General features: G+C 55.1%; 4 protein-coding genes across 4 annotated transcripts; 2 read left to right on the forward strand and 2 right to left on the reverse strand.

The window, feature by feature from the left end:
- Positions 1-1521: 1521 nt before the first annotated feature.
- RING1 (ring finger protein 1) lies at positions 1522-12124 on the forward strand. The gene is made up of 6 exons (XM_056867266.1): positions 1522-1604; positions 2562-2722; positions 4071-4286; positions 5552-5848; positions 10870-11038; positions 12017-12124. The coding sequence occupies exons 1-6, from the start codon at positions 1527-1529 to the stop codon at positions 12116-12118; spliced, it is 1023 nt and encodes a 340-aa protein (XP_056723244.1). The 5' UTR covers positions 1522-1526; the 3' UTR covers positions 12119-12124.
- Positions 12125-13691: 1567 nt separating this feature from the next.
- Positions 13692-19386, reverse strand: LOC130493195 (class II histocompatibility antigen, M beta 1 chain). Its single transcript, XM_056866896.1, has 6 exons — positions 19188-19386; positions 17974-18252; positions 17072-17188; positions 15945-15980; positions 14039-14124; positions 13692-13784 (listed from the first exon to the last, which is right to left on the reverse strand). The coding sequence occupies exons 1-6, from the start codon at positions 19384-19386 to the stop codon at positions 13692-13694; spliced, it is 810 nt and encodes a 269-aa protein (XP_056722874.1).
- A 9803-nt stretch (positions 19387-29189) lies between these two features.
- Positions 29190-35670, reverse strand: LOC130493202 (class II histocompatibility antigen, M alpha chain). The gene is made up of 5 exons (XM_056866902.1): positions 35589-35670; positions 31962-32228; positions 30061-30342; positions 29841-29969; positions 29190-29350 (listed from the first exon to the last, which is right to left on the reverse strand). The coding sequence occupies exons 1-5, from the start codon at positions 35668-35670 to the stop codon at positions 29190-29192; spliced, it is 921 nt and encodes a 306-aa protein (XP_056722880.1).
- A 13600-nt stretch (positions 35671-49270) lies between these two features.
- On the forward strand, positions 49271-55515 carry BRD2 (bromodomain containing 2). The gene is made up of 11 exons (XM_056867269.1): positions 49271-49455; positions 50718-50855; positions 51096-51237; positions 51617-51834; positions 51984-52352; positions 52818-52946; positions 53045-53296; positions 53407-53624; positions 53841-54154; positions 55136-55258; positions 55358-55515. The coding sequence occupies exons 1-11, from the start codon at positions 49381-49383 to the stop codon at positions 55498-55500; spliced, it is 2121 nt and encodes a 706-aa protein (XP_056723247.1). The 5' UTR covers positions 49271-49380; the 3' UTR covers positions 55501-55515.
- The last annotated feature ends 12410 nt before the right edge of the window (positions 55516-67925 follow it).

The raw sequence follows: 67925 nt of genomic DNA on the forward strand, positions 1-67925 counted from the left end.
ATCTAGTCCGACCCCCTGGCACAATGCAGGAAATTCACAACTGCCTCCCTCCCCCACACCCCCAGTGCCTCTCATCGTCTGCATTGCTGACAGTGCCAGGTGTTCACGTCTGGGGTGGGGTCTGCGGCTGCCCCCTGTGGGATGTGTAAGATTTTAATTAATTTAATTCTAGCATATTAGAATGATGTTATTTTTCTATTATATTTGTAAGCTGTGATTATTTATATAAGTCAGTAGAAAATAGTCCTGTCTAACTTAAACTGAACAAAGCAGGTGATTTTTCGTATCTGGTACAGGATATCACCAAATAACAGATGAGATCATATGCATGTGACCACAAAGATGAGATCAGAGTTAGGGTGGATTTGAGAGGAGGAGATATTCAAATCCTCTTAGAACAAAGAACTCTGGAAAAGTATAAATATGAGGACTAGGCGGAGTCTGTTAGGAGACTTTCACTTTTGAACCCGAAAAGGGCTGAAATGTCTTCCTCTTTTGCCTGGCAAAATAAAAAAAGCTTTTTTCTCCCTTTGCTTCTTAAACCTGGCGTCGTCTCTACTTTGTGATAATAAATCTGGTCACAGAGGAGAGCGTATATTTACATCCAACACCCCTCCCTCCCTCCCTCCGCCGAGGAGCCCGGTGCCACCCCGCGCCGCGCGCAGCAGCAGCAGCAGCACCACCCCGAGGGCGCCTTTCGCGCCAAGCCGGCGCGCGCATGCGCGCGTGTGAGTGCGGGGTGTTCCGTGACGTCACGCATGGGCGGGGAGCACCCCCGCCTGTGACGTCGGGGAGGGGCGGGGAGAGGAAGTGACGCGCGACGGAGGTTCCCACCCTCTCCCGCCTCTCCAGGAGGGGGACGAGGAGGAAGAAGCAGCAGCAGCAGGAGGAGGAAGAGGAGGAATCGGGGGGGCGGTAGGGAGACCCCCCTCCCGGGGCTGGGGGAGCGGGGGGGCCCGTGGAGTCCGCGGCCGGCCGGAGGGGAAGGGCTCGCGAGCATGTGCAGAGGGCAGGGCGCGGGGTCCCGTTAGGGAGCCCTTGGGCATGTGCAGAGTTCAGCCCTCCAGACCCTCTGGGTGCAAGGGAGGGAGGGAGGGAGGGAGGGGGAAATGGGGGAGAAGGTAACGGCGGAGCATGTGCAGAGCGCGGCGCCCAGTCCCTGACCCCCCCCCGTGTCAGGGAGTCCGGATACAGGGGCTCTAGTTACAGAGCAGGGAGACGTCTGGTGGTTTCTATGTAGCCCCTGAGCATGTGCCGAGTGCATCCCTCCAAATTGCGATGTGGTCCTAATAAGCCCTCCCTTGTCTAGACTTAGGGGGTGGGGGGCGTAGAGCATTCACTTCCAGCCTTCTGCTGTTGGATGTGGGGCTGGGGGGGGGACGGGAGTGGGATGGGCCGGGGGGGGCCCCAGATGCTTCCTGGGGGGCAGAAGATGCCTTGTTGGGGCTCAGAGCCCTGTCTGGGGAGTGCCTGTGACCCCCCCTTCTTCTGCCTCTCCCCACAGCCGCAGCTGCCCCCTCCCCGCCATGGCGACTCCGGCCAACGCTCAGAACGCCACCAAGACCTGGGAGCTGAGCCTCTACGAGCTGCACCGGACCCCCCAGGTGAGGACAGGGGGCGGGGGGGGGTGTCTGGGGGGCAGGGGGCAGCACCAAGGCCAGGCAGGACGGGGCCTCCCAAGGTGGGCCCTCCTGCCCTCCAAGAGCGGTGGCGGGGGGGGGGGAATCCCTGCTGGGGCCGGAGGCCGCAGGATTCGTTCCTTGAATGTTTAGTGAGCAGAGAGTCGGGGGGACCCACGTTTTGTTCTTTCCCAGTTAAAAGTAGCATCCTAGGATATTTTTATACAGTTTTTCTGTAGATTTAAGCCCTTAAGATCACACCTTCGGAAGGGGGGGTTCTTTAAAAAGAAGCGCATGTTTTCACTGCGGATTTGGGTGGCCGGTTTTCATTGATTCATAGAATAGAGTCGGAAGGGATCCCCAGGGTCATCTAGTCCATCCTCCTGCACAATGCAGGAAATTCACAACCATATCCCCCACACACACACCCAGTGACCCCCTACTCCATGCCCAGAAGATGGCCAGGGTGCCCTCCCTCTCACCATCTGCCTAAGGTCACAGAATCAGCATTGCTGACAGATGGCCATCTAGCCTCTTCTTAAAAACCTCCAGAGAAGGACTGCTCACCACCTCCCGAGGAAGCCTGTTCCACTGAGGAACTGCTCTAATGGTTAGAAAATTCTTCCTAATGTCTAGACAGAAACTCTTTTGATTTAATTTCAACCCGTTGGTTCTGGTCCGACCTTGTGGGGCAACAGAAAACAACTCAGCCCCATCCTCCTCTCTAGGACAGAGCCCTTCAAGTACTTGAAGATGGTTATCATATCCCCTCTCAGTCTTGTCCTCTCCAGGCTAAATAAAACCCACCTCCTTCAACCTTTCCTCATAGGACTTGGTCTCCAGACCCCTTTCAATCGTCACTCGTCTCTTGACCTGTCTGGGGCCCATCAAACCGCCTGCCTCCTTCTCTGAGCCCCCCCCCGCTCTCTCCCCCCCCCACAGGAGGCCATCATGGATGGGACGGAGATCGCCGTCTCCCCGCGCAGCCTGCACAGCGAGCTGATGTGCCCCATCTGCCTGGACATGCTCAAGCACACCATGACCACCAAGGAGTGCCTCCACCGCTTCTGCTCCGACTGCATCGTCACGGCCCTGCGCAGCGGGTACGGGGGGGGGCAGGGTTGCAGTGGGGATCCTCAACACTGGGGATGGGCAGGGCAGGATCAGGCCGTCTCTTGCAGTACCAGATGAATGGGGGGAGGGGGGTCCAGTTGTATTTGTATATCTATATATATAGATATCTGTATTTGTATATTTGCTTTAAAAAAGGCAAATTCCACGCTGGCCATAAGTAGAGGAATAGAGAATAAAACTGCTGCTGTCATACTGCCCTTATACAAATCTATGGTGAGACCACACTTGGAATACTGTGTACAGTTCTGGTCACCACACCTAAACAAGGATATTACAGAGCTTGAGGAGGTGCAGAAAAGAGCAACCAAAATGATTAGGGGACTAGAGCAACTGTCCTATGGGGAGCGGTTAGGACGCTTAGGGCTGTTTAGCTTGGAAAGAAGGCGGCTGAGGGGAGACAAGATAGAGGTCTATAAAATTATGCAAGGTTTGGAGAGAGTGGACAGGGAGAAGTTTTTCTCCCTCTCCCATAATACTAGAACGCGGAAGGTCATCTGCTAAAGCTGGAGGCTGAGAGATTCAAAACAGATAAAAAGGAAATATTTCTTCACGCAACGCATAGTTAAATTGTGGAACTCCCTGCCCCAGGATGTGGTGATGGTGGCCAACATGGAAGGCTTTGAGAGGGGAGTGGACGTGTTCATGGAGGAGAGGGCTATCCATGGCTGCTAGTCAAAATGGCTACTGGTCATGCTGCATACTTATTCTCTTCAGGATCAGAGGAGCATTCCCATTATATGAGGTGCTGTGGAACACAGGCAGGATGGTGCTGCCTCAGTTGCCTTGTTTGGGGGCTTCCTAGAAGCACCTGGTTGGCCGCTGTGAGAACAGACTGCTGGACTTGATGGGCCTTGGTCTGATCCAGCAGGGCCTTTCTTAGGTTTGTAATGGATTTAGACCACTGAAGTAAGGCCAATCAGCCGAAACACGTTTGATCTTATTTTTGGTCTAATTGACTGTAGTTTTGTGTCTAATTGTTTTATGTTCATATTTATAATAGAAATATAGAGGCTACAGTAGGGCTGTGTACAAGTAGTTGATTTTTGTCTGCAATAAATTCATTATATATAATTACAGAAGATCATTTGCACTTAGTTTTGGCCCTGATGTATGTTTGTTCTTGGCCTTAGGGTGCTTAATTCAGGGCAGGATCAGGCCATCTCTTGCAGTTCCAGATTCAGTCCTCCACAGCGCCTCCAGCTGAAGGGAGTAGGGTCCCAGTTGTGGGGCAGGGTGGGTTCTGGGGGACGTGAGGGTGGGGGCCTTGCTGCCAAGCGATTCCCAGCTCCCACCCCCTGCCTTTCCCCTTTGCTCCAGGAACAAGGAGTGCCCGACCTGCCGGAAGAAGCTGGTCTCTAAGCGGTCCCTGCGGCCTGACCCCAACTTCGACGCCCTCATCTCCAAGATCTACCCGAGCCGGGATGAGTACGAGGCCCACCAGGATCGGGTGCTGGCCAAGCTGAACCGCCTCCACAACCAGCAGGCCCTGCGGAGCAGCATGGAGGAGGGCCTCAAGATGCAGGCCATGACCAGGTAGCCGCGGGGGAGGCGGACCCTGCAGGGGGCCTCGTGGGTGGGAGCGCGTGGGCACCTGCGGGGGCCCTGCTTCCCTGGGCTGCCAGGCAGGCGACGGCCAGCTCCTCAGAGGAACCATCCCACTTCCTCAGCAAGCAGCAGTGCCCCGTTTTGGCTTTCTAACCTTCCAGGCAAAGGAGTGACAGTTGGGGCTAAGGTTTTGCATTGCTCGGGCAGGAAGGGAAGCGTCAGTCCAAACCCAGTGGTGGGGCGTGCTGTGGCAGGCCGTGGCCTTCCGTCACCTGCTCTTTGCCACCCCCTCCCATGGCCTTTAAGCAGGAGGGAGAGAGGGCTTCGGCCAGGGCACGCCTTGGCAAACAGCTGCCGCCCGGAGACCCAGATGGGCATCACCCACAGAATAAGGGAAGCAAAGCAGCTGCTAGGGGAGCCAAACTATCGGTCGGATATCCTGGCACAATATGAGCCGATGCAACTTCCCCTCAGAATAAGTCTTGCACAGGAGCAGGATTAAAGAAAACTTTTTAAAAAGACTGAACAACTAAAATATATGCAATTCTTGTTTTCCTGTAACACCTAAATTATATTAAAAATGATTTCGAAGAAGAGTTGGTTTTAACACGCCGACTTCCTCTACCCCTTAAGGGAGACTCAAACCGGCTTGCAATCACCTTCCCTCCCCCTCCCCACAACAGACACCTTTATGTGGTAGGTGGGGCTGAGAGAGTTCAGAGAGAGCTATGACTGGCCCCAGGTCACCCAGCTGGCTTCGTGTGTGTAGGAGTGGGGAAACCAATCTGGTTCACCAGATTATCCTCCTCCGCCGCTCACGTGAAAGAGTGGGGAATTGAACCTGGTTCTCCAGATCAGAGTCCACTGCTCCAAACCACCGCTCTTAACCACACCACCATGCTGGCTCTCTTAACAGCTTGAAATGCATCATTTCACTGTTGTTGTTTTCAGTGCTCCCCCATTAGAAAAATTGGGAAATTTCCTGGCTTTTCCACCTGAAATCTGAATCTATTCCAAGGGGCTTCCGTCTTACTAGGCTTCAGCTTTTCCCTTCCTCTGAGGGAATTTTAGAATTGTCTGTGGGCTGCTTCCCTTTCCTTCTTCCGTGGTATCCTTCTGGCATACCTAGAGGTGTGAAATTTAGCTGGGCCTTTGCTTCTCGTGGTTTTGCCCCCTTCCATGTGTCGCGTGGGCGTGTGCCTCTAGGACCCTGCTTTTTTATCTGCCACTCCCCCCCATCTTTTGGCCTCCAGGGGACAGCGCGTCCGCAAGCACCCGCAGGAGTCGGACAACACCACGTTCAGCGGCGGGGAGGACAACTGCGACAGCCGCTCGCACCTCAGCAACGCCTCGGCCCCCAGCCAGCCCGAGGCCGGCCCCAGCCGCAAGCGCTCTCGCGCCTCGGACGAGTCGGGCCCGGAGCCAGAGACCTCGCACGAGGGGGGGCGGGGCAGCCCGGAGCCGGGGGCCGAGCCCAGCAGCAGCGAGATCGAGCTGGTCTTCCGGCCCCACCCTGTCCTGGTGGAGAAGGGCACCTACTCCCAGACCAGGTGAGGAGGAGGAGAGCACCTCATGGTACGGGTGGACCGTAAGTTAAATGTGAGCAGCCAGTGTGATGCAGTGACAAAAAATGCTAGTGCGATCTTGGGGTGCATCAACAGAGGCATAACATCCAAATCGCAAGATGTTGTAGTTCCTCTGCACACTGCATTGGTCAGGCCGCCCCTGGGGTCTTGTGTGCAGTTCTGGAGGCCTCCGTTCAAAAAGGATGCGGACAGAACGGAGCGGGTGCAGAGGAGAGCGACGAGGAAAGGCTGAGGGAGTTGGGGATGTTCAGTCTGGAGAAGAGGAGGTTGAGGGGGGACACGATTGCGCTCCTGAAGTATTTGAAAGGCTTCTCACTTAGAGGAGGGTAGGGAGCTGTTCCTCTTGGCAGCAGAGGATATGACTCGCAATAGTGGGTTTAAATTGTAGGAGGAAAGGTACCGGCTGAATATTAGGAAAAATTTTTTTGCAGTAAGAGTTGTTTGACAGTGGAATCAGCTACCTAGGGAGGTGGGTGAGCTCTTTAAGCAGAGGCTGGACAAGCACTTGTCAGGGATTCTCTAGGCTGATGCTGCATTGAGCAAGGGGTTGAGCTAGATGGCCTCTATGGACCCTTCCAACTCTATGATTCTGTGAGTTCACCTTTGCCTTTTGGGAAATACCTGCCCTATGCTCTGGCTTTTAGTATTGCCCCCCCACCACCACCACCATTCAGCCTCAGTTTCCATGGCCAGGAGCAGAGTTTCGTGCAGCCTGCCTCCCCCGCCCCCAAGCTCTGCCTGTTTGCCAAGACTTTTCAAAAATAATAGCAGCCCAAGGAAGTGGCTCCTCCGTTTACCTGTGTGACTCAAAGGTTTGAGGGGGAGGGGAACTGGAAACCCCCGAGAGAGACAGAGGATCTTTCCCTCCAGCTCTCTCACTGTTCACAAAGGGGAATTGTGGTCTCTGAAGACTCAAGTGTTTTACATGGAAGTGCTGCCTGATGAGATCACTCAAGTCTTGCAAAAATGCAGCCACTTCAGGGGACAGGAGCCCTTGCGGGGCGGGCCTCACGCCTGGCTTTTATTGTTGTAAATGTTATGTAATTTATGAATGATTTTAAGCTGTTTGAAGAGCTGCGAGCCACTCTGAGCCAGGAAAGCACTGACTATAAATCTAAACAGTAATAATAGTAATAAATTTTTAAAAAACATAAAAATAAGTAGAGGTGATATGATAACCATCTTCAAGCACTTGAGGGGCTGTCATATAGAGGAGGGGGCTGTCATATAGAGGAGGGGGCCGAGTTGTTTTCTGTTGCCCCAGAAGGTCATAGAATCAGAATCATAGAGTTGGAAGGGACCACCAGGGCCATCAAGTCCAACCCCCTGCACAATGCAGGAAATTCACAACTACCTCCCCCCTCCACACCCCTAGTGACCAGAAGATGGCCAAGATGCCCTCCCTCTCCTCAGCTGCCTAAGGTCACAGAATCAGCATTGCTGACAGATGGCCATCTAACCGCTTCTTAAAAACCTCCAGGGAAGGAGAGGTACCACCTCCTGAGGAAGCCTGTTCCACTGAGGAACCACTCTAACTGTTAGAAAATTCTTCCTAATGTCTAGACGCAAACTCTTTTGATTTAATTTCAACCTGTTGGTACCGGTCCGACCTTGTGGGGCAACAGAAAACAACTCGGCACCCTCCTCTATATGACAGCCCTTCAGGTACTTGAACATGGTTATCATATCCCCTCTCAGTCTTCTCCTCTTCAGGCTAAACATACCCAGCTCCTTCAATCTTTCCTCATAGGACTTGGTCTCCAGACCCCTCACTATTTTTATTGCCCTTCTCTGGACACATTCCAGCTTGTCTACATCTTTCTTAAATTGTGGTGCCCAAAACTGAACACAGTACTCTAGTTGAGGTCTAACCAGAGCAGAGTAAAGCGATACCATCACTTCACGTGATCTGGACACTATACTTCTGTTGATGCAGCCCAAGACTGCATTTGCCTTTTTAGTTACAGCAACACACTGCTGACTCATGTTCAGTGTTTGGTCTACTAAGACCCCAAGATCCTTTTCACACACACTACTGCTCAAACAAGTCTCCCCCATCCTATAATTATGCATTTGATTTTTCCTACCTAACTGCAGAACTTTACATTTGTCTTTGTTGAAGTGCATTTTATTAATTCTAGCCCATTTCTCCAGCCTGTCAAGATCATCCTGCATCTTGGCTCTGTCTTCTACCGTATTTGCTACCCCTCCCAATTTAGTATCATCTGCAAATTTAATAAGCATCCCCTCTATTCCTTCATCCAAATAATTTATAAAGATGTTGAACAACACAGGGCCCAGCACAGATCCCTGAGGAACTCCACTAGTCACTTCTCTCCAAGTGGACAAGGAACCATTAACTTGCACTCTTTGGGTACGATCTGTCAACCAGTGGCAGATCCATCTAACAATAATAGGATCTAACCCACATTTTCCCAATTTTTCAACTAGAATACTACGTGGAACCTTATCAAAAGCCTTACTGAAATCTAGATAAACTATGTCTACAGCATTCCCCTGATCCAGCAAGGTAGTAACTTTCTCAAAAAAGGAGATAAGGTTAGTCTGACATGACTTTTTCTTGAGAAACCCATGCTGGCTCTTAGTGATCAGATCCATCCTTTCTAAATGCTCAAGGATGGACTGTTTGATGATTTGTTCGAACACTTTTCCTGGTATAGAAGTCAAGTTGATGGGTCGGTAGTTACCTGGATCACCCTTTTTCCCCTTCTTGAAGATGGTGACAACATTTGCCCGCCTCCAATCTTCTGGCACCTCACCTGTTTGCCAAGACTTTTCAAAAATAATGGACAGAGGTTCAGAAGTTACATCTGCAAGTTCTTTGAGTACCCTTGGTGCAGTTCATCTGGCCCAGAGGATTTTGTTTCATTTAAAGAAACCAGGTGTTTGTGCACTACTCCAATGCCAATTCTAGGCTGCAAATCCCTTCCCTCATCACATGTTCTGTTTATGTCATGTTGAGCACCACTTCCCTCACGAGTAAAGACTGAGGAAAAGTAGGAATTGAGGAGTTCTGCCCTCTCTTCATCTCCTGTTACAATTTCACTTTCCGCTCCATGCAATGGGCTTATCTTGTCCTTGTACTTACTCTTACTCTGTACATAGGAAAAGAACCCTTTTTTGTTGCGTTTAGCATCTCTTGCTAGCCTAAGTTGATACTGAGTTCTGTGCATGAGCTCTTCACCTTGCTTTAAAAAATGGAGTGTGGACAAGCATGCCTCAAGGCCCTGTATCTTCTCCTCCAGCAGGGCTACCAACTTACACTTGCTGCAAGTGTAATTAATGTAACCCTCTGGTAAAAAGACAAACATGCAACAGCCCTTGCATGTTACTGCCTCGGCTCCCTCACTAGCCACAATGCTGTGATCCATTTCTGAAGTTTCTTTCCTAGGCTACTCTGATAGTTCCCCTGGCAAACCTTCTTTCAAGGCTCCCTCCTTGAAGAAGTAAAACACTCAGCACATTAAAAAAAAATATTACAGAACCCCCAGGCTAAGAGCCCTTGTGCTCTTGCCCTTTGGCTCATCCCTCTGGCAAGCAGAGCCTGTTTAAATACTCTCAGCCCCACCCTCAGCAATCAACATCACAGCAGTTACCTTCAGCCAGCTACAGCTAGATAAAACAACAAAGAGAACCAGTCAGAAACCCCCCCTCCAGCAGGCTACAGGCACTCACTCACACACAGCAACCTCAACTACTGCTCCCCAGCCACTGAGGAAAACACAAACATTACAGTAAAACTTTCACTGACCTTTCTCTAAGCTCCTCCTCTGTCTCTCTCCCAGCTGCTCAGGCCAGCCTCTGGCAAGCAGAGCCTGTTTAAATACTCTCAGCCCCACCCTCAGCAATCAACAGCACAGCAATTTCCTTCAGCCAGCTACAGCTTTCTCTAAGCTCCTCTGTCTCTCTCCCAGCTGCTCAGGTCGGACCAGAACCAATGGGTTGAAATTAAATCAAAAGAGTTTCCGTCTAGACATTAGGAAGAATTTTCTAACAGTTATAGAGCAGTACCTCAGTGGAACAGGCTTCCTCGGGAGGTGGTGGGCTCTCCTTCCCTGGAGGTTTTTAAGCAGAGGCTAGATGGCCACCTGTCAGCAATGCTGATTCTGTGACCTTAGGCAGATGATGAGAGGGAAGGCAGGAAGGCTTGCGTCAGTGTTTGGCTCTCGTGGCCCTTCCTTACATGCCCAGGGTAATGCTGATCGCCACTTTGGGGTTAGGAAGGAATTTCTCTCCAGGCCAGATTGGCCCAGGGATCCTGGAGGGTTTTTGGGGTTTTTTTGCCACCTTCTGGGCATGGAGTAGGGGGTCACTTGGGGGGGGGAGGCAGTTGTGAATTTCCTGCCTTGACGGCCCTGGTGGTCCCTTCCAACTGTATAGTTCTATGAAAGAAAGGGTCTGCCCAGTTTTGTTTTGGCTCCCAAAAGTACCCTCAGCAGATTTTGGAACTTCTAATGGGACGGGGGCGGGGAAGGAATTAGCCTCCTCTGGGAGTTTAGAACCCGCTTTTCCCAGTCTGGATGCACTCCCAAAGCAGAGAGCGCTATTATTAAAACCCCAAAACTGTTGATACCAGCGTCCCAACTGAATATGCAAGCTGTGGCTCAGTGGTAGAGTCTCTGCTTGGCATGCAGAAGGTCCCAGGTTCAATCCCCAGCATAGTTAAAAGGACTAGGCAAGTAGGTGACGTGAAAGACCCCAGCCTGAGGCCCTGGAGAGCTGCTGCCGATCAGAGTGGACAATACTGACTTTGATGGGCCCAGGGGGGTTCTGGTTCAGTAGAAGGCAGCTTCATGTGTTCATGATGGGCAGCCTAACAGCCGGGAGAAAAAGGCAAGTCCAGCTGTGCTCCAGACCTGTTGGGGGCTGCAGTGTTGATCATGTCTTTTGCTGGGGAGGGGGGCTCTCCTGGCCCTGAAGACGCTCTCCCCCTTTTCACTTCTGCCTCCCTCCCTTCCTGGCAGGTATGTCAAGACCACAGCCAACGCCACGGTGGACCACCTCTCCAAGTACCTGGCCTTGCGCATCGCCCTAGAGGAGGCGCCAGGGCCCGGCCCGGAAGCCCCCGCCCTCGAAGACGTGAGCGAGAAGCAGTACACCATCTACATTACCACGGCCGGAGGGGCCTTCACGGTAATGGCTGTTCAGGAGGGTGGGGGGGAAGGGAGAGGGCTGGGCAGGGGGAGGTGGTGGCATTCAGTGCATGGATTTGGGGGGGGGGCTTGGGAGGGCCACAGGAATAAGGCCCCAAGAGCTGTGGATCCTGCTTAGAAAACATCTGTTTGCATTGGTGTGTTGTGTTGTTGTGACTGTTCTCAGCATCACACAGCTCGGCTGGCTGGCTCGAGTGAGCTTTTTCTCTCTCTGCGCTGTGACCTGCTCTCTCTTTCCAACTTAATTTCATAGAATCATAGAGTTGGAAGGGACCACCAGGGTCATCTAGTCCAACCCCCTGCACAATGCAGGAAATTCACAACTACCTCCCCCCCCCCACAGCCCCAGTGACCCCCTACTCCATTCCCAGAAGATGGCCAAGGGTGCCCTCCCTCTCAACATTTGTCTAAGGTCACAGAATCAGCATTGCTGACAGATGGCCACTTAGCCTCTGCTTAAAAACCTCCAGGGAAGGAGAGCTCACTACCTCCCGAGGAGCCTGTTCCACTGTGGAACCGCTCTGACTGTGAGAAAATTCTTCCTAATGTCTAGACGGAAACTCATGATTTAATTGCAAACTGTTGGTTCTGGTCTGACCTTCTGGGGCAATAGAAAACAACTCGGCACCATTCTCTCTACGACAGCCACTCAAGTACTTGGAAGATGGTTCTCATATCCCCTCTCAGTCTTCTCCTCTCCTGGCTAAACACACCCAGCTCCTTCAACTCCTTCTTGGGGTTGTTCAGGCTGATCTGAGGAAGGGGCCGTGGGGGTGGGGGCTCAGAGGCTTTGGGGGACAGAAGGGTCTGACTGCGGGTGACCCTTGGTCCCTTCCAGGAGTGGACAGTAGGCAGAGCTATCAGTGGTGGTGCTGGGGGGAGGGGGTTAAGGCTGACTCGGGCAGGGGGGCGCCGGCCAGTCTCTGACCATCTCCCCCTCCTCCTTCCTCTGGCGCAGACGCTGAACGGATCCGTGACGCTGGAGCTGGTGAACGAGAAGTACTGGAAGCTCAGCCGGCCCCTGGAACTCTACTACGCCCCCACCAAAGAGCAGAAGTGAGGCCAGACCCCCCAGAGCACAAGCGAAGGGGGGTCTGCGATTTGTCTGGTGGGGGGGTCTCTGAGACAAGAAGAGGACTTTTCAGAAAGACGCTTTTGGAGGGGGGGCAAGTGCAAAAGACTGGGGGGCTGTCCCTGCTTCCCCCTCCCCCCGCCTGGCATTCCTCCCCCTCCCCTCAGCAAAGACTCTTGCCCGCTGGAGTGGGTGGGCCCACACCCAAGTTTTCGCTTTCCCCTCCCACTAATGACTGATAGTTCCCTGCCGCTCGAGTGTTGGGGGGCGGGGGGGGGGCGTCTTCTGGCATTTTTGCAGCTGTTTTGTGGAATTTGAGTTGATCACAGAAGTTTTGGCCTCTTTCTAAGGCTGGACCTGGCTTCTCTTTTTGTTTGGGTGTGGGTGGGCGGAGGAACAAGCCCCTCCTCGCAAGGGGGGGCAGAGCTAGGCCCAGCTTCCCGGGCCCCCTTTCCCACAGTGAGCGCAGCCCCACCTGCCTCATTGGCTCCGCCTTGCGTCTTGCAGAAATGAGTCTCCCTGCACCTTGGGGGTGGGGGAATGGGGCACAGCAGGCCTTTTTTGGGGGGGGGAAGGGTTGACTGGCAAGAGGGCTCCAGAGCCCCGATCCTGATGTGTGGCCCAGGCGGACAGCAGCTCTCCGGGGAAGGATTTGGAGACCGAAAGGCTGAGCCCCATGGATGCTGGCGTTGCCCCCAAGGGTTGTGGGCGGGGCTGGAGAACAGACATCCTGGCACGCCTTCCTGCCTCGGGTCCCAGGCAGGGAGCAGCTGGACTGGCGGGGGGCCCTCCTGAGGGTGTCACTCTGGCGTGGAGCTCCAGCCCTGCATCCCTAAAGCTCCTTTAGCCAGTGAGGCCGCCACTCCCTCGAACTCAGGACTGGCCTGCTCTGCCTGGCAGGGGTGTCTCCAGGCGCTCACATCCTGTGCTCCTCCTTGGCAAGGTTTGAACGTGGGACCTTCTGCGTACAGAGGCAGGCGCTTTCCTGACCTCCCTCACCCCCCACCCCCAGCGACAGTGCAGCCAATTTTTCTGTTTGTCTAGAAATGGATTCCCCCCCCCCCCACACACACACACACAGGCTCTCAGGATCTTTTCCCTCTGTGTTCTGGAAATGAGCCACCTGCTTGCAGGGGGGGTGGGAGCAGGGGACACACGCACACACACCCCTGTGTATTTTCTGGGCTTCCGGGGCACTACAAGCTGGGGAGGGACCGCCTCCCCACCAGGGGAAATGTAGTAGTAAAAGAAGGAGGGTTGGTTTTTATACCCCGCTCAAAGTGGCTTACAGTCTCCTTCCCTTCCTCTCCCCACAACAGACACCTTGTGAGATAGGTGGGGGCTGAGAGAGCTGTGACTGGCCCAAGGTCACCCAGCTGGCTTCACGTGTAGGAGGGGGAATTGAACCCGGTTCTCCAGATTATCGTCCATCACTCTTGACCTCTACACCACCCCTGAGCTTTGGGGGTGTCGATCCCCTCCCTCCTGGCAGTCGTGTGCTGTTGGTCCTCGCCTGGAGATGGGCTTCTTCCCAGGAAATGCTTCCGGGGTGTACACGGTGTTAGATGCCCATTTTACAGATGAAGGACTGAGGCGGAGAGATGTGCCACGGCTTGACGTGGGACAGGGAGGGCAGCAAGATTTCCTGGGTCAACTTTCAGAGCAAGAGGGGGGGCGGGAGTGGGGGCCCAGCTGTTGAAGCTTCATAATAAACTGGCCAGGCTACTCACCTTCCCCGGGGGGACCAACGTACCACCCCCCCCCCAGTAAAAACATGCACTGAAAAGGAAAGAAGGAGCCCTCTTCTCATACCGATCTTGGGACGGCGCTGAAGGCAGAGGGAGCCCCCCCCCCGCCCCCCAATCACTGTGGATAATCTTGATTTCATTTCAGCGGTTCCGGTCTTGCCTTTGCTGGCGTCAAGGGTAGTTTATCCGTTTTGCTCTGTTTGGTCGGAAGCGGCAGCACCGTCCAGACCGAGGCAAAGGAGGGCCCTGCCAGGAACACGCACGCACATGTGCACACACACACCCCGATTACAAGCAGCCCTTCCTCATGTGCTCCCCTCTCGAGGTGGGCCATGATGGAGGTTTATAAAATTATGCGCAGGGTAGAGAGCGTGGGCATGAGAGGACCTTTCCGACCCAAAATACTAGAAGTCGAGGGGCATCCAGTGAAGCTGGCGGGCAGCACATCAGACAAAAGGAAATGCTTCTTGGCACAGCGAGTCATTAAAATGTGGAATTTGCTGCCAGAGGACGTAGCGAGGGCCACAGGCAGAGAAAGGGGATTGGACAGATTAATGGAGGAGAGAGAGGTGTATCAGTGGCTACTAGCCAGGGTGACCAAAGGGAAACCTCCACGTTTAGAGGCAGTCAACCTCTCAATCCCAGTGCCAGGATTTGGGGTCTGACCCAGCAGGTTCAGGCTTTGGCCTCCTTCCTTCCCAGAAGTCTTGGGGAGGGGGTGGCCCATCCTCCCCTCCCTTTTACAAGGCCGATGAATGCGGAGTAGTCCCAGAACTACTAGAACTAGTCCAGTGCACAAAGAGGGTGCTGGTGTGCACACCGGGGAGGGTAGATTGTGTCAGTCTGAGCCTGTGGAGCAGCCGCCTGCAGAGTCCGACCCGTATTATCGACCGTCTCTTCTGCCTGGTGGGGGCGGGGGGGGGCTCTCTGGGGGCTCAAGAGATTGCGAACTGTGGGCAAATGAGTTCTCCAAAGTCAGAGGTGCAAAACCAGGGAATGGGAATGAAACCTGCAAACGGAGAAGGACTCCTGGGGGGAAGTGTTTGTTTGCATGATTTATGCTGCAGCCAGCCAATAGGGAGCAGAAACTACTTGGCAGATCTCACCCCCCCTTTGCCCCCACCCCAGTGGAAACCCTGCCCAGGCCTCTTTTGGCAATGCCAACGAGGGTCCCCTTCAACCCTATCTCGTGCTCATAAGGATTAGCAAACCACTGCCAAATTTCCCCCAAAGGTGACAACCACCGCCTTTGCTCGCGTGCTGAGTTCCCTCAGCTTCCCCCCCCCCCCCCGTCGCTTGGGCAAGTCGCTGCTGAAGCTGAGGGGGCTGCAGGACGGGCGTTCCAGAAATGGTTTATTGTTTTAGAAAATGCAACAATTTTCTTTGTGTATTTTAAAACAAAGAAAAACAGCTGTTCAACACTCAACAGGCACATCTGGAATAGAAGGAAATGGGCGTTTCACACACACACACACACCAAAAAAAAAATCAGGGACAGAAGTAGGGTTAGTTAGGAGAATGTAAGGATCCAGAGGGGGGGCAATCTTCCCTGTTTTCTGAGTGGTTGGCCTGGTAGGGGCAGTCGGTGTTTTTATGCCCCAGTCCAGAAGTCCACCCCCCGTGCCCACGGCCCTGCATTGGTGGTCCAGGCGCAGGTGGAAATCCCGAATCGTGGCCTCTTGTTGCGCTCAGCCAGGCGAGGCGTTTGGGGTCACCAGGGGGCAGGAGCGGAGCGGACAGCCCCTGTGCAGCTAGGAGCCGACTGTGGAAGGAAGGGGAGATTACGGGGGGGGCTTGCGGGTCTGACCAGTGGTCTGTCCCTGGCAGTAGCCAGACAGATTCCTCCAGGCAGCCCTTAAGCGGGACATGAAAGCTGCAGCCCTCCCCAGCCAGCCAGCGGAACTGCAAGGTAGACTGCCTCTGCATGTGGAGGTTCCATTCAGCTATCGGTTGGTTGGGTCAATCGTTGATTGACAAACAAAATCAATCATGCGTTTTAAAACCCCACCACATTTAAAAAGGCTTTTTTTCCCCCAAAGGAGAGGATGGGGGCAAAGAAGGCTTACCTGGGGGGTAGTTGTCACCGTCAATGGGAGCATAACCTGGGTGGGGCGAGAAGAGAGGGGATTAGTAGAAGTGCTGGGTCTGCCTGCAAGGTATAGATGCCCCCCACCCTCTATGACGGAGCCTAGTGTCCAGCATAGACCAATAGGAGGAGGAGCGGTGGCGGCTGGGTGGCCTGGGAGAGGCGTGAGCCCCGACTCATGCGCAGAGTGCCAGGAACAGTGCCGTCCACGGACGTTCCGTGAAGAGTTCTGGTGTAAAAAAGCAATTTCATATCCTACAGTTCGGGGATTCGCCTTGCGATATCTTATGCTCTTCTCCACAACTTATTTATGCGAACAAGGTTTTCTGCTTTGCTTATAATTAACAACAAGACCAGAAATCGGTTGGAAGCAAGTGATGATATTCATGTAGCTCTGAGCAACAGTATTAGCCCCAGAATTGCCCAGCTTGTAAAAAGGATGCAAGCTCAAAAATCACATTGATTTTCAATTAAAAGTTCTCTATTATAAAAAATACCTTCAAATATTATTCTAATGTTTAACAGTTATGATTAAAGTTTATTTTCAAATTCTCTGAATTTTTATTTTGAAGCTTGGGGTCCCTACACCGAACAAAAAAGTCCTAGTGGTCCCTGGTCAAAAAAAGGTTGGGAACCACTGAAAACAGTACAGTTAAAAAGAGGTATCATTAAAAACCATAGATAATTTTTTTGCCACCGTGAGGGTTACATTTGGGTTAGTATCAGCCAATAACTCTGCAACTATCTCTCACTTTAGGGCAGGTCCCCACCTCCGAATGTGTATTGTGATCCATTTGTCTCTGGCAAGATCCTGCTTTTTACAGGCTACAAAAAAATGCCAGACAGTGTCCAAACGCCCTGATCCACAATCACAGTCGCTCGGAAAAGGGGACCCCTGAAAACCTGCCGGCCGATTCCCCCAATGGCAGGGCGTTTAACCCGGCCTTGGAGAAAAGCACCCTGTACTTGGGGACAGTTAAAAGTTTACAATAAGCAGGCAGAATATTTGGGATGGGGAGGCCCGGATGGCACAAGGAGCACGCCCTGCGCGCTCCGCAGCCAGCACTCCCATTTGTCAGGGTGCAGCCCTCTAGATCCTCCTCTTACCTTCGGGCGCCCGCTTGCTCCAGCAGACGATGCCAGCGATGAGGAAGAGGATGCCCACGCCCAGCACTGCGCTGGAGACCCCCACCTTCACCTTGAGCTCCGGGGTCAGGCCAGGCTCTGGGAGAGAGAAAGGAGGCGGGGGAGGGGGCTATCAGCGAAGGCCCAAGACTTAGACGCTGCCCCCTCCCCAGCTTTCTCTGCAATTGACTCTTTGCTGCTCCTCCTTCCCTCTCAAGCTCCCTTCCCTCACAAGCCATCTCCTGACCCCTCTCTTTCGCCTCCTGTCTCTGGGGCCTTTCCCCTACCCCACCCCCAGAGAACATAAGAACATAACATAAGAAGAGCCCTGCTGGGTCAGACCCAGGCCCATCAAGCCCAGCAGTCTGTTCCCGCAGGGGCCAACCAGGTGCCTCCTGAAGCCCCCAAGCAAGACTTTGACTGCAGCAGCACCGTCCTGCCTGTGTCCCACAGCACCTAAGATAACAGGCCTGCTCCTCTGATCCCGGAGAGAAGAGGTATGCAGCACGACTAGTATCCATGAATAACCCTAACCTCCATGAACATGTCCACTCCCCTCTTAAAGCCTTCCAAGTTGGCGGCCATCACCACATCCTGGGGCAGGGAGTTCCACAATTTAACGATGCGTTGTGTGAAGAAATACCTCCTTTTATCTGTTTTGAATCTCTCACCCTCTAGTTTCAGCAGATGACCCCACCTTCTGGTATTATGAGAGAGGGAGAAAAGCTGCTCCCTGCCCACTCTCTCCAAGCCATGCATAATTTTGTAGACCTAATAGCAGCAGCCGTTTCGCCTTCCCGCTTCTCGGGATTTGGCTGCAGATCAAGTCAGGGTGTGGGATTGCCTGCCCTGACACCTGTCCCTCCCCCAACCCCCCCACTCACCCCAGTCCTTGGCCAAGGGCTTCTGGAGGCTGGCGTGTTCCACGAGGCAGGTGTAGACGTCCCCGCTCTGGGGGTGGACAGGCAGGCTCAGCCGGGTCTGGTAGGTCCAGTCCCCATTGGAGACCACCGGGATGCCCGAGCTGTTCTTCACAAAGGCCCCGTTCTGCAGCCATGTGACCCCCACCTCTGGCGGGTAGAAGCCCCACACGTCGCAGGCCAGCATGACAGGTGCCGGTGTGTTCCAGGGGGAGATGGGGAAAATGCGGACGTTTGGGGGTGCTGCGGAGGGGAAACAGCAGGGGTCAGAGTATTACCTCCCCCAGCCAGCCAGACTGCCTGGGGCTCCTTCTCCTGCCTGCCCTCCAAGGGGAAAGAGGGCATCGCTTGCCCCATTTCCTTCAGATGCCCAGAGAAGATCAAGCCATTGTCCAAGAGAAACAACAGAGGCAAAGGGAAGTTTTCCAGCAGAGGCTAGAGACGGCCATCAGACAGCAAGGCTGATTCTGTCAACTTGGGCAGATGACGGGGGGGGGGGGGTTGGGGAGAAGGTTTGCCTCAGTGTTTGGCTCTTGTGGCCCTTTCTTGCATGCCCAGGGTAGTGCCCATTGCCACTTGGAGGTCAGGAAGCAATTTTCCTCTGGCCCAGATTGGCCCAGGGATCCTGGAGGATTTTTTCCCTTTGGCCATCTTCTGGCCATGGAGCAGGGGGTCACTGGGGTGTGTGGGGAGGCAGGTAGTTGTGAATTTCCTGCATTGTGCATGTGAATACGTCAGGAGCCCTCTGGAAGCACCCCCCCATCTGGCAGGCAGGGCTCCCACCCCTTCCCTCCCAACCCAGTGGGACTCTAGGTGTTGGCGGCATCTCTAAGACCTCCGGCCTCTGCCAGGCCTGCTCAGTGAGGGTGGGAGGGGAGGGTCTTTGGAAGGGTGGTTTCTTCTGTCTTAAGAAACCTGAAACCGGATCCATCTGAAGCCCAGAAGGAGGGGCTGGGTGGCAGGGGAGGGGAGGGGTGGTGTGGGCTCCAGAGAAGGGGCAGGAGGCCGCCTACAGCCGCCTCGGTCTCTCGGGTGGTCCTCTGCCTGGCAACAGCTCTCCCACCGGACCCTCTTTTCGACTGGAGGCGCCAGGACTCGAACCCGGCCCCTCCAGCAGGCCAAGCAGGTGCTCTGCCGGGGAGCCATGGCCCCCCCACCCCCTGGTCTCCCCCACTTACTCCGCCGGTCCCCCGTAGGCGGCCACAGCAAGGGCCCCATCTGCTGGCGGCAGGTGTGGGGCAGGGCGTGGCCCCAGGCGGAGCGCTGCTGGTTGAACCACCGGGCCAGGGCGTAGGAGGCCTGGGTCCAGTCGGGGAAGCCGGCCAGGCCGCAGGGGACGAAGCCCTGGAAGTCCTGGTCGTAGCACAGGAGGGGCATCTTGTTGAGGGCCAGCGTCCAGTTGGCCCAGAGGGGGCGGCCCTCGGCGGCCAGGGGGCAGTCCAGCTGCAGGTGCAGCACGAAGCCGGCTGCGGGAGGGAGGGAGGGAGAGAAGGGGTTAAAGGGTGGGGGCCGGCCCCACACACCACAGGGATTGCCCCAGCCCAGAGGAGTCACTCCGGACTGACACCCACCCCGGCTGCCCACCTCCCCACCCGGGAGCCTGGAGGAGTTGGGGCTTCTTTGGGAGCAGACCCTCCCTCCGCGGGCCAAGTCCCCCCCCCAGGCCACAGCTCAAGTGTGGGTGGGGGGCAATACTATGAACACCCAGCAGCGGCCCCCCCTTGGGTTCCCTGGGGCCCCGGAGGGAGCGGCCCCTTGGCTTCCTCCCCGCCCGGGGAGGCGAGGAAGAGCTGCCCTCCATCCCCTGCTTTTCTCCCCCACTGAAGGCAGCATCCAGCCGGCTTCCAATCCCCTTCCCTTGCCCGCAACAGACCCCCTGGCAGGGAGGTGGGGCTCCGAGAGCTGTGACTGGCCCCAGCTGGCTTCGTGTGGCGGAGGGGGGGGGATCCAACCCGGCTCTCCAGATCAGAGCCCGCCGCTCCGAAGCCCCGCTCGCCGCCACGACCCCAGGCGGCCCCGCTCTGGGACTGGCATGCGGCTCCTGCCTGGCCCAGAGCAGTCTATCTGGCGCCCAGAGCCCTCCCTCCCGTCGACGGCGGCGTCGTTCCGTGGGTCTCGACGGTTCCTTGAGCGGCGCTTTCGCTTTCGGCCGGAGAAACGGGGCGCGTCTCCTCCTCCCCCCATCCCACCCCACCACCCACCCACCCCTACCCCTCACCGCCGTTATCAGGAGCGGGGGGACTTGCCCCCGTTCTGGCGGGGCGGGCCCCGCAGGAAAGGCGCTCTGCACGCGCTCAGGGGCACGGCGACGGGAAGGAGAGCGCCGGGGGGACGCCGTCCTCCCGGGACCCCCCACCCCCCGGCGGCCCGCCCCGGCCCCGCGTACCTGCCGCCGGCAGGAGACTCAGCAGGGCCAGGGGGGCCAGCGCCCAGGGGCCCATGCCGGCCGAGCGGGCTGCGCTGCCGGGGCTCCCCGCGGCGTCCGGAGCAGCTGCCCGTCCGTCCGTCCGTCCCCTCGGGCCCCGGGGAGAGGGCTGTCGGGGCCAGCGCGGACAGCCCCCCCTTCCCGCAGGAGCCAATGGGCAGGCCGCCCGCAGCCGCGTCACCAGTCTCCGGGAGGCGCGCGGCCCGAGCCGCGCTGGTGGAGGAAAGTGCCGCAGGAGCGGCCGGAGGAGGGACGGAGCGGCCGGCCCTCGGGGGTGGGAAGCGGCCCCCAGCGCCCCCCCCCCAGCTCCTGACCTCCCGGTGCAGTTCCCTGGGTCATTCAGAGGAAAGAAAGGCACGGTTAAACTGTGGAACTCCCTGCCCCAGGATGTGGCTGCCAACTTGGAAGGCTTGAAGAGGGGAGTGGGCCTGTTCATGGAGGAGAGGGCTATCCGTGGCTACTAGTCCAAATGGATGCTAGTCACGATGCAGACCTCTTCCATCCAGGATCCGAGGAGCAGGCCTGTTCTCTCGGGTGCGGTGGAAAGCAGGCAGGACGGTGCTGCTGCAGTCAAAGTCTTGCTTGGGACATGTTGGTCCTACGTCCAGATCCTACATTTATGCCTAAAATGAATTCAGTCTTTCACAGGTCACAGGAATTATTCTTACCATCCTTCTGTCTGGTTGGCCCCTGTGGGAGCAGACTGCTGGGCTTGATGGGCCTCCTGGGTCTGGTCCAGCAGGGCTTTCCTTGGGTTCTTATGTTCTTGTGTCGCTGGCCTGGGGACCAGAGGGATCTTGGGGAGGAAAGTCAGCCCTGCTGGATCAGACCCGTGAGGGCCCATCTAGTCCAGCATCCTGCCTCACACACTGGGCAGCCGGTTCCTCTGGAGGTCCAACAAGCAGGGAACAGGAGCCGAGGCCTTCCCCTGAGGTTACCTCCTGCCCCTGGGATTTAGAGGTTGACTGCCTCTCAGTGTGGAAGTTCAACCGGTTAGCATGCCAGTGGCCAATCAGTTCCACTGGAGGGCCAACAACAGGGCATAGAGGCTGAGGCTTTACCCTGATGTTGCCGCCTGGCCCTGGGATTCAGAGGTAGACTGCCTCTGAACCTGGAGGTTCCCTTGAGTCACCATGGCTAGGAGCCCCTGATTAACCTCCAGGATTCTGTCCAATCCCCTTTGAAAGCTGCCTCTGCCTGGGGCCATCACTACATCCTCTGGCAGCAAATCCCACATTTGAATGACTCCCTGTGCAAAGAAACATTTCCTTTTGCCGATCCTGAATCTACTGCCTGTCAGCTTCATTGGATGCCCTCCAGTTCTAGTATTTGGGGAGAGGAAGAAAAAATTGTCTCTGGTCTCTAAGGATGGACAACTGGATGCCTCCCCCTTCCCCGGATCCCACAAACAGCCTCTGTGCACCTTGGTCTTCAGAGGTAGACTGCACCTGAGCATGGAGTCTCTAGGCAGCCCTCCTGTCTAATAACCAGGCACAGATCTCTCCTCCCTGAATTTTCATGAGACCCCCAAGATCATCCGATCCCACATCCCTTTTCCCATGTTCTCAGACCAGATTAACACAAACCCCACCTTTCTCCCCAATCAGGACCCCAGTGCACCATACGTGGTTCTCCTCTCCTCCATTTTATCCTCACAACAACCTTGTGATGTAGGCCGGGAACATGTGACTGACTTAAGGTCACCCAGTGAGCTTCCAGGGCAGAACGAGGATTGGCACCTGGGGTCTCCCAGATCCTAGTCTGACATACTCAAAACATCTTGAGCCATCAATCCAACCTTCCTGTGACAAGAAAGCACGGACCTTGCTGGGAAAACTCCCTGAAGAGGAGACTCTCCTTCTGAGGGACAAAGTGGTGCATGGAGGCAGACTGGCATCCACCCCCAAACCCCTTAGCAGTGTCTTCAAATTTCAGGCTGTAAAGATGTCCTATTCACATGGCTTTCTATCTCTCTTTCCTCTCCGCCCTCTGTAAGGAAGTCACTGTCTTAACACTAAGGTCTTTGGAGACAAAGAGTTCGTGTGTGTCCATTCCTGCAGAATAAGTGGTCTGGTTGAAAAAATGTTCTCACTGAAGGTAACTGGGACATCAGTGTTGACTCAGAAGGGCAAAGCGGCCCAAGTGTCACTTGGGAGAGTTTCCCAGTGGAAATGCTTCGCTTTGGCATGCAGAAGGCCCCAGGTTCAATCCCCGGCAAGTAGGTGATGTGAAAGATCCCTGCCTGAGACCCTGGAGAGCCATGGAGAGGGGCCCTGGCTCAGTGGTAGAGCATCTGCTTGGCATGCAGAAGGTCCCAGGTTCAATCCCCGGCAGCAATGCAAATCCATTAGTAGTCGAGGCAGGTGAGGTAGTTATTTAATGGCTAGCCATTTGTTATTTTTATATGCTTGTTGGTGTCTTGAGAGTCTCTTTTTTGCTCTCTCGTTAATAAATGTATTTGTTTTATTAACTAGAAGTGTGGGGCTTAGGATTTGTATGCAGTCTCACCCCAGAAACGAACCTGAAGGTTTGGGTAGTGATAGTCAGGGAAGCTACCGGCCTTAAACAACCAGCCCCCTCTGGCTTCTCTGTTTCTGTGGCGGCTGTGGTTAGTGCTCGGAGGAGGAGGAGGAGGAGGAGTTGGTTTTTATACACCAACTTTATCTACCACTTAAAGGAGACTCAAACCGGCTTACAATCACCTTCCCCTCCCCACAACAGATATCCTGTGAGGTAGGTGGAGCTGAGAGAGCTCTAAGAGACCTGTGACTAGCCCAAGGTCACCCAGCTGGCTTCCTGCATAGGAGTGGGGAAACCAACTTGGTTCACCAGATCAGAGTCTAGCGCTCCACTGCTGGTATCCACCACACCACACTGGAGGTGTGTGTGTGTGTGGGGGGGGGTGCTTGAAACGTGCACACCTCTTTCCCCCCCACCTTCATGAGGCTCCCTCTCAGGGACAAAATTCACCCCCCCCTCCAGTACAGGGTCGGACCCACAGGGTTAACGATGTGTGTGGAAAGGGCCCTCTAAGCCGACTTCTGGTGCCCCCCCCGTGGGGTTTTCCGTGCAAGAGGCGTCCAGAGGGGGTTGGTCGGTCGCCGGCCTCTGCTCTCACGCGGCCCCCGGGTCCTCCTGGGAGGTCTCCCGCCCCAGCGCTGACCTGGGCTGACCCTGATGAGCTTCTGAGGTCAGCTGAGAGGGGGGCTAGTCCCCCCCAGCCAGGGCGCAGGGCTACCCTAATAGCGATCTAAACTCGGCCTGTGTGAGCTGCCATTGCCGGGCTGGTGGCCTACCCACTGGGGGTGTCGGATGAGTGGATCCGCTGGCACGGAGCCCCAGGTCCCTCTTCCAAGGTCCAGGTGGAAATCACAGCGCAGAGCATACGCAGAGTGCCTTGCCTTCAGCGCCAACCAATAAATATTCTGGATTTCAGAATCGGGGGGAGGGGATCCCTGCCTACCTTTGCCCCCCCCCGCAGGTGCGGAGTGGAGCCGGCTCTGCTGTCCACGGGGGGGGGGCTGAGGTGGGAGGACGGGCCGCCCTCCTTCATCGCTGGGGGGGGGGCGGGTTCCGAGGGGGCAGCCCCAGTTCCCCGGGAGAGGGAGACGGGGCCTGTTTTTAATTTGCAGGGAAGGTGGAAGCGCCTGACCCCCCCCCCATGCACACACACAGAGGTTGGAGTGGTGCAGCCCCTCTCAGGAAACCCCCCCCCCCACTAGCCAGGCCGGAGAAACCACCGGGAGGGAGGTTCAGGTGGGCGGTTGACATCCGAAAGGAGCTGGGGGGGGGGCTGGGGACAGAGGGGAGGGGGGACTTTTCCCAGCATGGACTGGGGGCAATTGATTCCAGCCCCCCCTGCCCATGCCTCAGTTTCAGGGGTCTGGGGGCTATTCTGTCGCAGCCGAGCACCGCAAAGACGCCGAGCAGTTTCAGGCGCTCTTTGCTTCTTTGAAGCTTAGTGTACTAAAAGTTTAAAATTGTGTTCTAATTCATGGCAATGCTTTTTTGGGGGGCGGGCGGGGAGAAGACAGGTAGATGATTGTGTGGCCATCCACTATGTCAAGGGGATGCATCAGCCCAGCGGGTTCTGACACACACACACACACACACACACCAGACCTTTTGCCTGGATACATTGCTTGCTCCGGAGGGGACCGCACCGCAGGGCTGTGACGCTTCCGTGGGCAAGAGGTGCTGATCTGCCCTTCAGAATGGCATCACAAGTGAAATATCACCCCCCCCTGGTGTGGAAATACAGAGGTGGGGGAGCTTCCCCCGTTGAATCTCTGCCTGCCACCCAGAGCGGCAGCCAGTTTCCCATGAGTGGCTGCTGGCTGCTGCTCTGCCCGGCCTCTCAGCGTCTCCTCTGGTTCCTTCCTGGCAGCCAGCCCAGCCCAGGAGAGGGAAGTGGGTGGCGCTCGGCACCCTGCAATGCCAGGAAGCCCTTGTGCCAGGCTGGAAACAGGGTGAGTGCCTGGGTGGGATGGGGGGGGTGTCCTCCCAAAATAGTCTCTTGTGCAATGTCCCAATATCGGGTTGCGTCAGAGGTGAGTCGAGGTTTCAGTGTTGGGATGCAGCCGGGCCCTATAGAAAAGGTGGCTGCAGCTCCGATTGCAACCCAGGGCTTCCCAGCGCTCCGGATGCCTCCTTCTTCCAGCCAGATTTCTGCGCAGACCGGGAAAGGCAGAACTTTGCTTCTCACAGAATCATAGAGTGGGAAGGGGCCATCCGGACCAGGGAGTCCAGCCCCCTGCTCAATGCCTAGAGCATCCCTGACAAGTGTTTGTCCAGCCTCTGCTTGAAGACTGCCAGTGGGGGGGAAAGCTCACCCACCTCCCTAGGGAGCCCATTCCACGGTCCGACAGCTCCTACTGTAAAAAAAATTTCCCCTAATATCCAGTCGGTACCTTTCCGCCCTCAATTTAAACCCATTATTGCGAGTCCTATGATCCTCTGCTCCAACAGGAACAGCTCCCTGCCCTCCTCCCTGCCCTTCAAATACTTCAAGAGAGCAATCCTATCCCCCCCCCTTCAGCCTCCTCTTCTCCAGACTGAACCTTCCCAGCTCCCTCAGCCCTTCCTCGCAGGGCTGGGTCTCCAGGCCCCCGGTCATCCTCCTCGCTCTCCTCTGCACCCTATTCTGTCCACATCTTTTTTAAAGTGAGGCCTCCAGAGGTGCACACAGGACTCCTGGCCTTGTCTGAATCAATCTCCCCTTTCCAACCACACCGAGAGCTGGCGCTTGGCTCCTTCTCTTATCTAGGCCTCGCATCTGGAAGAATGGATCTCTCTGTCCCAGTGGATTTCACTTCTCCTCTGACCTGTCCCCATTTTTCTCACATTTCTATCTTTCGCTTAAAAGTTACTCTGGCTCCAAATTGGAGTCGCTTTGGTGGATTTTTGTTTTGTTTTTCGGTTGTGATATTTATTGTGGAAGTTTTATGCGGTGCTTTTCGCCTGTGCTTTTGACTTAGTATTTTCAGCCTTTGCTTAGAAGTTTCCCACTTCCTAACATTGTACCAAATTCCTGAAAAAAAATATCTGCATTTCTTTTTAAATCTGGTCTTTTGTTGACGTCCTTTTCCTATTGAACACACTGCTTCCAGCCACCTCTTCAGGTAAAAGACCTCTGTTTTCTGCTCCCTGTGCAAACACACACGCTCATTCTCCTTGTCAGTCGGAACCTATGTCCAAATGTGTGTGTGTGTGTGGGTGCTAATACCCACACACCCACACACACCCCACCCAGCCCTCTTCCTCTTCTAAAACTGCAGTTCCTCCCTGGCAGCTTCCCGCAACCTGGCTTTCCCTTCCCCTATTGGGTTTATGTTCCCAACAGCCCTGTGAAGAATGGGGCTATGTTATTTGCCTTTGCCTTGAACAGGGGCATGGCAGGCAGGGATTCAACAGGGGAAGACTTTGGCTGCCCAAGCTGAATTCCCTCCCTGTTTGGGGTGACTTCCTCCTCCTCTCATGCCTGTTGGATCCTGATCTCATGGTGCTGAGGAGGCCCCTGGCTCTGTCTGTAGGGCTCTTCCCTTTTACGTGCTATCTTTCTATGTGAAGGGATTTACATTTTTTAAATTAAGGAGAGCCCACCAAGAGAACCCCCACCTGTGTGGCCAGCCCTCCCCTTCATCTGCACACCCTCCCTCCCAGCCTGAAGGGAAGTACTGCCAGAGCAACACCGTGAGCAAGTCCCACGAGGCACACAGCAGAACAGGGGAGCAACTGCGATGGTTGTTGTTTTTTTTGTCTGAGAGAGAGCCTGGCAGCGGAGAACACAGCAGAGGATTTCTGGGACAGCGGCCACAGCAAATGCTCCCAAGGGAGCCCTTGGGGAGATGTCAGGGGGTGCCAACCGCAATCAAGCCCCACCAGGCAAGAAGACAAAGATGCCCCTCCCTGCATTGTCTTTTACAAGAGATGCAATCACTGACCATTAATGCGATTTGAATGCTCAGTGCCCTCCCATAACAGTCTTGAACCTCCGCTCCAAATCTTCCCCTGGTCCCCAAAACTCCTGCCCAAGACAGGACTCACCTTACTATCTCCAACTTTTGTAATCCTGAATCATAATCCAATCAAAAACTGCCCTTCCGGGTGCCTTTTTGTCAGTTTGTCGTTTTCTCTTGATTAGAACCTAGGGAGGGGCCGTGGCTCAGTGGTGGAGCAGCTGCTTGGCATGCAGGTCCCAGGTTCAATCCCCAGCATCTCCAGTTAAATGGACTAGGCACGTAGGTGATGTGAAAGACCTCCGCCTGAGACCATGGAGAGCCGCTGCCAGTCTGAGCAAAGAATAGTGACTTTGATGGACCAAGGGTCCGATTCAGTATAAGGCAGCTTCATGCGTTCATGTGTTATAAGAAGAGGAAGAAGAAGAGTTGGTTTTTATATGCCAACTTACAATCACCTTCCCTTCCCCACAACAGACACCCTGTGAGGTGAGCGAGGCTGAGAGAGCTCTAAGAGAGCTGTGACTAGTCCAAGGCCACCCAGCTGGCTTCGTGTGGAGGAGTGGGGAAACCAACCCAGTTCACCAGATTAGCCTCTGCCGCTCATATGGAGGAGTGGGGGATCAAACCTGGTTCTCCAGATCAGAGTCCACTGCTCCAAACTACCGCTCTTAACCACTACACCATTACTCTCAAGTATTCCTTTATCCTGTCTTAATCTTTTTCTAAAGTTCCTATTTTATGCTCTGGGCCAAAAACTGTACAACTAACCTGACTTTTGAGCCAGGAGAGTCTGACCCTGGATACCAGCAGAACTGGCAACAGAGATTCCCGGCGCACGCTGGGTCCCTCCTCCTTCCATCTGATTTCTTTGCAGAACAGGTAATTGGTTCTTGTAGGTTATCCGGGCTGTGTGACCGTGGTCTTGGTATTTTCTTTCCTGACATTTCGCCAGCAGCTGTGGAGGAGGAGGAACACTGAAGGACAGTGTCTCTCAGTGTCAAGGGTGTAGGAAGAGTAATATATAGTCAGAAGGAGGTTGGGTTTGAGCTGAGTTATTGTCCTGCAAAGTATTAAAGGTAATGTGCTAATCATTGTCCTATAAGAATCAAGATAATGTGCTAATGAGGGTGTGGTATGTTAACGTGGAACCATTGTATCCTGAACTGATCTGTTAACATGTGGAATCCAAAGCTAATCCACATAGCTATTGTGGACTGTAGTCTTTGTTAGTCTGGAAGTTTTCAGGACAGGAAGCCAAGCCTTATGCATTCTTAAACTCTCTTCTGTTAAAGTTGTGTTGATGTTTATGAATTTCAATGGCTTCTCTGTGCAATCTGACAAAATAGTTGGTAGAATTGTCCAGTCTTTCAGTGTCTTGGAATAAGACCCTGTGTCCTGTTTGTGTCAGTCTATGTTCAGCCACTGCTGATTTCTCAGGTTGGCCAAGTCTGCAGTATCTTTCATGTTCTTTTATCCTTGTTTGTATGCTGCGTTGTGTGGTCCCAATGTAAACGTGTCCACAACTGAAAGGTTGCTACGATCAGCAAAAGACAAAAGAGACCCCCTCACCTCTGCAGGAGTATATTCTATACCTTGCAGTTTTATGGGCCCGACACAAACACGCAAGTTAATTCCCCATGTTAATCTGAATGCATGTTTATGTGTTTGTGTGTGTGTGGGGTGTGTATGGTAACACCTGTCATCTGAACTGGTACACCTGAAGTCTGGTTTTACCCCCTCAGCAAAGAAGCAAAGAAATTCCTTGTTGAGAACGTTACCTGTCTGTGTGTGGGAGGGGGCTTCATCCTGCCTGGCAGCTATACCTGTTGTCCCCACCCACCACTGAGTCCATTCTGCACAGGTAGAAGTGGTGGATCCTTAAAGGATAGGCACTCTATACATGCTCAGAGGCACTCTTTTATTATTGCTTTACACGTTCTGGGGCTTGGTCTTGCTATTAAAAATCAATTCAGACAACTGAGCTGCCTCTTCCAAAGAACCAGGTGATATTCTCCATTCCACCCCCACCCCCCGCACCCATCCTGGGACTGTACCACCTCACAATGAAGTGTGTGTGTGTGTATGGGGGGGGGGAAGAAATCTGTTTACATTACAGCACTTTTAATCATAGAATCAGAGAGTTGGAAAGGACCACCAGGGTCATCTATTCCAACCCCCTGCAAAAAAGGGTAAAGGTCCCCTGTGCAAGCACTGGGTCATTCTTGACCCATGGGGCGACGTCACATCCCGACATTTCCAAGGCAGACTTTGTGTACGGGGCAAAAGGGCACAGCCTAGCTGGCACGCCAATCCCGTTGCAGGCTGGGCCTGGAGTCCCACAGGGCACCGGATGGAAACGGGTCGGCCGGGTGAAGCTCTGCGCAGCTGAGGGTCAGGAGAACCAGGTGCCCCACGGCCGGGCCGCCTGTCTTCAGCTGAACAGCTTGGCAGTTCACTCTGTGGGAGAGAGACCCGTTTCAGAAAGTAGCCCTTGGGTGTAGGGGGGGGTTTCTTGGCCTGCCCCCTTTGTTTTCCCCTCCTCCCCTCCTCATCCCAAGGGGCAAAGCAGTCCTTAAGGAGGTGGCCTAAGGGGCATAACTCAGAAGAGAAGCCCCCCCAGTTCACCCCCAGGCCACATCTGCAGAGCTCTGCCGGAGACCCTCAAGAAACACTCGGGGTGGGGGCAGAGAGGAGGACTTCAATGCCATAAAGTCCAATTGCCAAAGCGGCCATTTTCCCCAGGTGAACTGATCTCTCTCAGCTGGAGATCAGTTGTAATAGCGGGAGATCTCCAGGTAGTACCTGGAGGTTGGCAACCCTATGTTGTTGTTATTTCGTTTTTCTACCCCGCCCTCCCACGTTGCATGATGTTGCCCGTCAGCTTCAGAGGGAAGGAAGGAGAAAACCAGCTCCTCCCTCCAGGGATCCCCGGCGTCTGGGCATACCTGCGCTCCTGGGCCTGCGGGACTTGACAATTAGGACGATTCCCAAGATGACCAACAAAATCCCCACTGCGATGGCCACACCTCCCGCAACCGTCTCCAGGAAGTCCGAGGGGACAGGATCTTTGGGGACTGTGGGGAAGAGGCAGAACGGATGCGTTGGGTTAGTTTGAGGATGGGGTCCAAAGGACGCTCAGGAGGGGAGCGGGAGAACGTGGCTCACCCCAGTAGGCCAGGCCGCTGTACTGGTCTCCCGGGGTCTTGACGATGCAGCTGTAGACGTCTCCCTCCTGGGGGGTCGCCTCCAAGTAGGAGAAGCGCTCAAAGCCCAGCCAGTTCACGGGGTAGACCTGAGTGGTGGACACCCCCTGCGTCACTGGCTGCCCGTTCCACTCCCAGGAGACGTCTGCCGAGGGCGGGAAGAGGTTGGTGACGGAGCAGATGAGGGTGTTGGGCTTTCCCAGCTCGAGGGGGTAGCGGGTGAAGATGGAGATCTGCGGGATACCTGCGGGAAGAGGCGCCGGGAGAGCTGTTCAGGCCTTTGGCTCCCAGGAAGCCAGGCAACAGACGCACGGAGCTGGAAGGGACCTCAGGGGTCATCTAGTCCAACCTCCTGCACAATGCACGTCTCTCGACCAGTTGAAGTATCCTGAGATGGTCCCACATACAAAAGAGGCACCCGCGCCCTCCCCCCCGGAAGCTGAGCAAAAGGGGGCCCCGCGCGTTCTCCGACTGCAGGTGCAACCCTTGCCTTACAACAGATGCAACCCCCCCCCAACAACAACATATGCAATATAGTTCTGAAGAGGTGGAGCCGTGTGACTCACGAAAGCCTCCACACCCCTTTGCCAGAAATTTGGCTTAGCCTTTAAGGTGCTCCCGGGACTCTTTAGCTCTTTCCTACGCAGTAAAAGAATCTACTGTAACTCCTCACAGGCCAAGGGGGTTTTGAACTGTGATTTTCTTCAGAAATTGCTACATTTATAAAATATAGCACTGCGACAGGGAGCTACATTGATCCATCAAAGCCATTTGATGAATTCACAAGTCCCTCCCCCCCCAAAAAAAAAACCTCCCCCAGGATTAATTATTTTTCAACTGTAAAGAGTAGAGGGTGTGGCCGGGAGCAGCCAGGGAGGGGGCATTCCCTGTTGTCTTCCCAAGCCCCCCAGGGAAACCTTCTCAGGTGTAGGCAGGATAGAAAGGCAAGACAGGCGCTTCCCTATCAGGGCTCCGGTTTCAGTTACATGCCGTGTTACGCACATTGGATCAGATCACTGATCACTGAAGGACCCCCACCCCACCCCACCTCAGGGCTGATCGGCTAAGGTTTATTTAGTCCGCTTGCAGCTCTAATCAAAACACGCATCTCAGAGGCCAACAGGGTTTTCGGGGTCTGAGCTTCCATGAGTCAACGGTCCCCTCGTCAGATACAGAGCTCTGACTCTCGAAAGCTTATACTGGGGAAATCTTGTTGGTCTCTGAGGTGCTGCTGGACTCGAATCCAGCTCTTCTACTGCAGGCCAGACACGGCCACCCTCCCGAAACTAACCACAACGGAAACACGGGATGGTGTAACACTCCGGGTAGGCTCTGGGAGACCCGGGTTTGAATTCACTCTTTGCCATATGGAAGCTCACTGGATGGACTTGGGCCAGCCACCCTCTTTCAGGCTAGCCTACCTCGCAAGACCAACGGAGACCTGGGATTCCTGCCTCATCAACAGTGCTGATTTCTCCACGCCCACCACCCCCTCTGCATGTCACACCTGATCCAGTCATGTCTATTAATGCCATTTGCTTGCTTTTGACATTTCCATGGCCATCGGGTGCCTAATTCACTCTTCCCTACTTGAGGACAGAGACGGACTCACATTTCCAGCAGAATCGGGAGAAGTGAGCCGTGACTCATGGAAGCTCATCCCCTGCCAGGAATTCTGTGAGTCCTTAATGTGCCACTGGACTCTTGCTCTTTTCTACTTCCTCACAAGGTTGTCGTGATCTGTGCACATTACCTAGGGCTCCTCAGAGGACACCACCAGGCAGACCCTCGTACAAGAGCTAAAGAGGGGCCCTGCGTCTCACTGGTGCCTCTGCGTGTGGGCACCGGAGGAAGAGCTCTTACCTTTGGCTTCGGGCATCGGTGCGTGTTGGTCAGAGAAGTTGGAGAGGAGTGAGAGGAGCTCCCCGCAGAGCTCGCGCTGGGCGCTGACGTTGGCCAGGGGCACCCGGCCGGGCAGCTCGGGATGGAAGTCGGGCAGGCGGGCGTGCCAGCTGGAGTTGGGGAAGTCGAACCAGAAGAGCTGGTCGTCGTCCAGAGACTGGGCCAAGCCAAAAAACGGAGAGTCTATCTGGCAATAGAAGACCTGGGAGAAGAGGTGGACGGGCTCCTCTGGAGGAGGGAGGGGAAGAAAGGCGGCTGAGAGGGGGGCAGGAGGGAAGCCGGAGCCCACCCCGTCCCCAGACCGAGTCAGCAGGCTCATGTCCCACCCTTCACGTGGCCCCGTATCTCCCCACATGCAGCATGTTGCTTGTGGAGTCATGGCTAGGCTGGCTCTGCCATGCTGTTCCCAAGGAGCCCCGTTCCACCTGGACGTGGGCTGCTGCCTGCCCTGATGCCACCCCGGCTAAGTTCACCTTGGCAGCCGTGTGAGGAGCTAGTGACGCCTCGCTTTGGAGAAGGGGAGGCTGAGACTCTCCTCATACCATGCTAATGAGTGGCCAAAACTTGAGGCAGGAGGCAGAGCCACAGATGCAAATGCAAAGCTGATGACTCTCAAGCAGCCAGGTGAGCCGATGACCTGTTGCTGACCTGGCCTGACTGTCTCCCAGCCTGCCAACCTGCCTCAGGCATGGGGGAGGCCACCAGTCCTTCCCTTCAGCCCACCCAGCCTGGATGCAGTATAGCTTTTGTTCAACCTTTCTGGGAAGCCCCCCCCCCCACAATTCAATCAGAGTCAGGAAATCCACAGATTCTCATTGTGGACTCTTATAGGATTGTAATTTAATTGATGTGTTTTGGCTGATGCCGTAAAAATAAATTCATTCATTCATTGTGGACTCATCCTGAATTGCTGGACTTTCCAGTTTGGTATTCTTTTGCGCTGCCCTGCCTGCCAAAACTGGGCAGCCTTGTCATCCCCCTCCTCCCACTCAGAGGCTGCCCACCCCACCCCACTCTTCTGGAACAAGCAACCCTTAGGGTTGCCAGGTCCCTCTTCGCCACTGGCGGGAGATTTTTGGGGCGGAGCCTGAGGAGGGCGGGGTTTGGGGGAGGGGAGGGACTTCAATGCCATAGAGTCCAATTGCCAAAGCGGCCATTTTTCTCCAGGTGATTTGATCTCTATCAGCTGGAGAACAGTTGTATTAGCAGGAGATCTCCTGCTACTGCCTGGGCGTTGGCAACCCTACCTTCTTCTGAGTTCCTGGGGGAGCTTCGGAAGCTCCCCCTGAAGTCTGGATCACCGAAACAGACAAGGTGTTCTGCCCAGCTAAGCAGACTGAGGATAGGTAAAGTTCTCTGTGTTCACTCTTTTTCTCTTAAACAAATCCTCCTTCCCTCCTTCTTTGAACCCTCCTCTCTCCCACTTCTCCTTGTGGCTGTTCCCTGGTGCACAATTCTCACGCTGGCTGGGCTCGCTTTCTCTTTCTCTTTCTCTCTCCTCTCATGCAAGTATCCAGACACAGGTCCTTCCGGACACAAACAGTTTCCTGGTTCTTATGCTGGAGTCCCTTTTTCAAGCCTTTATTTCCTTCAGTAAGTTCTAAGCCTTAGCTTTGGGAAAGGTCAGGGCGTTCCGTGGTGACTGGTCGCCTGGAGGCACTCTGAGCTCGCTTGCTCCCCCCTTATCCTGGCAAAGACCCCCTAACCACAAGTTCGTGTCAGTTTTCCAAGCTAGCCAGGCTGGGGAAGTTTTTTTTTAACCACATTAACAAATAATGGCTGCTCAACGTCTCCATCACCAAGACGAAGGTACTGCTCTGTGCTGAACCAGCGGAACTTTTAAAAAGCAACTCGGCATCCATAGGGGATCGTTTCAGAAGCACCTGCTCCAGCCGGCCCCTGTGAATATCTGGCTGCCCTTTCACAGGCCGGCAGCTGCGGAGGTCTGTTCCCAAATGCTACGGATGATACTCTCTCATTGAGAAGGAAGGCAAAGGGGGTCCCCCGGTGCAGGCACCAGGTCGTCACTGACCCAGGGGGTGACGTCACATCCCAATGTTTACTAGGCAGACTCTGTTTTGTTTTAAATCGGTTGGAGACAAACACCACCGTCCCTCGGCTCTTTACTCGTGAGACCAGAGTCGGGCTGTGGTTCTAAGTACCAAAGGCCAATAGTCGGCTTCCTTCCCACCCCCACCCCTGGCCAGAAGTGTGCCTCCAGACAGCAAACGTCACTGAATGTGCTTGCCTGGTAGATATTTTGCATGAATCACAGAATCATACAATCACAGAGTTGGAAGGGGGCATAGAGGCCATCTACTCCAACCCCCTGCTCAATGCAGGATCAGCCTAGAGCACTGGTTCCCAACCGGGGGTCCGTGGACCCCCAGGGGTCCGCGAGAACTAAATTAAGGTCTGCGAAACAAAGTTATAAACCCATAATACATTAATATTTTCAATTAAAAGTTCTCTATTATAAAAATATATATTCAAATATTATTCTAAGTTTAATGTTTAACTAACAGTTATGATTAAAGTTTATTTTCAAATTCTCAGAATGTTTATTTTGAACCTTGGGGTCCCTGCACCAAACAAAAAAGTCCTAGTGGTCCCTGGTCAAAAAAAGGTTGGGAACCACTGGCCTAGAGCATCCCTGATACGTCCAGCCTCTGCTTAAAGACTGCCAGAGAGAAGGGGAGCTCACCACCTCCCTAGGCAGCCCATTCCACTGCTGAACTACTCTTACTGTAAAAAATTTCCCCTAATATCCAGCCAGTACCTTTCCACCCACAATTTAAACCCATTATTGAGAGTCCTATCCTATCCTCTGAAGCCCTTTGCAAGATGAAGCTTGCTATTAAACATGCAAACAGGTAGGAAATTGTTACAGTTGGATTGTACATTCAAAAAGTCTGCAGTGATGGGAGGGGGGGTCCTCAGGCCACAATCCTTGGCCTGGGGTTTTGGTACCCCCCCCCCCTTTTCAAGGGTGCAGCGGCAGGGTCTCTCCAGCACTTTCTCCTGCCCCGGCTGCGGTTGCAGAAATGCATGTCTGTCATCCCAGTTCTGACTGTGTGTGTGTGTGTGGCAGGGGGGGGGGGTAGTTGTGAATTTCCTGCATTGTGCAGGGGGTTGGTCTAGATGACCCCTGGTGGTCCCTTCCAACTCTATGATTCTGTGACAATGCTGTAGAATCTGAAAATGCTGTAGAACTCAAGTCTGAAACTCTCCCTCCAAAGCTATGTGAAAGCCTCCAACTGACAGCGCAGTCGGGCTGGGATTACAGAAGTGGATAACAATGTAAGCCTCAACCACAAACGCCACTCTAAGCGGCAGGCACCTGGGGCAGGCAGGCGGGCATCCAGCAGGTGAGGCCGTCTGACCAAAGTTCTGCCTGTACAAGGACCAGGGAAGCCACAGAGGAGGCACCGATCGGGACCACCGGGGAGAAGCCCACAGCTGTGACAGAGGTGCAGCCCCCACCCACCCCATACACTTTCAGCTGCGCATCTGCGCACACACACACTCTTCGCCACGGGACGGTGTGAATCAGACAAACACGCGCCCACACCCAACTCCCTGCTGTACCTTGAAGGGTGGCTGCGGCGGCTGCCCCCCAAAGCCAAGCCCAGACCCCCAGCCCTCCCCAGCGGCATCGCCCGGCCTGCATCCTCGCCCGTCCCGGAGGAGCTCTGAGCCTGGGGGGGGGGGGAGCAGCAGCCCGCCGCCCCAGCCCCACCGCCCCCGGTCAGCCAATGGCCTCTCTCTGCGCTCCGCTGTCACCTGTTGCCAAGGAGAAGCAGCGGCATCTCGGCTGAAGCCGACAGGTGGGACCTTTGCGGCGGCAGCCAGAGAGGGGCTCCGACTTTGGGTACGCAAGGAAATGTTCCTAGCCTACGTGTGGATTTGAGAATCCTCCAGGCGGGTCACAGAATCCTGAAGAACGACCAGGCAGAACCAGAGTCACAACAGTTAAAAAAATGACTCAAGAAGCAGAAGATGCCAAGGAAAGCCCACCGCAGGGGGACAGGGAGGAGGCACCGGCGACCGGCAGGAGCTCCTCAAGTCCAGCAGTGGAAAGAAAGACACCCCCCCCTTTGCCCCAGGGGGTCCTTGCAGGAGGATCCACTGGGCTGGCACCTAGACACCAGCGGAGATGGAAAGAGGCCCGCCTCCCAAGCGGGGGGGGGGGGCCCTTCCACAATCCCGGTGCCCTGGCCAAAAAAGCCCTGCCCCCATTTCACCATTCATATGGTGTGTGGGGGTGTGTGCGTTGTGGCCTCCCCAGAGAGGATCTTGATGTGCAGTCAGAGGCACGGAGGAGAAGGGGCTCTTTGGCGGGGCGGGGGTCTTGACCCAGACGGTTCACTGAAGGGATCCCTCACCTTTCATCTACTATCACCCAGAACACCACATTATCATTGAATGTCCCCCTGGGTTAGTTATTCATTAAAATATGTATATGCTGCCTCTCCCACCAACCAAGGTGGCAGAAGACTGCTTAGGGAAGGAAGGGAGGGAGGAAGGAAGGGAGGGAGGGGGAGAGAGAGAGAGAAAGAGAGAAAGAGAGAAAGAGAGAAAGAGAGAAAGAGAGAGAAAGAAAGAAAGAAAGAAAGAAAGAAAGAAAGAAAGAAAGAATACAAGTGCTTGGGGGAGAAAGACCAGGCCTTCACACCTCTTTGGGAAGGGTGCTCCAGAATGCTGGAATCACCACCCCAAAACGAGCCGGTTCCCCTGGCTGTCACCGGCCAGGCCGGAGGGAGGGGGTTCAGCCAGGAGGAGGCCCTGGGAGGATGGAGGGGGGACTTCAAAGCAAGTTTTTATTGACATTATTTATCGCCCTCCTTTCTCACTGAGACACCAGGTGGGTCACCCCATGCAAGTCGATGCAGTCAACAGGGTGAGACATCGAATAAACAAAAGTAAAAATGTAGGACATAAAACCTTCACTGCAGACCAGACCACTTTATTTGGGTGGGCCTATTTACGACGCACATAAAAAAAGTACCCAGATCTGGGGCAAACCTTCCACGTGACGCGTGTGCCTGAGGACCAGCCGCTGAGTCCCTCAGGTGAAGCTGGACTCCCATTTTGCTTCGTGAGGAGAAGAGAAATCCAGATTCTGGGAGTGGAATAAAGCAGCTCTTTGCCGCTGGCTGCCAGAAGACACTGCAGAGGGGAGGAAAGGCTGCACTCCTGAACACCCGATCTCTGAAGTCCTTAGGAGACCCCTTTTCTCCAGGATCAGAGGAGCAGGCCTATCATATGAGGTGCTGTGGGACACAGGCAGGATCAATGCTGCTGCCTCTTGTTTGTGGGCTTCCTGGAGGCACCTGGTTGGCCACCAGGTGGGTCACCCTGCACAGGGCTTTTCTTATGTTTTTACTGTTCGTAGATCATCTTCTTGGGGGGGCAGAATAGCCCATGGGGAAGTATCACCGATTTAGTGCTTCCAAGGTGAAAAACTAAAGCCTAGTAAAGAGGAAGACCCAACAAGAGATGGATTGACTCAATAAAGGAAGCCGTGGCCTTCAATTTGCAAGATCTGAGCAGGGCTGTCAAAGATAGGACATTTTGGAGGACTTTCATTCATAGGGTCGCCATGAGTCGGATGTGACTTGATGGCACTTAACACACACACACAGGATTTCAGAGCCGAGAGTATTCATTCCCTTGAGTGAGCATAGCTGAAATTCTGCTGAGGCAGCAGAGGGACACCGCAATGGGACTTCTGGTTGTGGGACAACAGTGCAGTCCTGTGCACGGTTACTCCTGTCTAAGCCCACTGAAATCAATCAGCTTAGACGGGAATAACTCTGCATAGGACTGTGCCATTATTCACACGCCAGTAAGTAGCCTTCATGAGGAATGTTGTTTATGGGAAATAAGAGGTTAATGGTTTAGGTAGGAAAAATCAAATGCATAATTATAGGATGGGGGAGACTTGTCTTAGTAGTAGTGTGTGCAAAAAGGATCTTGGGGTCTTAGTAGACCAAACACTGAACATGAGTCAGCAGTGTGAAGCGGTAGCTAAAAAGGCAAATGCGATCTTGGGCTGCATCAACAGAAGTCTAGTGTCCAGAACACGCGAAGTGATGGTATCGCTTTACTCTGCTCTGGTTAGACCTCACCTAGAGTATTGTGTTCAGTTTTGGGCCCTACAATTTTAAAAGGATGTAGACAAGCTGGAACATGTCCAGAGGAGGGCAACAAAGACGGTGAGGGGTCTGGAGACCCAGTCCTATGAGGAAAGGTTGAAGGAGCTGTGTATGTTTAGCCTGAAGAGGAGAAAGCCGAGAGGGGATATGATAACCATGTTCAAGTACTTGAGGGGCTGTCATATAGAGGATGGTGCCGAGTTGTTTTCTGTTGCCCAAGAAGGTCGGACCAGAACCAACAGGTTGAAATTAAATCAGAAGAGTTTCCACCTAAACATCAGGAAGAACTTTCTAACAGTTAGAGCTGTTCCTCAGTGGAACAGGCTTCCTCTGGAGGTGGTGAGCTCTCCTTCCCTGGAGGTTTTTAAGAAGAGGTTAGATGGCCATCTGTCAGCAATGCTGATTCTATAACCTTAGGCAGATGATGAGAGGGAGGGCATCTTGGCCATCTTCTGGGCACTAGGGGTGTGTGGGGGAGGTAGTGTGAATTTCCTGCATTGTACAGGGGGTTGGACTAGATGACCCTGGTGGTCCCTTCCAACTCTATTTTCTAATGTAATTTTACTTTAAATGGGACCTGCCTATTGTAATGGGGGAGGGTGGAGAAATGCTTTTTGGGAGAGGCTTTACCCCTCCCTCTCTTTCCCTTCCTTTGTCCTCTGCTCTGCTGCTATCATTTAAGACCTGTAAGCTCCTTGGGGCATGGGCAGAGTTTTGCATTTCAGTCCTCAGGAGAGCACTAGGCTGGAATAAATCAACAGAAATTAGAATCCATTTCCAACCCCATATTTGTAAGGACTGGTCCCAGCCATCCCGCTACCAACAAGCCACCCTGGGTGATTGACCACATTGTGAGGAGGGCAAATGATGGCTGACCACTGGGGGGTGGGGTGGGAGGGGGCGCTTGCCATTTCCAGCAGGGATCAACAGCTACAGAAGCAGAAGCAGAAGAGGAGGAGCTGGTTTTTATATGCCGACTTTCTCTACCACTTAAGGGAGACTCAAATCGACGCACAATCACCTTCCCCTCCCCACAACAGACACCTTGTGTGGTAGGTGGGGCTGAGAGAGCTCGAAGAGAGCTGTGACTAGCCCAAGGTCACCCAGCTGACTTCTTGTGTAGGGGTGGTGAAACCAAACCGGTTCACCAGAGTAGCATCCACCGCTCATGTGGATCAAACCAGATTAGAGTCCACCGCTCCAAGAAGCAGACCTTGGCCTCGGGCAGGCTGTTCTCGGATCACCGGCTGGATTCCTGCACATTCCACAAAGGCACAGAAACCCGGACCTGTCAAAAAGAGAAGCGAGTCCTGCTGGACTAGGGAAGAAGCGGTCCGGCCTCGGAAGAGGGGCCTTGTGCCCCAGTACCTCTTTCTCTAGAAAGGAGGCGGAAGGGGAGGCCTCCTCACTTCCTGGAGCTCTCGGAGATTCCCTTTTCGAGGCCCAGCAATGCAAGGCACCTGCTTGCAACGCTCACTGGGATGAGTCATCGCCACAATGTGTGTGTGTGTGTGTGTGTGCGCGTGTGGGCATTCCAGAGGTGCCTCCCCTGCAAACCTGCTGCTATTTGCAGCAGAGTATTGCCAACAGAGTTGTGCGTCAACAGGCAGAGAGAGCCAGTGGGGTCCAATTGTTAGGATCTGTGGAAACCCCCCCCCCAAGCAGCCATTTCCTCCAGTCATCTCCCAGGCTGCTCGCAGAGACAGAGAGGGGGCTGGTTACCAGGTTTGGGGAAGGGCTGGTGGCTCAGTGGTAGAACATCTGCTTGGCATGCAGACGTTTTCAGGTTCAACCCACAGCGGCATCTCCAGTTAAAGGGACCAGGCAAGTAGGTGACCCTTTTCTGCCTGAGACCCTGGAGAGCCACAGCTGGTCTGAGTAGACAATACTGACCTTGATGGACCGAGAGGGGTCTGATTCAGCAGATGGCAGCTTCATGTGTTTGGCAGCCCAGGCCCACGAGGCAGGGCCCTTGGAGACCCCCCCCGCTCCATGGTTCCCCCTTCAGTTACACCGACCCTTGGCTGTTCACACAAGACAAGGGAGTCTTCTTTTCTTCTCTGGCTCCATAGCAGGAACTGAGCGACAGGACAGGGACAACCATGGCAAGCCATGCCCCCGCTGCATGCACACACCAGCCCCTTCCTCGGCCTTCTCCCCTCTCCTGGCCATGAGTTCAGCAGCGCCTTCTCAGCACACCAGGAGCTCGACAGCTGCTCTAACCGTGTTACGTCTTCACTGCTCACAACCAAGTTCCTAGGATTTTCAGGGCCCCCCCCCCGCTTTCTCTGCTCTCCCTTCCGTCAACATAAAGCAGCGGGGGGGGGGGGCGTCTCCCTCTGGCACTCAGTGATTTCTGGCTGCATCACTTTGCAGCAGTGAAAACACAAGAGACTCCCTTTCCCCGTGGCAAACGCTCTGCCCCCCCAGCGCTCTGCCCCCCCCCCCAGCTCACGAGATTCCTAAGACAATTCCCACCCTGCCAGGAAGCACACTGGGCGACTTTTAGGATTACCAACCTCCAGGTGGTGGCTGGAGATCTCCCGCTATTACAGCTGCTCTCCAGCCGAGAGAGATCAATTCACCTGGAGAGAACAGCTGCTTTGGCAATTGGACTCTATGGCATTGAAGTCCCTCCCCTCCCCAAACCCTGCCCTCCTCAGGCTCCACCCCAAAAACCTCCAGGTATTTCCGAACCAGGAGCTGGCTGCTCCTGGTGACTTTGGGGCCAGGCTTCTGGCCTAACCAACCTCACAGGGTAGTTATGAAAATAAGCAGGGAGGGAGAGAGGAGCCCAGGTACACCAAGCTGAGCTCCCGGGAGGAAGGGCCAGCCACAAGGTGAGGAAATGAGCAGAAATCTCCAGGAATCGGCTGCCGCCTAGCAGGAGTCTTGTGACCAGAACACCTAGGGTTGCCAGGTCCCTCTTTGCCACTGGCGGGAGGTTTTTGGGGAGGAGCCTGAGGAGGGTGGGGTTTGGGGACGGGAGGGACCTCAGTTGCCAAAGTGGGCATTTTCTCCAGGTGAACTGATCTCTATTGGCTGGAGATCAGCTGTAATAGTGGGAGATCTCCAGCCACCACCTGGAGGTTGGTAACCCTAAAAGTCACCCAGTATGCTTCCTGGCAGGTGGGGATTGTCTTGGGAATCTCGTGAGCTGGGACGGGTGTGTGTGTGTGTGTGTAGAGCGCTTGCCACGGGAAAGGGAGTCTCTTGCTTTTTCCGTCTAGACACAGAGAGCAGCCAGGGAGGGGGAAGCCAACCCCCCCTCCCCGCATGCTGTGTAGATTCTCAGTGAGCCTGGAAGCGGCACCGTTTCTCGCCCGGCTTCTTCCCCTGCTGAAGCCCTGCACCATCCACACGGAGGGTATCTTCTCAATCATACAATATCTCCTCTCTCTGAAGAGCCCACCGGCCACCCCCTCTCCAGGCTGCAAGGGAACCGCCCCTGCGGGCGGGTTGAGGGGCAACTTTCTTTAAATAAACAGCCCCACAGAAGCGTGCTGGTCCCATGTTGGGGGTCTGTATTATTTTATCTCATGGCTTATTTATTTTACTGCATTTGTTCACCGCTTTTCTCCCCAATGGAGGCCCAAAGCGGCCTACAACATCCTGCCCTCCTCCACTTCATCCTCGCAACAACCCTGTGAGGTAGGTTAGGCTGAAAGAGAGAGTGACTGACCAAAGTTACCAACCAGGTAGCTGAGTTTTTGGCCAAGATTCTGAAGGAGGAAGAAAGGAGGAGGGGAGATCACAATTAACTGTTTTATAATGTAATTATTGATGAAACGTGTAATTCTTTGTTTTTAGCTTTGTACTTTCTTTGTTTTGTTTTTCTCTTGTTAATGCCAATAAAGGTACTGTTTACTGTTTACTGAGTGACTGACCAAAAGTCAGCCAGTGAGGTTCCATGGCAGAGGGGAGCCCTCAACCCCGTGCTCCACTGCTGCTGTCTTACTGCCCTTGAACAAATCTATGGTGAGACCACACTTGGAATATACTGCCTACAGTTCTGCTCACCACACCTCAAAAAGGATATTGCAGAGCTTGAGAAGGTGCAGAAAAGAGCGACCAAAATGATCAGGGGACTGGAGCATCTGCCCTGCGAGGAGCGGTTAAAACGCTTAGGGCTGTTTAGCTTGGAAAAAGGGCTGCTGAGAGGAGACATGATAGAGGTCTATAAAATTATGCATGGTTTGGAGAGAGTGGGCAGGAAGAGGTTTTTCTCCCTCTCATAACACTAGAACACAGGATCATCTGCTGAAGCTGGAGGGGGAGAGATTCAAAACAGACAAAAAGAAGTCTTTCTTCACACGACACATAGTTAAATTGTGGAACTCCCTGCCCCAGGATGTGGTGATGGCTGCCAACTTGGAAGGCTTTAAGAGGGGCAGTTCATGGAGGATATGTTCATGGAGGAGAGGGGTATTCATGGCTACTAGTTGAAATGGCTACTAGTCATGATGCATACCTCTTCTCTCCAGGATCAGAGGAGCATGCCTGTTATCTTAGGTGCTGTGGAAAGCAGGAAGGATAAATGCTGCTGCAGTTGTCTTGTTTGGGGGCTTCCTAGAGGCACCTGGTTGGCCCCTGTGTGAACAGACTGTTGGACTTGATGGGCCCTGGGTCTGACCCAGCACGGCCTTTCTTATGTTCTCCCAGATCCTACTTCATTTATAGCCCATCTTTCTCCCTGAGAGCAGGCCAGCTACTAGAAGGAGCTAGATGGAGCATGCATATGACTCCCATCTTGCATACACTCCTCTGGCTGCCCATCAGTGGCCGGACTCAGTTTAAAGTCTTGGGTACCACACACAAAACCCCTCATTCTTATCTGCGGGACCGCCTGTCCCTGCGTTCTGCCACAACAGCATCGCCCATTTGAGCAGGGTCTTCTGCAGGTGCCAGTCTGCAAATGGGCAAAACCAACAACTGCTTATACACGTGCCTTCTCTGTTGAGGCCCCTCCTTAGGAAATGGCCTCTCGGAGGAGGTCAGCAAGGCTCCCACTCTCCTGGCTTTCCACACACTGTGCAAACCTGAATAATTTAGGAGGGCCTTTTTTGCACAGGTTAATAGGCTAGCCTGATCTCATGAGGTCCCAGAAGCCAAGCAGGGCCAGTCCTGGCTATTCCTTGGATGGGAGACCACCAAGGAAGCCCAGGGTTGCTATGCAGAGGAAGGCAATGGGCAAACCACCTCAGTTAGTCTCCTGCCTTGAAACCCCTACTGGGTTGTCATAAGTCAGCTGCGACTTGAAGGCCCTTTACACACACAATTGGGTTGTGCTGTACAAAACAGTTCACAAGTTTGCTTGGATAACTGATTAGTGAGCGTGGTTTATACTACTGCGTATAGCTTACTGTAAGAAGGATCCTATTATGTAATTTTTGCACTGTTAATATTTATGCCTCAGTTCTATCTTTTAGATTTCTCTTTGGTTCTATATTTCTACAATCCTGATGTATTGTTTACTGAACATCCCATCCTGTCAATTGTTTTGAGGCAAAGTGAGAAAGGTAAATAAATAATATTGTCGAAGGCTTTCATGGTCAGAGTTCATCTGTTCTTGTAGGTTATCCGGGCTGTGTGACCGTGGTCTTGGTATTTTCTTTCCTGACGTTTCGCCAGCAGCTGTGGCCGGCATCTGCAGAGGAGCAACACTGAAGGACAGTGTCTCTCAGTGTCAAAGTGTGTAGGAAGAGTAATATATAGTCAGAAAGGGGTTGACCACGGTCACACAGCCCGGATAACCTACAAGAACCGTAAATAAATAAAATAAAATGCAATCAGTAGGATGCCACATTTAATAAGCAACGTTGCCTACTGGATGTCCCGTCCTATTGAGCGCCTTGAGTATCAGTGAGAAGGGCGGCACAACAAATGATGGATAATAATAATAATGGACTAGGACAGCAGCGGTCTGGAAGAAAGCGTAAAGTATCCAGATCTTAAACGACGCAAAATTATGGTTTTGCCCTGTTTACAACACTCTAACCGCTGCACAGGTTGCTGCACAGGCGGTGCGCGCTCTGCACATGCCCCTGAACCCCGTGTGTGGGCGGCGCTCTCCCCTCCACCCCCGCCGGGCTCTGCACCAACTCAGCGCCGGGGAGGGGAGGGGCCTCCGAAGGAGCCCGACTGCAGCGAGAGAGCGGCGCGCATGCGCGCCGGCCCCACCCGGCGCATGCGCGCTGTGCCTCCCGGGGGCGTCGCGGGAGCCATGCTGACTCTTCATCCCCAAAGTGGGACCTCGGCGGGGGAGGGGCGGCTTCTCTTCCCGTCTCTTTTCTCCCCCCCCCTCCGCGGTCCCGAGGGGGGGGCTTCGCGGGTCGTTCTCCGTTTCGGCTACTTTTTTTTTCTTCAGGGGAACAATCGGTTTCCCCCCCCTTGGCAGGCGGAAGGCGTCACGTGACGGCGGAGGGCCAATCAGGGCACGGTGACGTTGACGGCTCGTGTTTTTCCGCCTGGCGACGGCGGTTATTTCTGTTGAATCCCCCCCCCGCTCCCCCTGTGTGTTTTTTTCACCGCTCTGAAGGACTCAGTCGGACTCGCCCGCAGGGATCCGCCGAGATGGGGGCCCTCCGGATCGGGGCCTCTGGGCCGGCGCGCCCTCTGCTTCCCGGTGACCAATGGGGTGAGTGCCTTTCCGTCACGTGGTCCGACCTCCGTTAGACGGCCGTGTGTCGGCGTCGGGAAGGGAGAGCGGGGAAGCTGTCAGTCAGGCCGCTCCTCCCGCCCCCTCTGGCGCCCTCCGCCCAATGGGGGGGAAGGAGAGGCGAGGCCGGGCGGCGGCCCCTTAAAGGGCCAGCCGCATTATGTAAAGAAGGAAGCTGGACGATGTCACGTGGCACCTGACAATGGGGACCCCCCCTATTTTTTGTGTGTCCTCCGTGGGGGGGAGGAGGGGCGTCTTCCTGGAGGGGGGGAGCCCCCCACCCCCTCCGTGCCCACGTCCCGGGCTCCTTTAAGGCTGCACCGATGGAGATGCTGATTTTGAAAATGCCTCCCAGGAAATGGGGTAAAAACCCTTAATTTGCCACTCAGGCGCTGCTCCTGTGGGCCGTGGTGCGGGGGGGCGGCGGCGGCGGGGGGGTCAAAACCCTGCTTTCCTTACTCTTTTTTTAATGGCGGGGCTGGGGAGGGGCCTTTTGCTCGTTATTTGAAGGGGGGGAGCCATGGGGGTGAAAGGAGAGCTCATGGGGGGGGTCGAGGGTGAAGGTCAGGGGGGGTGCTTTCGTGTGTGCGCGCGCGCGGGGGGGGAGCATAGGTAAGGGGGGGTCTAGAGGGCGTGGGTGCGCCCCTCTTGTGACCTCGGGGCTTCGTAGCCCTGCCCCCCCCCGGGAGCCTCCTCGAGAGTAGCAGCCAGGGGCGCCCTTCGGGTCGTCGTAAAAAACAGCAACACCCCCCCTGCAAAAACCCAGACCCGTTTTAATGGGGGGGGGGAGAATACCAAAGGCCGCCTCTGTGCGGGGGTGGGTGGGTGGCGGCCTTCTCCTCTTCTCCCCCCCCCCCGCACTGCAGGAGGGTGCTGGATATTCCTGCAGAGGGGAGGGGGGCGTCTCCCCTCTATGAAAAGGAGGGCAGGGGGGGGTCCGTGTCTGTGGGGGGGGCAGCGCTTCCTTTTGAGGAAGGGAGGCGAGAGATCTGCCGGGGGGGGGGCTCTTCTCTCCTTCCCCTCCCCCCCCCGCACCGCTTCGCAAGATGGAGGCCGTGAAAACTGCTGTGTCACGTCGCGCTGCCAGAGGCGGCGGCGGCTTTTTAACTATTTATAGTTTTTTAAAGTATCTCCCCCTCCCTCCTATTTCCTACCCGTGGGGGGGGGGTTTGGTGAGCATCTACTCGCGCTTGAAGGGAAGCAGAGGGGGGGGTCTCGCTCCTCGCCCCCCCTCCGACCTTGGCTTGGAGGCCGCGGGGGGGGGTGGAGGGCCGGAGGCGCTTTTGGAAGGCCCCCCCGGGGGGTGTTGTTTTGCTGGCCCGGAGCCTGGGTGCGTGTGTGTCGGTGGGGGGGGGGTCCTGGCGCTCTTTCCGCTGCTGCAAAAGCCCCCACCCCCCTAAATTAGGGGAAGCCTCGTCCGGCCTTGTTGGGGGGGAGGGGTTTCCTGGGGCTGAGCCCCCCCCCCAAGACCGCGGGGGGAGGGGAGAGGATGCCCTCCTTGCGGGCCCGCTGGTGCCGCGTCTTTCGGCCGAGAAAAGGGGGGCGTTTTTTGTGGGGGGGGAAGGCCCCCCCGCTTTTGACGCGGGCGTCGCCGGAGGAGCCGCCGTGGTGTGTGTGGTGGGGGGGGCCTTTCTCGCGGGGCTCCGGCGCCGCGGCCTTTCCGCCCTGGGAGGTGGGGGGGGGGTCCCCGGCCCGGGCCCCCGGCCCGGGCCCTGCGGCCTCCTCTGCGCCTTTGTGTGAGGAGAAACGTGTTTTGGCGGGAACTTGAGGCTGAAGGGGGGGACAGAATCGTTCGCGTTGACGCCGCTTCTGCCGTGTTTGGGCTTCCAGGGGCCGCGGGGAGGGGGGCGTCTGTCCGGGGGCGCCTCCGCCGGGGCCCCTTCGACGGGGGTGGCGGTGACGACGACGGCGCCGCTCATTGTTGCCCGCTCGGCGCCCCTCTTCTTTCGCAGCCACAAAATGGCGCCTCCTCTTCCTCCCCTCTTCCCCACCCGCGGTGGACAGAGAACCGCCGCAACCAACGGCCGCTTCCCAACTGCCGCCCCGCCCCCCGCGTGACTGGCCGGCCAATGGGGCGGCAACGAATGGCAGGGCCGGCCAATGGGCTGCGTCGCCGCCGGGGCCGGCCGGCCGGGACAGCACAACAGGAGGCGGCGGGGAGAGAAGTGACTGACGTCGGCTTCCTCCAATCGCTGGGCGGGGTGCCTCGACGCTCCGCCCGGGGGCTTCTGCCGAGCCGGCAACGGGGCGTGCCCGGGCGGGATAGTGATGTCAGCGCCTGCCGCGGCCAATCGGAGGCGAACTGGCGTCTATATAAGGGCGGTCGGGGGCAGGCCGAGAGGCGCCATTTCGCTGGAGCGGAGGACGGGTTCTGGCCTGCGAGGGAGCGAGAGAGAGAGCGGGCGAGCCCAGCGCGCAGGGGGACGCGGGTGGGCGGACTCAATCCAGATCCATCCTCGGCGGACGGCCCCCACTCGCGCGACATCGCCGCGTCCTGCGGGTCGGCGGATCCTCCTCCCGGCCGCCGTAGCGCCTCCCGCCCAGCCCGAGCAGCGGCGGAGGGCGGCCAGTCACCCCCAGTACAATCCAGTGGCATCCGCCGCCTAGACCGGCACGATCCGCCCGGGGACCGGCGCCTCCCGGCTCGGCAGGCTTCGAGGAGTCCGCGGAGCCCGATATTGGCGGCCTCCCCGCCGGGGCCGGGCTGCGCCGGGGCCCCCAAAGACGACCTCCCCCCCCCCGCCGGCTCCGTCTGCCTGCTTCTCGCCGAGGCCGCCATTTTCTGCCGTTTTTCCTCCCGCCCTGCTGCTTGAAAGGGGGGGGGAAGAGGTCCCCGGCAGGCGGCCATGCAGTAGCCGCCCCCCACTCACCTCCTGCCCCGGGCGGGCGATGCGCCCCTGAGTGGCGGCGGCGGCGGCCCTTTTCTCCCCCCCGCGGAGCCCCGCCACCCGAGCAAAGTGGGGGGGTTCCCCGAGGCCACGGAGGCGCCGGCGGCTGGAGCGGGACCGACCCGGGAGAGAGCCGGGCCCCCGGCAGCTGCAAAGGCGGCGGCGGCGGGAGGTGGAGGCATGTTGCAGAACGTGAACCCCAACGGCAAGTACGTAATCCGGAGCGCGCCGGCCGGAGGAGGGCGGGGCTGGCGGCGGAGGGAGGGCGGGGGCCGGCCGTTTGGGGGGCGAGGGAGGGGAGGCGGGGGCCGGGCGGGCCCCTCTGCTTTGGGGAGGGGGGATGTGTTGTGACACGTGACTGCTGCGCTCCTTGGGCGCGGGAGGGGCGGGTGTTTGCGCTTCGCCATCGCCTAGCAACGCCCCGTCGCCTGGGCTCTTCACGCAGGCGGCGGCGGGGTGGGGGTCCTGGGCGCGGGCGGGGGGAGAAGATCCCCCCCGCCGCCTTCCTGGACAGCCAGCAGGGGTTTGCCGGGGCTGCCCCTGTGCTTGGGGGGGGGCACCGTGGGGCGATGGATGGGGCGGCATGGAGGGGCTTTTCGGGGGGGGGGAAGGCTTTTTTGCTGGTGCAAATCATAGGAGCCGGACAGGTTTCGGTCTTCAGTGGTTTGCTTGTTTATTTAGAATTGCCTCCCCCTCCCCCCTTTTGATTACTTTCTTGATATCTCTACCACAAAACCTGATCGTGACCTGTTCTCCCCCCCCATTTGTGGTTCCCCCCCCCCCATTTGTGGTTCCCCCCCTAAAATACAGTAAGGGAAGGGTTGTACTTTGTAAACGGGCAGCCCTGGTTGTCACGACAAAAGGGCTTTGTTTTTCTCCCGCAAATCGCCATTCGGCGCCTAGAAATGCCGGCTGCGGTGGAATCCCGTTGGGGGCCGTGGGCGTCCCGGTACTTGGGATTTGTGCCCCACAGACCCAAAGGCCCATGTCCATTGGGGGCCACTGCCCCAAATGTTGTCAGGGTCTTTTTCTGCTTGGTGTCTGCGGGGTTTGAAGAGAAATCAAGAGGGGAATTCTTGTCTTGCCAGTGAGTGATGGGGGGGCATTGGCTTGCCTCAGGAGCGCTTTTGGGGAGGCCGCTTGCTTTCAGGGGTTTTTGAGGGTCGCAGATTGCCGCTGTCTGGAGCTACAGGTGATGCTGTGACCCTGGAGAGAATGTCAGCGTGCCGGAGTGGGGGGGCTGTTCTCATTCGAGCTGCTTCTGGTCCCTCTCACGTTTTGCTGTGCTGTAGGGCGGGATGGTTTATGTTTCCGGTCGGGCTTGAAACCAGGGTTTGAGTGGCCGCGTGTGTAGCAGGGGTGGGGTGATGCTCGTGCTGGGCTGGGGAGCTGGCACGTCAGGTGTCTTCTGACCCCTCCTGACCAGGCGTTTCTGCCCACCCCTGTTTTTCAGAATCCTCGGGGAGGCCAATGCGGTGGGCCTGGTGGTGGAGTCGTCCACGCCGGGGAAGCGCATCCGCAAGCCCTCGTTGCTGTACGAGGGCTTTGAGAGCCCCACGGTGGCCTCCGCCCCGGCTCTCCAGCTGCCCTCTGTCAACCCGCCCCCTCCAGAGGTCTCCAGTTGCAAGAAGCCTGGCAGGGTCACCAACCAGCTGCAGTACCTCCACAAGGTGGTGATGAAGGCCCTCTGGAAGCACCAGTTCGCCTGGCCCTTCCGCCAGCCAGTGGACGCTGTCAAGCTGGGTCTGCCGGTAACGCCCCCTTCCCTGCTTTCGTTCCCTGCTGGGCAAAGGGGGGGCTGTGATGGGGGGACTGTTGTTGTCGTTATGCTACCTAGGTCACTTCCTGCCCATCCCACGTGCACGGTTGGCGTCAGGTGGTGCCGGCAACAGGCCCCCCCCTCAGTTATGGAATCGAACCCACTTAAAGCACCAGTGGGGTGGGGGGTGTTTCTTGTTAGAGGTCGCCTCAGTCTGGCAGGCAAGGCCTTCCTCTAGGAAGATTGTGGGAAATTAGTTTTTTTAAGGTGTGTAAAGCTTTTTTTGAGGAGGGGATGCGGCTCAATGGTAGAGCATCTGCTTGGCATGCAGAAGGTCCCAGATTCAATCCCCGGTATCCAGTTAAAGGGACTAGGCAAGTAGGCGATGGGAAACACCCCTGCCTGAGATCCTGGAGAGCCGCTGCCGGTATGAGTAGACAATACTGACTTTGATGGACCCATAAGGCAGCTGATTCATGCGGTCATGTTTCCTCCCCCCCCCCCCCCACTGCAAGTAGTTCTGGGTTGAACAAGACTGTGGGTTTCCCTGTTGCGTGGGAGCTGCGGGTTGGGAGTTGCTTTCTTGGCCCATGCCCATGGGTGGTCGTGCTGAGCCCGTGTTAGTGAAGCTCAGCTGTCTCGGGTTCCTTGAGTGTAGCCGGAGGCTCTTGATCTCTCTGGGGCTGGCACCCAGGACAGTTGTTTCGCCCCGATGCCCCCTACAAAGGTATGGATGAGATGATGCAGCCGCTTTTGCGCTCTCACGCCGCCCTCCCGATCTAATCTCTTCTGCCCTGAATGCGTTTTGCAGATTCCCATCCATGACTTTGTAGAAGACATCAAGTGACCCCCAAATTAAAGGCCAGCACCCGTGGCACCTAAGGAGTTAAAGCCCAGAGGTAAAATTAATGTAGGCTGACACTCGCCAAGCTTTTCCGTGGCCCTGCCATTTGCGCTCACTTGGGGCGCCTCTGCCATCCTCCCCGGCACGGCTGTGCTCTGGGGGGTTTCCTTCAGATGCAGGGTCTAGGCAGCAGCCCCCCAGGAAAGGAAGGGGCAGGGAGCCAGGCTGGTGGAGCAAGGGGAGTGGATCATTGCCTTGCCTCCCAGATGTGTTGAGGCAGGAGCCCCTGGGCAGACCTTTGCCTTGGGGATCGGGAAGGGTTATGGCATGGATGGGCAGGTGGGGAGGGGCCAGGCATCAGGTGGACAGCCTGCCGGGAGCCTGACCCGCCTGGCCCTCTTTCTCTCCAGGACTACCACAAGATCATCAAGCAGCCAATGGACATGGGGACCATCAAGAGGCGACTGGAGAACAGCTACTACTGGAGCTCGGCCGAGTGCATGCAGGACTTCAACACCATGTTCACCAACTGCTACATTTATAACAAGGTGGGCCCAGAGCTGGAGCCGGACAACTGGATTGGGGTGGGGCTGGGGAGCTGCCAGGGGGAGTTAAGTGGGTGAGAAGAGACAGTTCACAGGTTGCCTGGAGAAATCGCAGGTGTTGTGTGTTGTAAGTCAAGACCAGTTGGGATAGGTGAGGAGTAGGGTGGGTGCCAGCCTGCCGTGCGGGGAGCTCCCTTCCTTCCTTCCTGGCTGGCTGGCTGACGGCCCCTTCCCTCCTCCCAGCCCACGGATGACATTGTGCTCATGGCCCAGACGCTGGAGAAGATCTTCCTGCAGAAGGTGGCCCAGATGCCTCCGGAGGAGCAGGAGATGGTCATCACGGTGGCCAAGAACAGCCACAAGAAGGGGGCTTCCCGGGCAGCAGGTAACTGCATGTGGGTCAGGAGGGCACCTGTCCCTGACTCTCCTGGCCCTGGGAGCTCCCTCTGATCCTTTAGCTGGAGGCGGGTGTCAGGAGAGGAGGGCCAGAGGAGCCATGTGATGGTGAACCAGCACTGGGTGGCTTGGCGAGGGCATTGCAGGGTTGTGTCGAGGGCATTTGAGATGGCGAAGGAGAAAAGGACCCCTGAAGGGTGGAGTAAAAATGCCGTCTGTCGGTATTGTGGGGTTATGAGGCGGAGGGGCCGGCTGCATGCTTGCTTGCTGTGAATCTGAGGCTTGGCTTGCGTGTTGGGGGAGGGGTCAGGCTGCGGGCAGCCTCGGTGTAGGGTCCTGACTGCCCCCCTCTTTGTCTTCCCTCCCAGCACTCCAAGCGGCTGCCAGTGGGGCTGCCCATCAGGTCCCCGCCGTCTCTTCCGTGTCTCACACGCAGCTGTTCCCCGCCAGCACGGACATCCCCACCACAGTTGTCAACATCCCCCACCCTTCTGTCATCTCCGTGCCACTCCTGAAGCCCCTCCATGTGACGGCCGCCTCCCAGCCAGTGCTCACAGTGCCTGCCCCCACCCAGCCTGTGGCCAAGGTGAGGGAGTGGGGCGGTGGGCCCTGGCAGCTCGAGTTGGTGGTGGGGGCTGGACAGGGCCCGCTTGGCTCTTCCCAGGGAGTGGAGCCCGCACTCTCCCTCAGCCTCCCCGATTCAGAAGCCCGCGGGTGTCGTTTCTGCCTTTGCAGAAGAAGGGGGTGAAGCGGAAAGCGGACACGACCACCCCCACCCCCATCATCGCCACCAGCGGGGGAGAGTCCTCGCCTTCGGCCACTGTGCTAGAGGTCAAGGCGGCCAAGATCCCTGCCCGGCGGGAAAGCGGCCGCCCCATCAAGCCCCCCCGCAAGGACCTCCCGGACTCCCAGCAACACCAGACCTCCAAGCGGGGCAAGCTCTCGGAGCAGCTCAAGTACTGCAACGGCATCCTGAAGGAGCTGGTGTCCAAGAAGCACGCCGCCTACGCCTGGCCCTTCTACAAGCCCGTGGACGCCTCGGCCCTGGGCCTGCACGACTATCACGAAATCATCAAGCACCCCATGGACCTCAGCACCATCAAGGTAGGGGGAGGTGGCAGGACCGGCGGGGAGGGAGAGGAAGGAAGGAGGGCTCTGCTCCCTGCTGCGTTGGGTGCGCGGGCAGTCGTGAGCCCCCTGGGCCAACAGCTTCCCAGACGGGACGAGTTCACCGTATTCTGTAGGTCAGATGGAAAGACCCATGTGAAAGTGCTGGTTGGAAAGGCAGGATTTGGGCAGGGCCAGCACCTGCGAGGAGGTTGTGAGTGAGTCCGTGAAGATCTCAGCCCCATCTGTCTTACTCCCTTGTTGAAATATGCTGAACCTGATTCTGCATTATAGTGTTCCTTTTTGCTCTGAAGGATACGGATATCGGGTTTTTTTACTTTTGCATTTTTTGGCGGTTTTTGCCTTTTGGACCTTAAGCATGTTTTCTTTTTTGCCATGAAAGATCCAGGAGATGCCCGTGTCTATTAGTCATTCACTTTTCTGTCAATCTTGTTTATGCAGCGCAAGATGGAGAACCGGGAGTACCGTGATGCACAGGAGTTTGCGTCTGACGTGCGCCTCATGTTCTCCAACTGCTACAAGTACAACCCCCCTGACCACGACGTGGTGGTAATGGCTCGCAAGTTGCAGGTGAGCCGGTGGGTGTGGCGGCTGGCAGGTGGTCCGCTCCCCCCCTTGTCCCAGCCCCAAGGCTTGACATCCTGCTCTTCCTCCTCCTCCTCCCGCAGGATGTCTTTGAGTTCAGCTATGCCAAGATGCCAGATGAACCCCTAGACATCAACCCCCCCTCCGCATCACTCCCACAGCCGGGGCTCCTGATGAAGTCCTCCACAGACGAGTCTTCCAGCGACGAAGACGACGAAGAGGAGGAGGAGGAGGGGGACGAAGACGACAGCAGCAGTGAGAGCTCTTCAGATAGTGAGGAGAGCTCCGACTCGGAAGAGGAGCGTGCCAACCGGCTGGCGGAGCTCCAGGAGCAGGTGAGGACGGGTGGCCCGTGCTGTGGGTGCTCCGCTGGGCTTGCCCCTCTCTGGCTGTGGGGCAGGAGCTGCTCGCCCCGCCCCATTGCTCTCTCTTTTTCCCTCTGCAGCTGCGAGCCGTGCATGAGCAGCTGGCAGCCCTCTCCCAGGGGCCCGTCTCCAAGCCCAAGAGGAAGCGGGACAAGAAAGAGAAGAAGAAGAAGAAAAAAACAGAGAAGCGCAAAGCCAAAGCGGGAGACGAGGAGGCGCGGGCTCACCAGGCCCAGCTCAAGAAGTCAAAGAAGGCGGGAGGCGGCGGCAGCAGCGGTGGCGGCGGCAGCAGCACCAAGTGAGTGTGTGGGGGGGTGCTGATGGGGGACAGATGGGGGTGTTCTTTTCCAGCTGTGTGATGAGGCTCTTTCCCCGGCAGATCGACCGTGCTGAGGTCCTTGCGTCCACCAAGTCAAGACCGACTGATGGCTGCTGCTCAGTCCCTGTGGCCTTGGGGGCCGGGGCTGTGTGTGTTTTGCTAACCCCCATGTTTCCTCCTCTCCCTCCCCCCCAGGAACTCCAAGAAGGCCGCCTCCAAGGCCCTTCCCCCGCCAGTCCCCGTGCTGTACGACTCAGAGGAGGAGGAGGAGAGCAAGCCCATGACCTATGACGAGAAGCGGCAGCTCAGCCTGGACATCAACAAGCTGCCTGGGGAGAAGCTGGGCCGGGTGGTGCACATCATCCAGTCGCGAGAACCCTCCCTGCGGGACTCCAACCCCGAGGAGATCGAGATTGACTTTGAGACCCTCAAGCCCTCCACCTTGCGGGAGCTGGAGCGCTACGTCCTGTCCTGCCTGCGCAAGAAGCCCCGCAAGCCCTACAGCGAGAGTGAGTGGCTGAGGCTGGAGGGGGCGAGCGGGGGAGAGAAATGAGGGCGGGGAGGGGAGAACTTCCAAGGGGTACAAGTTCCAGGGCGGTTAGACTTGCACCGTTGCGGGGGGCCCTCAGGGCAGGGCAGTCTCATTTCCCCCCCCTCTTGTTTTTCCTCATTGCCTCCCCCTGGTTTCCAGCCCCTCCCAGCTACCCCACCACACACACACACACACACATCACCCCCTGCAGCCTCCGCTGTTGCTGTCTCTTCCACCCTTTTTCTGTTTCTTTTTCTGTTCTTTTTGTTTCAGCTTTCCCTGGTGACTTTGTGCTTCTTTCTTCCTGCTTTCCCTTCTTGTCTCTTCCCTTTCTGTAATTCCACGCCCCCCCCCATGCTGCCACACTTTGAGCCTCGGTTGGTGGTGAATTGTCGGGCAACTCCCGGAATGGCTGCTGAGATCTTCCATTACTCTGGCGAGACCTCATTGGTACACATCCTTCAAGCGGCTTCTGCGATTTCGTTCATATTTCATAAACTTTCTTTGCTGAATCTGGGGGTTTCCCCCTCCCTTGGCAACGTATGGGAACATCCCCACCTGCCCCTTGCCCTCATTGTGTGGACGTTCTGCTTCCTGGCCTGCGGCCCAGCCCAGGAAATGGATATCGAGATGGTTTACCTTTTTGCATAGTTGGTTTTTTTCCCTAGTCCCTGGGGTGGGGGGGAGTGGGGCGTTCTGGCATTCAGGCCCTGGATCTCCTCCTGTGCTGACTTCAGGGCTTGTGTCTGCCCTCCCAAGTGTACACATGTTTTGCTTCTTTAAAGAAAGGAAAAGGCTGAGGATTCTGGGAGCAGAGCTCTCCGTTCAGTGATGGTATATGAACTGGCGAGAGGGAAATGTCGGTGCCCCTCCAGTTTGTGTACAGCGAAAGAGGAGGTGATTTGGGGGGGTCTGCAAACAGGCTGTGACCCCTCCTCTCTTCTCCCTCCCTCTGCAGCCCTGAAGAAGCCGGTGGGCAAGACGAAGGAAGAGCTGGCCCTGGAGAAGAAGCGGGAGCTGGAGAAGCGTCTGCAGGATGTCAGTGGGCAGCTGAACTCTGCCAAGAAGCCCCCCAAGAAGGGTGAGTGAGTGAGCCCCGGGCCCCCTGACCCCAAGGGGCCCCCTGAGGGCCTGCAGAGTGTGGCCGCTAACGGCAGCCTCCCCCCTTTCTCCCCTTCAGCTAACGAAAAGCCAGATTTGGGGCAGCCGCCGCCGCAGGCCGTGTCGGTCTCCCGCCTGAGCGCCAGCAGCTCCAGCTCGGACTCCAGCAGCTCCAGCTCCTCCTCATCCTCCTCGGACACGAGCGACTCGGACTCCAGCTAGGCGGCTACCCGGGGTGGGGGGAGCCCCGGGCACGGAAGAGGTTCTGCAGGACCAGAACTCGGGGGCAGGAAGGACTGGCTGCCTGGCAAGGAAGGGGGGGCGAAGGGTGCCCATGGCCAACTGCCTCTTCCCCCCCACCCATTTGGACTTTGGGGCACGAGCTGGCCCGGCTGTGTTTGTACTGTGGCATGAGGGGGGGGCTCTGTACAGTTAGCTCCAGCGAGGGGGGGTGGCTGTGTTTTACTGTTTGGTTGAATTAAAAAGAAAACTTGTGGTTTTTATGAAGCGTTCAGCAAGTTTGGTTTGGGAGGCCCCCTCCCCGGAGGGGCTGGCAAAGGGGGGGCACGTGTGCCTCACTGGCTTGGACTTGGACCCCCACATGGTTTGGTGTGGGGCAGAACGCCTCTCCTGGCAGCAGCCGAGGGGGCGCTTTTATTTATTTCTCCATCAGTGGTTTTCCCTGGGAGCTGGAGCCAGGGCCCCTGTGGATGTCCCTGGGCCAAAAGGGAAGACAGCATGTTCTTCGCCCACCCCCGGGGGGGACGGGGCAGATCCCGGCTCCTCTGGGGTTTTTTTTTATGTTGACTGTACAATTCTTTTTCTACTGTTCCTTTGATTTCCCCCTCCCTGCCCTCGTACAACTCCTGGGGCTCCCATTTCATCTGACTGTATGTTAAACTTTCTGGCTCTTTAACGTGTAAATAAAGACAAATATTATACACCCTGGTGTGGGCTTTTGTGTTGGGAGGCGAAAGGGGGTGGCTTCTGGCTGCCGGGGCTCAGGGCCGGCCCGTTCCCCAGCCCAGTCCACTGCCTCCTCTCACAGGCCCTGTGGGGAGGGGGGCTCCCTTCCCCCTCAGGAGGAGCCAGCTTGTGTTTGGTTGGGGTCTGCTGTGTCAGGCTGGGTGCCCACAGCACATGCGCAGGGGCAGAGCGAGGGATGCCCACCCTCCCGATGATCGCACTTTGCCCCCCTGTCACGTGGGAAACCATGAAGTGTGGCTCTTGCCCCCACCTGCCGTGGAGGACACCCCGGCTCACAAGGGCCATATGCTTGCAGCTGCAACCTCTCTTTTCCGCCGTCTGTGTCCCCACAGGGTGCAGCTGCCTTTTCAGCCCCCCACCTCTGCCTGCCTCTACCGCCTCCCCCCTTGCTCTTTCCCTTCAGGCCCAGACTTGCTTCTGGAGGGACTTGGCCCTCTGCCACTGTACATATGTGGGGCAGTCTCCCTGGCCAAGCTTTGCTGGTCAATGACTAATAAATGAATTTAATTGCCCTGGCCAAGCAGACGGAGATAAAATCCACACCGAGTTAATGTTGGATGGGCTTTGGGTGGTTTTTATACTTCAGCGACTGACTTAACTGGGCTTTCCAGAGGAGATGCTTGGTTAGCCAACGCTGCGGGAATCAGCTGGTGCTTCTCACTTGTGGAGATCTTCCTACGGAAGCCAGCCGGGTCAGCCCTTAAAACTGGCCTGGAAATCTGCTATAGAGAGTAATGTTTCCCTCTGCTTTTTTGGGGAGTGGATTTCTCCACCGTGGCATATATTTCTCCAGGCCTTCAAAAGTAGAAAAATCCTGCGGCCTGCACACTGTACAAGCTGTCTCCTTTTGGGGGGTGGGGGGAATGCGGGAGCTCCTCTCAGGGGAAAAACCCTGCCATGTTTGTTCCCACACCATTTCTGAGACTCAGGCTTTTCCCTCGCGTTCTCATGCTTGCCTTTGAAAAATTGCATTTGGCTTCCCTGTCCCATTTCTCTGTGTGGGAAGCAGAGTTGGCGGTGGCTACAGGGTCCCACTGCGAATGAAGCCTGTGTCTGGCTGTTGTCCCCCTATGTCAGTGGTTCAAAATCAGTAAAAGGCCAAACTGACGTGGCACACAGCCTAACCCTGTGCAACTACTGGGGGTGCCTCGTCCCCCACGGGCCTGGAGCTCTGGACACTGGCCTTAGGGCTAAAATCAGGAGGCAGACCTTGAGATGGAGGAGGAGGGGAGTGACCAAAAGGTAGGGGGGGGAGAGAATGTTGTAATACTGGGTGACTTCAACCACCCTCACATTGACTGGGCAAGGTAGATTCAAGTCCGGAAGCCCCTTCCAGACCCATCAGATTTCCAGGCTGTTGGGCTGAGAATCAAGCAGATTCTCGACAGCTTATACCCTGGAAATCTTGTTAAGGTCCTTCTGGACTTGAGGCTTGCTGGTCGTCTGCAGATCAATACAGCTACCCGGCTAGAACTATTAACTGGACAAACCTGTGCTCAAGTCACCCAATTGAAACGAGCTTTCTAGACGTCTTGACTGGCACGGTACAGGAGGTGTAACTCTGGACTTAGAATCATAAAGAGTTGGAAGGGGTCACCAGGGTCATCTAGTCCAGCCCCCTACACAATGCAGGGAATTCACCACTACCTCTCCTCCACACCCCCAATGACCCCTACTCCATGCCCAGAAGATGCCCTCCCTCTCATGATCTGCCTAAGGTCACAGAATCAGCCTTGCTGTCAGATGGCCATCTAGCCTCTGCTTAAAAACCTCCAGGGGAGGAGAGCTCACCACCTCCTGAGGCAGCCTGTTCCCCGAGGAACTGGTCTGTTAGAAATTTCTCAGCAGGGCTCCAGACCTGGTGTGAGGTGTAAATGTAGTTCTACCGTCAGGGAACAGACCACAACGCTCCCGAAGTCCAGCATTCATGTCAACAGAGTAAAGAAGGTAGGGGGTTGATTTCAGAAGGAGCTTTGCTCAAAGGAGAGGAATGTTAAAACTTGGAGTTAAGAGAGACTAGATGCTCTCCAGGAGGCCAGGAAACTATTTAAAACTATGCCAGTCAAGGCCCAGATAGATCACATATCTCAAATCAGGAGAGCTACCACAAAGTCTAAAAAGATTGACTTGTTAACCTATATGGTTAAGAATTCAAGGAAGCCAAGGGGGAAAAGACGTCTTCTAAAAAATGGAAAGTTTCCTCAATTTGACAGGAAGGATCACCTGAAGGAACTTTCTAGAGAACTCGTAGGGCCTTTGTCCATAATATTCCAGACCCCTTGGAGGACAGGAGATGGGCCACAAGACTGGAGGAAGGCAAACAAGATCCCAATTTTCACAAAATGGAAGAGGGATGACCCAGGAAACTGCAGACCAGTCAGCTTGACCTCTGTCCCAGGGAAGATACTGGAGCAGATATTAAAAGAGCTCAATTTGCCAGCATCTGAAGGACAACTTGGTGATCCGGGGAAGTCACCACGGATTTGTCCCCAACAGGTCCTGTCAGACCAACCTCGTTTTCTTTGATAGAATGACGAGCTTACTGGATCGAGGGAATGGGGTTGATGTTTACCTGGGTTTCAGAAAGGCTTTTGACAGGGTTCCCCGTGATGTTCTGATGGGTAAACTGGAGTACTGTGGACTGGACCATAGGATAGGGTGGAGAGGGAACTGGATGGAGGACTCGCAATAATGGGTTTAAATTGTGGGCAGAAAGGTACCAGCTGGATATTAGGAATTTTTTTTACTGTAGGACATGTTTGACAGTGGAATGGGTTCCCTAGGGAGGTGTTGAGCTCCCCCCTCACTGGCAGTCTTCAAGCAGCAGCTGGACAAACACTTGTCAGGGATGCTCTAAGGCTGATCCTACATTGAGCAGGGGTCTGACTAGATGACCCTGGTGGTCCCTTCCAACTCTATGATTCTGTCTGGACATAAAATGACCCCATTGTGCAAAAGCATAGGGAAAGTGGGACTGCCCTCAGCCCTGCCAATATGGAGTCATCGTGTCGTCCCCCCCAGAAGAACAGAGAGCAACCCAAAAGGCCGTGGATCCCCGCAGGCTCCACGGGCTTCCTAACCTGGACCCTCAGTGTTGTCCCCAGGGGGCCCTGTCTCAGAGGCTGCAGGTCCTCCTCAGCACCAGGAAACCATCTCCCGGGAGATCGTCCGAACAAAAATGGAATTGCAGGGGGGCGGGGAACGAACCCTCCCACCTGCCTTTCATTCTAGGAACATCTCCCATTACGCGGCTGTGGGCCCCTCCGTAAAGGTGCGCACCTGGCTGCTGCCTCCTCAGCTGCCGGACCACGGCGGGAGGGCTCGTTGATTGCCTCTCACCCTCTTGTTAAGCAGTTTCCTGGGGGGGGGGGCTGGTCAGACTACCTCCCCCCACTCCACAATGGGGATCTTCCACTGGAGCCTTTTCAGCGAGTAGGGAAGCCCTTTGGGAGCCTTTGTGGTAGATGGGCACACGGGCTGTGGTGGCACCCAGGGCTGCTCCGATGGGCTGTGTCCCTAGCGCGGCCTCTCGGCCTCCCCGCTCTCCTTGGACTTGTGGGCCCAAAGAGGCCGGTAGGAGCAGAATGACTGGTCAGTGCTCCTGGGTCAGGACTGGAGAAGAGGAGGAGTAGGAGAAGAGTTGGTTTTGAAGGAGTCTCAGACTGGCTTACAGTCAGCTTCCCTTCCTCTCCCCACAACAGACACCTTGTGAGGTAGGTGGAGCTGAGAGAGTTCAGAGAGACCGGTGACTAGCCCAAGGTCACCCAGCTGCTTCGTGTGGAGGAGTGGGGAGTCGAACCTGGTTCTCCAGAGAGTCCACCGCTCTTAACCACTACACCATGCTGGCGTGGGGCAGTGAACAGACTGAAAGGCTGCACCTTGAGCTGAGGCTGAGCGCCAACTATCACGGATCCGGGGTGACCGCGGTGCTGAGGCCTGGTTGTAGCATGGAAAATTTGAGGCCTATGGACTTGAACCCTCCTGCCCATGAAAGGAGAGGGAGGGTGGAGATCTCTGCTTCCTTGGTGTCTTGGATGCCTCTGAGCTCTAGAATGTGGTGAAGACAACCAGCATGGTGTAGTGGTTAAGAGCGGTGGTTTGGAGCGGTGATCTGGAGAACCGGGTTGGATTCCCCACTCCTCCACATGAGTGGTGGAGGCTAATCTGGTGAACTGGGTTTGTTTCCCCCGCTCCTCCACACGAAGCCAGCTGGGTGACCTTGGGCTAGTCACAGTCCCCTCAGCCTCACCTACCTCACAGGGTGTCTGTTGTGGGGAGGGGAAGGGGATTGTAAACTGGTTTGAGTCTCCCTTAAGTGGTAGAGAAAGTCGGCTTATAAATACCAGCTCCTCCTCTTCTGCTGCTGCTTTGGGGGGGGGGGAATGGTGAAGTACTGGGAGTGAAACCCCCATCCTTGGGGAGGGTGTGGGACAGGTTTTATCCCCCGATTGAGCAGGAGGCATTGAGTCTCCTGGTGGAGGGTGGTGTGGAGCAGAAAACACTGCTGCCGTTATACCTAGTCAGTCCGTCGGTCTGTTAGCATCAGTATTGTCTGCTCAGACTGGCAGCGGCTTCCCAGGGTCTCAGGCAAAGGTCTTTCCATCATCTCCTGCCTGGTCCTTTTAATCGGAGATACTGCTGGGGACTGAACCCGGGACCTTCAGCATGCCAAGCCGATGCCCCTGCCCTCCCCTCAACTCATTGTTGGCAACGTTTTGAATGTGTGCCCATCAAAGCAAAGACCCCGTGGTCGCAGTAGCAATGATCTCATCCCCAGTACAAGGAGACACCTGTTTGCTATGTCATCCTTTGCTTGCAGTTTTAGTTTTTAGCTGATATAATCGGGGAAAGTGTTTAGGAAAGTTTGGGAAAGTTTTAAAAGGTTATTTTGATGAGATAGTTTCTGGTCTTCTATCTAGCTATTTCAGATATGTATTGATCGTGTGATAAAGTGAACAGATGTGTTTATGCTGACTTGCTTATTACGATAGCCAACCAGGTACTTAGCAATAGTCACATGACAGTGATAAGTGACTTCAGAGATTGATCAGATAGATAAGTTTTGCTATAACTATGCATGAATCTGAGGATCAAATCAGATTTCCTTGGACTGAAGCTCAGAGATTGAAGGACCCTTGCTTGGTAAGATATTAGGATCCTTTTGGCTTAATTGATATTCCTTAAGAGCAATGAATAAGAGACTGAATTCTGATTTATTCTAACAGACAACTAGTTTTAATATGCATTGAAATAATGCTAGGAGAATTGATTATACTTGCCTGCTTAATTACATTTTGTATAAGTTCAATAATATTAGTATTATATGTTATTCTGTCTTGTTTGTTAAAAAGAACCTTTCCTTTTGTTAATAAAAGTTAGAAAGATTCACACAGGTGTCAATTCATTTGCTGGTGACCTAGACAGAGAAATGAAGGACCTACGTCCTGAGAAAAAATATTGTACTATCAAAAAGATTGGATGAGGTGTTAAGCCTTTTCTAATTTGATAAAACGGGGAGGATTGGGATGCTGTGAATAGCGGCCAAGAGCAAAGCCTTGAGCTATTTTCAGTTCATAGTTCTCTGAAGTTACGGGGCGAAATCCAGTCGGTTACACCCGGGAGTGAGGAAGGTCCCAGAGCAGCAGACTGGGAGTGCGCAAGGGGCTGCTGGGGCCCTTTGGAGCCATCTTTACTGGTCAGCTCACACACAAAGGGAGTGTTGGGGGACTGTGGCCTGGAAGCCCAATTGCTCAGGCGTTGGACTGTGGATCCTGTGTAGATGGCACGTGGGAACACCCACTGGCAGCACGGTCCTCTGTCGGTTGATCAATTGAAGTCCCTCAGACAACGAGGCTTACACAGTTGATTGGTTTAATTCAGTTTGGGGGGGTCACCAATGTTGAGTCTGAGGATTTGCATCCTCACAAATGCAATGCTGATTCTATGACCTTAGGCAGTCCACGAGAGGGAGGCCATCTTTTGGGGATGGAGTAGGGGTCACTGGGTGTGTGTGTGTGGGAGGGGGGGAGGTTGTGGTGAATTTCCTGCATTGTGCAGGGGGTTGGACTAGATGACCCCGGTGACCCCTTCCAACTGTATGAGTCTATGAAATAGCTCATTTGTGGCTGATGCTCGGTCCCTACAGGGGCCAACCAGGTGCCTCTGGGAAGCCCACAAGCAAGAGGACTGCAGCAGCGGCATCCTGCCTGTGTTCCACAGCACCTAAGACAATAGGCATGCTGGCAGCCAGCGCCACATCCTGGGGCAGGGAGTTCCACAATCCCACAGTTTCGACAGGCCTGGAAAGGAGAGGACAAAGAGCCGGCGCCTGGCCAGGTGAGAATGTTCCCTTGGGGGCTCTTCTGCGGCTTTCCGAATGGACCAGCTTCGGAGCACCACAGCCCTCCTCGCCGGCAGAAGGGGCAGGAGGAGACGGGGGCGTCCGCCAGATCTTTTGACCCTGGGCCAACCCCCTGGCGGGCAGAGGAAGGGCGGCGGCGAGGCGGTGGGCGTGCAGGCGCGCCTTTCTCCCAGGGGCCCTCTCTGCAGGGTGCGTCTGGGTGTGTTCGTGCGAGCCCTGCTGCCCGCTCCCCCCGCCCCGGGTCTCATGCAGCCATTCTCCCCCGCACCATCCCTGGCGGGCCCCGGCTGCGCCTCCCTGCTCCAAGGCAGGGCGAGGCCGGACACAGGAGGGCGCCCCAGCCACGCCGCCCGTCCTCGGGCCAAGGGCCGCAGCTCAGCGGGACAACCCCCCCCCTCCCTCCCTCCGGCCGGGCGCTTGCCCTGCGGGGGGGAGAGTCCTTTGCAGGGGCTGTTGGGGTCGGGGGGTTGCATTTAGCAATGTCTAGGACCTTCAAATGAGTCGTGCAGCAGACGGATAAGGTCTGGGGGAGGCCCGGGGCTCAGCGGGAGAGCCCCTGCTCGGCCTGCGGAAGGGCCCCCGTTCCGCCCCCAGTGGCACCTCCAGTTCAAGGGGCCGGGCGAGCAGGGGATGGGGGGGAAGACCCTTGTGTGCCCGAGACCCCGGAGAGCCGCTGCCCGACTGAGCGGACCAGGCTGACTTGGGTGGACCTTGATGATCTGGTTCAGTAGGAGGCTGCTTCAGGGGTTCGTGCGGGTATCCTTATCCCACAGGCGGGGGGGGTGTGTTGAGATTGAGAAGGGGGGGCCTGCCTAAGGCCTCTGGTCAGGGAGTCCATGGGAGAGGCGAGACTCGCACTGGGGGCTTTCGCTTCCTCTGTGACCCGACCACACTGTGGTCCCCGCTTGCCTCCTGTGAGCCAGTTGGAAGAACTGCTGCGCTCTGAAGGGCAGCCCAGAAATGCCCAAAGTGCAGAGGGGAGGGGGGCCGTGGTACCCCGGGCCTCATCCTGCCTGGGGGGGTGGGGGTCCTGGGCTCTGGCCCTCCCGCTCGGGGCTTCTGCCCCTCCTCCGCGCTCCCCCTTCCTGCCCGATGGTTTCCTGGACTCCAGAGTGGATGCAGGGGGAGGCTTGGCATCACTGCACAGGGACTTCAGCCCCCTGGATCGGGGCCAGCTTCTCGCTTTCATTTCCCTGAATGCTGAGCTTGGCTTGGGGGCTTGGGGAAGCGAAACCCGAGCGCTTCTGCCGTGTGTCAGTCAGCAGCACACGGGGGCTCCTGGCAAAGAGGAAGCTTTTTGGGGGGGGGGATGACATGGGACTCTGCTTGAGGGACAGCCTCACTCCAGTGATTTTTTGTGTGGGGGGAGGTCTCTCTGCCTCAGTTGAGCAGTTGGAGAGACTTCCAGAGTGGAGACGGTGTCTCATCTGGCTGAGAGCCAGCGTGGTGTAGTGGTTAAGAGCAGTGGTTTGGAGCAGTGGAGTCTGATCTGGAGAACCGGGCTGTATTCCCCGCTCCTCCACGTGAAGCCAACTGGGTGACCTTGGGCTAGTCACAGCTCTCTCAGCCCCACCTACCTTTTTTTAATATAAATTGTTATTAATTTTTATAACATAAAACATATAACAAAAAAACAAATACAATAAAAATAATACAAAAATATAACAAAAGATAATACAAAAGAGTATCTATATATACTTATTAATACATCCGTAGTTACAAAGTTATTAAGACGAAAAAGATACCCCTTCAGCCCTCCACCCACCTTAAAAATGTGACCCATCACCCGACTTCAGAAGAAGTGTCCTAACAGTTTTAAAAATATCTATCAACAGTAAAATATAAAAATATTAAAACTAGTTTCTATAACTCACTAATTAAAGTAGTAAAATCCATTTTTGCCAGTTTATCCCAATATGTGATGGCCTTTGCCCATGTTTTCTTAAATTCTTCCATCTCTTTTCCGTATAGGAATTCGGTTAATTTGGCCATCCTCATATACATCCATAATTTCTCTCTCCAGTCATGAATTGAAGGTTTATTCACTTGCTTCCAAACTTTAGCTATTACAATTCTTGCAGCAGCAAAACTATATTGACAAATAACCCTATCATTATTACACATATTTTTTGTGGAATTCCTAATAAACAAAATGCAGGTTTTCTTTTTACTCTACCATTAATCAAATTATTAGTTTCCGTAATAACTTTTTTCCAAAAACTTTTTACATATCCACCACACATGCATAAAAGTGCCTCTTTCCCTTCCACATTTCCAACATAAATCCATATCTCCTTTTTTTCATTTTAGATATCAGCACAGGTGTTATGTACCATCTATAAAACATCTTATATAAGTTTTCTCTGATTTCATTAGTTATTGTAAATTTAAATTCTCTCTTCCATAAATTTTCCCATATTTCCAAATCAATATTAAATCCTAACTCTTTCATCCACTTCACCATTACTGGTTTAATTCTTTCTTGTTCTAAATTAATCTCTATTAATAATTTATATATTCTTCCTATCAGTCCTTTATTTCCCTTTATTAATATTTTCTCCAGTTTGGATTCATTTTAATTAATTTTTTATTAAATCCAAGCTGATTATCTTTGTTAAATATTATATTTATAATATAAAAACCAATCCTTAATATTAAGTTCTTCTCTATTTCTTAAAACCCATTCCCCCTCTTTACATTCAATAATTTCTCTATATATACCCATTTCTAAATTTAAATATATCCCTCTCTTCATATGCGCTTCTATTGGATTGATCCATCCCGGGGTCTTATTTTCCGAAATCCTTCTATATTTTTTCCAAATTTGAAATAACCCAATTCTAATAATATGAATATTAAAATCTTTATTTACTTTCTTATCATACCATAAATATGCATGCCATCCAAAACGTAGGTTAAAACCTTCTAATTCCAATAGTTTAATATTCCCAACAAAATCCAGGTCTTTAACCAGACAAAACAGGATGCCTCATAATACATTCTTAAATCTGGTAATCCTAAACCTCCTGTTTCCTTTAATTCAATTAAATTATTATATGCTATTCTGTGTCTTTCCTTTCCCCATAGGAATTTTAAAATATCTCTTTTCCAAATTTTAAATATTTTAACCCCTTTTATAATTGGTAGATTTTGAAATAAAAAAAGCATTTTGGGTAAAACCATCATTTTAATTACCGAAATTCTACCCCATAGTGATAGAGGATTTTTTCCCCAATTTTTCAGATCTGTGGTAATTTGCTGCCATATCTCAATTATTTTTAAATAAATTTAGATTATTTGAGGTTAACCAGCCCCACCTACCTCACAGGGTGTCTGTTGTGGGGAGGGGAAGTTGATTGTAAGCCAGTTTGATTCTCCCTTAAGTGGTAGAGAAAGTCGGCATATAAAAACCAATTCAAGCAGGGCTTGCAAGCAGAAAACTTGCACATGAAGGAGTGAGTCTGTAGCCTGCCCCCCCCCATGCTCACTGTGTGCTGTAGGAATGTTTCCTCTTAGGGGAGCATTCAAAATCGATGCACCAGTTGGGATTGAACCCTGGCAGGAACATCTGAAGCCGCCTTCTCGGAAGTCAGACTCTTGTTCTGCCTAGCCCAGGCCTGACAGGCAGAGCCCTGACAACCAGGACCTGAGATCCTGTCAGGATCAGGCCCCGGATCTTCTCCATGCAGAATGCCTCTTAGAATCATAGAGTTGGAAGGGACCACCAGGGCCATCAAGTCCAACTCCCTGCCCAATGCAGGGAATTCACAACTACCTCCCCCCTCCACACCCCTAGTGCCCAGAAGATGGCCAAGATGCCCTCCCTCTCATCATCTGCCTAAGGTCACAGAATGAGCATTGCTGACAGATGGCCATCTAATCTCTTCCACCACTGTGCTGTGGCCCCTCCTCAAGAGTCAGGCCGTGGTTTCCTCAGTCGCAGCCACTGAGCCACTTTCTCTCAGGCACCGGGGGGGGGGGTCACCCTACAACCCCTCCCTCAAAGAACAAATGTTTTAGCCTCGAACATTGGAGGGCCATCCTCCCTGGTCTTTGGTTGAAAATGCTGCTTTGCCATTTCTGACGTGCACAAAATGGGGCCTCTGCTGCTGTGGTCATGACCCCCTCCCCACCCCTCTGCCCCATAGATCTGTCAGCTTGGCATAAGTGGTCAGGTTTTACTAAGCCGAGTGGCAAGCCAGAATTTGCATTTCATGGGACCTGATTCCTGCTGGGAGCTGGAAAATGTGGCAGAGCCCACCGCCCTGGTCTGGCAGTATGGCCCAGAATGGCCACCTGGAAGCTGGCTCTGAGCATGTGCAGAGTGCCTCTCCCTTGCCAGCACTTATGCTTTGAAGGGTGAAGGGCAGAGGATACTCTGGTATCAATTTGCTCTGGTTAGACCTCAACTAGAGTACTGTGTTGTTTTGGGCACCGCAATTTAAGAAGGATGTAGACAAGCTGGAACGCGTCCAGAGGAGGGCAACCAAGATGGTGAGGGGTCTGGAGACCAAGTCCTATAAGAAAAGGTTGAAGGAGCTGGGTAGGTTTAGCCTGAAGAGGAGAAGACTGAGAGGGGATCTGATAACCATCTTCAAGTACTTGAAGGGCTGTCATAGAGAGGAGGGTGCCGAGTTGATTTCTGTTGCCCCTGAAGGTCGGACCAGAACCAACGGGTTGAAATTAAATCAAAAGAGTTTCCATCTAGACATTAGGAAGAATTTTCTAACAGTTAGAGCGGTTCCTCAGTGGAACAGGCTTCCTTGGGAGGTTCCTTCCCTGGAGGTTCTTAAGAAGAGGCTCGATGGCCATCTGTCAGCAATGCTGATTCTACGACCTTAGGCAGATGATGACAGGGAGGGCATCTTGGCCATCTTCTGGTCACTAGGTGTGTGTGGGGGGAGAGGTAGTTGTGAATTTCCTGCATTGTGCAGGGGGTTGGACTAGATGACCCTGGTGGTCCCTTCCAACTCTAAGATTCTATTCTATGATTCTGTGAGACCCCACCGGGCTCCATTTTGGTTTATGGATTCGGGCCAGCCGAGTCCCCTTTCCTCATTCTGTTGAGCCAGAGGCTGCTGGCAACTGGTGATGCTGCCCTGGCTCTGGAAGCGGATTGGGCAGGGAGGGGGCCAAGAGTCTGGATCAGGGTGGGGGGAGGCTGTTCTTGGGAAAGCGTTTCTCTGGAAAACACCCCCCCCCCAGTTGGGTGGCGCACCAGTGCAGGGGGGAGGGGTTTTTCCCCCCAAACAGGAAAGGGGCCTTGTTTGTTCATTCAAGAAACTCCCACTTTCCGTTT

This window comes from Euleptes europaea, chromosome 1 (genome assembly GCF_029931775.1).
Source record: "Euleptes europaea isolate rEulEur1 chromosome 1, rEulEur1.hap1, whole genome shotgun sequence".
NCBI classification, from domain to species: Eukaryota; Metazoa; Chordata; class Lepidosauria; order Squamata; family Sphaerodactylidae; genus Euleptes; species Euleptes europaea.

Bases quoted from the DNA above. Each gene is read 5' to 3' on its own strand.
- RING1 (XM_056867266.1), top strand. From the start codon at position 1,527: ATGGCGACTCCGGCCAACGCTCAGAACGCCACCAAGACCTGGGAGCTG. The intron at 4,287-5,551 runs GTAGCCGCGGGG...TTTGGCCTCCAG, and splicing joins AAGATGCAGGCCATGACCAG to GGGACAGCGCGTCCGCAAGC. The intron at 11,039-12,016 runs GTAATGGCTGTT...CCTCTGGCGCAG, and splicing joins CGGCCGGAGGGGCCTTCACG to ACGCTGAACGGATCCGTGAC.
- LOC130493195 (XM_056866896.1), bottom strand. From the start codon at position 19,386: ATGCCCCTCCTGTGCTACGACCAGGACTTCCAGGGCTTCGTCCCCTGC. The intron at 17,189-17,973 runs GTGAGTGGGGGG...TCTCTCTCCCAG, and splicing joins GCCCTTGGCCAAGGACTGGG to AGCCTGGCCTGACCCCGGAG. The intron at 14,125-15,944 runs GTAAGCCTTCTT...TGTTCCTGGCAG, and splicing joins CGGTGACAACTACCCCCCAG to GGCCCTCCTTTGCCTCGGTC.
- LOC130493202 (XM_056866902.1), bottom strand. From the start codon at position 35,670: ATGCAGGCCGGGCGATGCCGCTGGGGAGGGCTGGGGGTCTGGGCTTGG. The intron at 32,229-35,588 runs GTACAGCAGGGA...TCCCTCCTCCAG, and splicing joins CGCCGCAGCCACCCTTCAAG to AGGAGCCCGTCCACCTCTTC. The intron at 30,343-31,961 runs GTAAGAGCTCTT...CTCTTCCCGCAG, and splicing joins ACCGATGCCCGAAGCCAAAG to GTATCCCGCAGATCTCCATC.
- BRD2 (XM_056867269.1), top strand. From the start codon at position 49,381: ATGAAGGCCCTCTGGAAGCACCAGTTCGCCTGGCCCTTCCGCCAGCCA. The intron at 49,456-50,717 runs GTAACGCCCCCT...CTTTCTCTCCAG, and splicing joins CTGTCAAGCTGGGTCTGCCG to GACTACCACAAGATCATCAA. The intron at 54,155-55,135 runs GTGAGTGGCTGA...CTCCCTCTGCAG, and splicing joins CCGCAAGCCCTACAGCGAGA to CCCTGAAGAAGCCGGTGGGC.